At 40.5% G+C, this 72,089-nt stretch overlaps 1 protein-coding gene across 1 annotated transcript; it reads right to left on the minus strand.

Moving 5' to 3' along the window:
• Nucleotides 1-11,469: 11,469 nt before the first annotated feature.
• Nucleotides 11,470-33,616, minus strand: map3k7 (mitogen-activated protein kinase kinase kinase 7). Its single transcript, XM_051072054.1, is given in 19 exon segments — nucleotides 11,470-13,175; nucleotides 15,800-15,915; nucleotides 16,188-16,249; nucleotides 16,857-16,956; nucleotides 18,874-18,941; nucleotides 21,958-22,038; nucleotides 23,144-23,161; nucleotides 23,164-23,257; nucleotides 23,362-23,492; nucleotides 24,825-24,906; nucleotides 25,796-25,926; nucleotides 26,324-26,448; nucleotides 27,297-27,425; nucleotides 29,058-29,196; nucleotides 31,520-31,565; nucleotides 31,694-31,759; nucleotides 32,756-32,866; nucleotides 32,983-33,102; nucleotides 33,468-33,616. Coding segments are annotated over 18 exon segments (1,773 nt in total). The 5' UTR covers nucleotides 33,076-33,102; nucleotides 33,468-33,616; the 3' UTR covers nucleotides 11,470-12,994.
• Between the last annotated feature and the right edge of the window lie 38,473 nt (nucleotides 33,617-72,089).

A 72,089-nucleotide genomic window follows, 5' to 3' on the forward strand; every position in this document is an offset into this window, starting at 1 on the left:
TCGAGCTCAGGTTACCTTCAGGACAGCTCCTCATTCCTCAAAGAAAACATACAAACACCGATGCTGTCACAGATGAAGGAAAACAGACAAGTAATGAACAGTTCAAACCCACGCTGTTACTGTGTCAACAACACACACGAACACACAACATTATGCCTCTTGAACCACGAATTTGTTTTTACATGTACATTGTTTTTTTTTTAGTGTTATGTTAGTATTTTCTATGCTGTTTAACACATTCCTGTATCTGTCACTGACAGTAAAGAATACAGTAATACACTGTGTTGGGTAAAAGATGCAAATGCTAATGCACGTACAAGAATTTGTTTTTATACTTTATGCAATTAGTTAAACCAGCTTCTGTCACTTCTTTCAACATTCTATTTAAGGAGCGTTAAAGTTGGAAAAGTCATATTCCATAGTGTTTAACATCGTGTGACCACTTGCTCCAGCATGTCAGTGAAATGATATGGTGCTTTTACTGTGTGTTTTAAAATATTGTGAAGTCTTGTAATCTTTTACACAGACAAATTTTTCCAGACTTGTTTTTGAAACAAAAAACAATGACATGAATTTATCACATCTTTTCACATGTAATGAATTCACATGCTGGATCCACTTCATTGGCAACATTATTAATTACACTTGTAACAGCTTCAATTATGAAATGTATAATGTACACATTTTATTTTCAGATGTGCAGATTAAATTCTATTTCTATCATTGAGATCACAGTTAAAAGTTGTGTTGTGTTTTATGGCAGAATAGAACAGTTGCACTGGATTGCTTTAGACCTGTACAGGTGTAACTAATACAGCCACTGGCTGCAGAGCAGTCGTGTTTCCTGGAAATTCATTTGTATGCAACTAATTTGCAACAACAAATACGTCTTGCAGAAAAAGTAACGTGGACTGAACTAAGGTGTGTTAATGGATTGAGGGTATGCTTTTAATTTATGTGTTTAGCAAGTTTCAAATATGTTGTATTAATGTGTTACCAATTCAGTGTTCCCAGACAACATATCTTGCAGTTCAATATCCACCTGTAGTGACTGCAGCATTATATTTAGGCACTTGCAGCACTTGGTTAAGGAAATATCACAGTCTGGTTTAATACAGATTCATATTGGATCAAAACCAAAATCTAATTCTAACTGCACTCACACAATGCAAACTCCAGTCTCTGGGATGACACCTGTACACCTGCCATCCACCTCAACTGGCTTCTGGTGACTGTTCTGCTGCTCACTCAAAAACTTCAATTGGGATCACCAAGGCAGGAACAGATGAAATGTCAGCCAGGGCCCCTGATGCTGGAACATCCGGAGTCTCATCTGTGATGGCCAACTCCCTGCTGCTCCTAAGATCCTGCTCAGTACCTGCTCTTATATTTCAAATTTTTAGTCCAGTCTTATTGCAAATACTTGTAATTATTAATTCTTAATACTATTTTATATTTCTGCATGGAATCTGTTGATATGATGTTGTCCTTCCCCTCCCCCACTATCTCAGCCCCCACCCACAGGAACTGACATAGGAGAAGATAAGCTGTTGATCAGGATGTTGATCATAATAATTATGATTACAATTCTGATTAATCACTCATGATAGAGTATCATAAAGATAAATGGAATCTATTCAGGTCATTGCAGGGGTAAGTGTGGTGTATTTTTGGTCAGAGTGTTCTGTCACGGTCGGGGCTAGGCCCACAGGAACGACCTAAATGCAGACACCACAAGCAGGCAGCTGGTAGATGCACAGAAACAATAAAAAATGCAAGAATCCAAAAACTAGGAGATAACACAGGAGAATACACCAGAGACTATGTAAGTAGAGGTAACACAAGAGAACACCGGTTACCTGGTAAGTTGAGGCAAAGTCCAAAGAAACCAGGACATAATGCCCAAGAACATAACCACAACTCAACACACTCAGCACGGCACAAGTCAATACTCTGACAGAAAGAAGGGAAGAGAGACGAGACTATAAATACACAGACTAATCAACTAAATGAAACACAGGTGGCGCAGGAAAAAAAGGCGGGAAAAAGACAAAGACAGGAAGTAAAAACCACAAGAGAAACACAAGGAAAGTAACTAACAAAATAAAACAGGAAATAATAGTCACACGGGACGGGTCATGACACAACTCTCCAACATTTCTGTATCTACAGACAGTATATTTTATGAAATTATAAATAATAAGTAAACCACTGCAGTGAAGTTGTTACACTCAATTTTATCTTGTATGAAAGTACATCGGATATGGTGTTTTCATATGATTTAATTACTGTTTAAATGACCATTTTATATCAAAATACAATAATAAACAGTTAACTGATGAACAGATTTTTTGCACATTTAAACAGCTGTGAAAACAGTTTCTTCACCGTGTTTGTTGCCTGTGTTGTGATTTGATTGTAATGTGGAATGAACAATATTTTAACATAACAAATGCATACTTTATATTCAAGCTCAAGACCTTTCTCCAGAAGTAAGCCTGACATCTTTGGTATCTTTTGGAAACAGTTGCTGACATTGTGTAGCGCTGATGAAAGTCAGATAGGTTTTCTAACCAGCATGCCTTGCTTTAAGACCAACATGAATCACATTAAGTCAGCGCTGCACAAAGCTGCATGAAGTTGAATGTGTGAAACTGAAAACCAAACAACCTGAGGAAATGGATGTACTAGAGAGCGTAACATGGCCTACATGTGACTGACGTATGGCAGAGAAACAGCCACAGCACCCTATCCCCATTATAAATGAAATACTAGAGGACGAGACGGGTGCCACAGTGTTTCCAAACTTAGATCTGAAATGGGGATGTCATTAGGACTTCACCAAGTTCTGCAGCTACTGGAGGAGAAGCAGCTGTGACACCCAATGGCAAAAAGTGTCAGTGCCATGACAGACCTGGAGCTCATGGGCCATGTGCTGTCCACAAATGGCACTGGAGCAGCTCAGTGAAAAGACTGAGACAGTGGAGAACACATATTATCCAACACATGCTGCTGAGGTGAGAAGTTGCTAGCTCGGGGCTAGCGAATTACTGTGGTTCATTCCTAATCTGGCCACTATCTATGGCCACAGTTCACCATCTTCTAATGGTGACTTCCAGCAGGATAACGCTCCATGTCACAAAGCTAAAGTCTCAAACTTTCATGAACATGACAGTTGAGTTCAGTGAACTTCAGTGACCTCTACAGTCACCAGATCTGAATCCAGGAGAACACCTTTGGGATGTGGTAGAACAGGAGATTGACAGCATGAATGTGCAGCTGACACATCAGCAGAAATGATGTGATGCAGTCTTGACAACATGCAGCAGAATCTCAGAGGAAAGTTTCCAACATCTGGAGGAATCCAGAGCAAAGAGAGGAACTACCCAGTGTTACTGTGTGGTTCCTAATAAAGTGCTCAGTGAATGATATGCTTACAGTATGCCAGTTGTGGAGGCTGTTTACATGGGAAGTGGACTTGGATCTAACTAAGCTGCTTGTCCTTAAGTCTAAACAGGTGAAATCCTTTAAGACAGCCAAATCACTGGGTGACAGTTCCCTGTCTGTCACCGCTCTGGCTCAGGCTGTAGATGAGAGGAGTAAACAAACAGGAGTGAATGGGGTGTGAGGGATGAGTCATCAGTTCTGGGCTTGCTGAGCCTCTCTGTGTGCCTCTCTCAGTCTGCTGAACATCCGCTCCCCTGAAGGCCCTCGTCACCACAGGCATACTTCAGCAATTACCTTCTCGCCCACACACTGTCAGTCACGTGGGCGGTAATAACAGGCTGTCGCACTGTCCCTCTCCAAGCTCACTCACCAGCACTCTCTAGCTCAGCCTCACTTGATTGAATGTAAAGCTGCAATAATCAACATTTTTATATAAAGAATGGAACAAATAACTATGTGCAGTGTAAACTGTGTCACTTGTAGTGATGAACCCACAGAAAAGTATCACCCAGCTCTGCAGGTCCCTCAGCTCTGCGGCACAGTTCACCTTGTTTAGCTAATTGTTTTTGTTTTTCTGGCTGGCAAACTCTGCTCTCATCAATCCTGTTTCCAGCAGCAGCAAACAGCTGTTAAGAGATTATTCAGTTTACATTCAGCGGGTGTACAGCAGCAGCAGGTGCTATGAATGTTAACAAACATGTTAACCATAGCAAATTCAGCTTTGATAGATAAGAGCGTGGTGTTCAGTGCTGTCTGCTGATCCCAAGTATATGGAAGATTTCAAATGCCGTAATGAAAACAAATAAAACTGAATTTTTAACAGTTTTCTGGCAGTGCAGCAAAATGTTACATTTCAGAAAAATACCTTGAAAATAGTGAACACCTGCTGGTGTCCTCATATTGCTGTAAGGTGTTTATTTCACTGGCTAACAGTTAGCTTTCTACGATTCCTGCTTTTATCTATGGCAACATTATTGCCATCCTGCTGTCTTATGTCTACTGTGGGAACTCAGCCCACTCAAAATGGCAGATGAGACCAAAGAGCTCCTTTTGCTCCATAGACAAAGGAGAGCCATTGAACCTAGAGTCCTCCACCTTTCTACACTAAGGTAGAAAATCAATCCAGCTTGGACCCCCGATGTCAGCAGGCCAACAAAACCAATGTTCCACTCTTCTCTTTCTCTTTGACAGTTAGTATATTATGAGACTCAATTTGTGAATTGGCTATCGTTCCTGGTTTCATTTCATACATTCAAATTTGCATTCTTCAGCATCCTCTGGGAGGGATGTTAGGTATAGATGTATTTATGTTTGATTGAGAATGTATGTGTGTCAGTGAAAATGTATGGATATATGTATGTATGTGAAAGGGAAAATAGACATATGTGAAAGGAGAATGTATGTCTGTGAGAAGGCCAGCTTATATTATGTCCTGTGTGGCCCCTCATAGAGTGGATGGTCAGCTCACATTGACCACACACACACATCAAACCTTTTAAAAATCTGATTACGCATAAAACATTAGAGCCTGCAGTGTGAATGGGGCCTGTTATTCCATTGCCATTTCTCTCCATCTGAAGTTGCAGACTGAAAGAACAAATGCACACCAGACTCCTCAAACTGCACCAACAAGTAAATAAAACCCTCTTGACATTTGTCTGTTTTTGCTTTGCTTGTGGAAAACTGTGCAGGTTGATGCAGGCTTTGTGTTTACATAGAAAGAAACTGGCTTGTTGGGGTTAGCCAGGGTTTGAACTCCATAGTGTGCCATAGTGGTGTGAAGAGCTATAAAGCCCACAATTACGTTCTTAGTTGAGTGAAAATTCAAAATATTCTAGCATCAATATTACTTTAAAGGCTTTCCCACACCATATAAAATGTATTTGACAAATTGCATATTGCTTGTAAAATGTCTAATTTTGTGTTTTAACAGACAAAGAATGGCTACAGAAGCTGTAAGGGAATTGCTGATGCTGTACAACTGGCATTTTCTTTTCTTTTATAGCACATCCCTCTCATTCAGTCCTGAACCTGTGGGCATCTGGGCCTCACCTCTTACTCATGCGAAGCTTTCTAGTGTAAGGCAGTAGCACACGATGTGCTGCAGATAACTGTTCAACATTCAGCACATCAGAGTGAGTGATAAATACATAATACAGCTCACCTGATGATGTTGTCCCATAGTAAGTGAGCTTGATCCAGCAATGCACATAAGATAAGATAAGATGTCACTGAAGGTGAGGGGCAAGTAGTTTCCACTCATGCAGTTGTCATCTGCCCCATTCTATCAGAAAGACCAAAGCAAGCCTGGCCCCTCCACTGATGCATCCATCCTGTCCTCTTCTCTCAGAGTGAAAGCACTCAGTGTCATGAATTCCGTAGAAAACAACATATCTTCTGCCTAAACAATCCTAACAAGTCCTATCTGCACTTCTTCCCTCACAGTGGCATCTGTTCAGTGAAAAATGGTGTTCAAACTTTTACTTTGCAGTTACATTAACATTTGGCTGCTGCAGAAGCATTATGCTGGGTTCTAGAACACCTTCTCACCTCATCCATCTCAGGTAATTTGCACCATCTCCACAGTCAAGCTTTTCAAATGAGTTAAGTCCACCTCTCTCAGAAGAGAAAACCTTAGACCCCTCTACACATTTAGAATTTGAGATCTTATCTCTGTTAGCCATCTCAACTTTACTGTGCCTCACTCATTTAGATCACGATAATATCGGCTAAATGTGTTTCAAAATCTAAAAGATCCTGAGATGCAGGCTGTTGCTCAGATTTGCAGTTCTGGTCCTTTGGTATGTGATGAGTGGAATAGTATTTCTGTCTTTTGTGATGACTTATGGAGTCTTCAGATTAATTCCAGTTCTTTACTGATGGGCCCCCCTCTGTTGGTATTGGGAAATTCCACTGCAATGAGTAGTTTACAGATGCCTGACAAACTTAAATTCATTCTCTTAAGAACCGGGATGTTTGACTTGGTCATGTGTCCTAAATAACTTCATTCTCCAAACTAATTACATTCCTGGTCATGAAAATTGTTTAGCTGATGCTCTCCCTAACTTTAAATTTCAGGCGTTCGAAACTCTGTGACCCCAGGCCAAGTCCTCCAGCATATCATGACCTCCATTCAGTCAGATGACTCTTGACTGAGCATGTCCAAGCTACATGAGACTTGGTTTAGCCAACAGCACAGTAAAAGATTATGATTCAGTTTGGTTTTTCTACTCCTCCTTCTGTTCTTTCTCAAGTCAGGATCCCTGATCCCAGAACCGTTCTTGGGAATCCTTCCATCCAGCTCCTCCTCAGTGGCCTTAACCCCTGCGTTGTCCTCTGGGTCAAAGTGACCCGGTGGGATAATTACCAACAAGACACAGGTGAGGCTGAAAAAAGGAGGGAGATGGGACATAGACAGGAAGTAAAACATGTGAGACAAGACCTGGAAAGTACTAGAACACTAGAGACACAAGGGTGAATGGATACCAAAATAGAACCAAGAAGCCAGAAACACAAAAATGAACACAAACCAAAAAAACACTACAAACACAAGAAATGCAAGGTAAGTAATCATTTCAAACTGAAACCAAGAAAGCACAGTCACAAAGTTTAGCAGGGTCATTACATCTCTACATTACATCTTTGTGACATTGGAGCCAGATGTAATAAAATCCCCCCTTATCATTCTTGATATCTCACATTCACCAGAATGAGCTGAATGTTAGGTCACAGTGATCTTCACCAATGACCTTTGTCCAGCAAAATGCATGGTGAATGGTGAACATCAAATTTGAAGAAATTCTCTCAAGATGGTCCTGAAATAGCATATTTATGAGAATGGGACAGACATGTGGACACGTATTGTCTCCGTGGCTGCCTCTGGTGTGGAGGCATGAAAAGGAGCAGCTGCTCACATTCCTCCTCTTACCCTCATTAGTGTCCCTGTGAATAGACTCGTGGTGAAATTATGAATGGAGAATGGCAGAGTTGAGTTCTGTTCCAAATAACAAATTAATTCATGATCCCAATTAGCAGACTTACTCTGTTACTGTAGCTAAAATGCAATGCATAATTACATAATACATGAGAGGAATAAACAAAAAAATCTGATGATGGAATGTGACGCTTTTTGCTCCTCTAACATCTTTGACTCTGCACAGGAGACCTTATCGAGCTCTTAAATAATTGCCTGCAGCCACTTTGAAGACCAACCAGGGATTCATGCAGATTAATGGAATCCTAACTGGCACAGAGTGCAATTTATAGACCAACATGCAAGATATTATGACCCAAATTCTGTCCATTATTGAAAACGGCAACATCTCTCTCTGCCACCGCTAGCCTATTTATGTCATCCAGTTTCCATGGCTACCATGCCATAGATAAAATCTTAAGCACACACAGGTTTTCAAGTGCAACATCAACTTTCCATTGCTAAAAGAGAACAGAGGTGATACTACTGCCTTACATTCACTAATACACTTGAACAAAGGCAGATGAGGATGTTATTGTCCATAATCTCATAATCTGCATAAAGATTAAAACAGGAAAACAATTTGTGTTCATGTTTTTTTCTAAAAATGTAGAAATATAACACATATAAATTCTCTATAATGGTGACAGCTCTAAGGTTGTTGAGACTCCAGTAAGCAAACACTAAACCAGGCTAAACCAGGTATGCTGCTGCTGGGTACTGAGTGAGGACAAATGTGTAATTCTCCTCACTTATTTTTTATTGAACAGTTCCAATGCCAGTAATTCTTGGACGTTTGTGTTAAAGCAATATTTAACATATGAGAATTTCAGCTCATAAAACTGCCTTCTGTATTAAAATTCAAATACTGAAGGATTACCCAGTTCTACTCCACACACAGGCAGAGGCAAGTCCAAAGTGGTCCTAGCAAACATGTCAAACAAGGTTCTGGTACTGCTGCAAATCTGAATTTGAGAACTCTGGCCTCTGTACTGAACCTCAGGAGTTTCTAAGTATTAATCAGCCCTGACTGACACACAGATATTTAAAGAAGCAAGTACCTGTAAACCAGGTTTTGGTACTGCTGTACTAGGTCGAGCAATCAAACCTGAACATTTAGAACCAGAATGGCTCCATAGAAGCATTTATTGAAAAATGCTTTGTCAAATGTATCATCTTGTTCACTTGTTCCTTTGTCATCTTTTCCAGATAGAATTTAAAATTCACATCGCTTCACATCGTCAGCGTTGTCTTTACATTTAACACGACAACTTTGGCCTCAGATGGTGACTTTTGACAGGAACTCAGGTTGTATTGAAAGTGGTATGAGACGTTCAAAGGATTATTGTACACACAGGTATTTTCAGAGGTTGTCAAATGTGACATGTGAAATTTCATCTGTCCTTGTGAGAACAAAAGCTCACACACAGGCCAGATGGTAGCCTTCCTTCCCATGGCCTCACACACAAACAGAACCATCGCCTTAGCCTTCATACGAGCCGTCAGTGGGACAAACACTACGTGCCCCTCTGAAAACAAAAGAGCCCAGGACAAAGCTGGCAGCAATACTCGTCTTCCTTATTTCCACCGGTTCATTGAGGGCAAGCAGGAGCGCACACACAATACCTGGCTGGAGAAGGAAGATTACATCATTTCTCCACAATGAAATGACTCATTGTTCCCCATTTAGCTGCAACTTCAAATACAGAAAGCAAAAAACAAAAACAAAAAGAAACCAAAGTCTTTGTCAGCAGAATGCTCAGATAATTCAGACCTGAAATGTAAAGTCTTTTAACCTTTTTCACTGAGAACGGATGAGTGTCACAATCAGGGTTGCCACTGTCAAAGACCACATGCATCTTATGTAACTGAATCTATTTCTATATCAAACTGATCATTTCATTTCAAGAGAACGGTTCTTCACACAGTCAGTAAAGTAGGTTGGGGTGGGCCGTGTAGCATGACATATTGATTCACTTTGATCCTGGACGTTGATTCACTGAGGACATGTGTGGTTCTTTGTCTGTGAAAAACAACCTCAGCTCTGAGTCACTGACAAAGACTGGATGTTTAGCGCCACCTGCTGGCTGAATGGACACACGTAACGTTTGCGGAGCACTGTCCTTCAGCTGCGGGTCTCTGAGTGAAGCCCTGTGTTTCCTGAGAGGCAGAGCACAGACAGTATGTCAGAACGACGACATAACCCTGAGAAGACTGACAAACACCCTTCACCTCTTTGGTGTATGACAGCAAAATGGACGCATACTGTAAGATGTGTCTTGTACTGTTTTGTGCAGACCCATTTTCTTATTCAAAAACAATAATAAAGGATGCTATATGTCCAAAAGTATGTGGACACTCTCAAGATTTAGTTTATAAAATGTCCACAAAGCAGCAAATCCTGTCCGAATGTTTGGTCGTTTTGATCAACCACTAAATCCTAATACTGTTCAGTGTGAAGGTGTATATACTGTATGTGCACGTTTTTTGAGACTTGCAATTTTCATTTTGTGACATGACAATCATAAATCAATAAAAAAATAGTCATTTTCCAAACACACAAATTTCCCAATTTCTCAACATACAATCACAGAAACAGGAGGATTGAAGCAAAAACAAAAAGAAATGAAAAATAAAAGAGAGAGAAACTATGAGTAGAAAACCATATCTGCCTCACCTCTTAATTTAAGTGTTTATAAACAGAATACATACATTTCCCACTTGTGACAAGAGTTTTCTGCCCTATCACACATTCACTTACATCTTTTGTAATTTGTCACTAAGGGTGATCAAAATTTGTTTCACTGCAAATTAGGCTGCACTAAAGAAACTGTGGTGTGGTCCAGTGGCTGCAGAAAGTATTCAGAACCCTTCATTTTTTGTCTCTTCATTGTGTAATAGATTTAATTAGAAATGAATTGTCATCTTTCCCCATCAGTCTTCACTCAATGAGCCTTTTTAAATGATTTGTTAAAAAACAGAAACTGAAATCTCTCATTTACAGAAGGATTCAGAGCCTTTGCTCCAAATTGTTGTCAGGAACATCCTCTACACTTTACTGAACTTGACTGGAGTCCACCTGTGGCAAACTGGCTGGACACGGTATAGAAAGGCACACTTTGAGCTCAGTGGTCTCAACAACTGTGAAAATCAAGAAGAAGTTTGGAACCAAACTGAGAAACTGGGCAAGAAAGTCCTTGGTCAGGGAGGAGACCCAGAACTTAGAGGTCACTCTAACAGAGGTTCAGAGGTCCTCTGCAGAGATGGAGAAGCTGCTGGAAGAACAATGTTTCAACATCACTGTTCATCAACCTGGATAACCAGGTGATGATCAGTGCCTGGTCGGGGTCTGACTACTCTCTACTGAGAGATTTCAGTTTTTGATTTTTCAATTTTGTCATTATGGGTTATTGAGTACAGACTGATAAGCAAAAATGGCAGTTTTATGCAGTTAAAATTAAATGTACAACACAGTAAACAGTGTGTAAAAAGTGAAAGGGTCGGAATACTTTGCAAAGCCACTGAATAGTTTGGTTGTAAATAAATATTCAATTATTCATTCATTCATTTTCTATAGCACTTATCTGTTAAGGGGTCGTGGGGGGGGGCTGGAGCCTATCCCAGCTGTCATTGGGCGAAGAGGCAGGGTACACCCTGTATCCCTGTCACACTCTCATTCACACCTACAGGCAATTTAGAGTCAGCAGTTAACCTGCATGTGTTTGGACTGTGGGAGGAAGCTGGAGAACCTGGAGAACCTGGAGAGAACAGAGAGAGAACAGGGAGAACATGTAAACTCCAGACAGAGAAGCCTTGCTCTGAGGCAAGAGTGCTAACCACTGCACGACTGTGACTCTCTGTGTTAAATGATTCATTTTGTCATTTCGTCAGGATCACATCAACATTTCATCCTGGATAGAAAAACTCAATCTGTCTGATCAGCTCCTTCACTAGAAGAGAAAACTGATAATCAGTTTGAATTTTCAGTATAATACAGTGAGTACACTAAACATGCATCAGAGACAAACATTCACACATGAAAACCTGCATCTTTTCACCATTCAGTTTATTTCATAATGCCTTTCTCAATGTCATATACTGTACCTCATTTCCCAATAATTTAGGAAACACTTAGAAACAGTGTTGAGTTGTGTGTGATGAACAGAGTTCCTCATGTACAGTAACAGTTTTAAGAGTAAGACTTGTCAAGTCTTGAACTTCTAAAAACAGAATATTCTAAATGAGAAATAAAATGTGTATATGACCAGATGGAAAAAAAGCGACTGTGCAAAAAATACTTGAGGGATAAGAAACCAAAAAAATTCTCTGACGTTGAAACCTTCTTTTTCAGTACATGCTGTTGTTCTGAATGTGACGCTGGTGGGAAACATTTACATTGTCAGCTCACAGACATACATTCCTCTCAGTCCTCTTCGGGAAGAATTTCATTCTATGTCCTTTACATTTAAAAATATCTTTTTTTTTTTCAGCTTTTATCCCCACTAAATGTTACATAAAACAAGCACTTAAAATGCAGGCAACTTCTAAGGCAACATGTGAACTAAAAACAAACTAGATACTGTTTGGGGAACTACAGGCCCCTCAGTTTGTCTGTGAGGGCACTCCCAGACCAAATAAAATATGTCCTAATGTAAAATGACACAAGAGCTATCATACAAAGTGAACTACTGAATAAAAAAAGACAAAAACATCTACACGCAAAAACAATACTGAAGTCAAAATGAAAAGGGGAATCCACAGCTCTCTGTATTCGCCCTGGAAATTAGTTGTTTTTGCATGAGCATGAGCGGATCGTTAACGCTGCGTCCAGATCTCCACACGCCCCGAGCCTTTCCTGTTACTGTGACATCTGACACAAAGTACTTCACCTGGAGGAAGTAAACAGGTGTGGTGGACTGTGGAAGGGCTCATGCTCATGATCAGAGAAGGGAGAGGTTAGAGATACATACGCTGATGTAGGGTGTGTGTGTGTGTGTGTGTGTGTGTGTGATTTGCATAATACGGATTCAATGAGCGCACTGTAGAACGGGTTCAAACGTCCTCATTTCTCTACAACTTCTTCATGAGTCACACACTTTTTGCTGAAAAGCCTTTGTCTTGGTTTTCACATTGTGGAGGACGGTTGTGTCTGGAGAGGACAGACAGACACACACACACACACAAACACACACTGACCAGGCAGCCCAGAGGTCCTGAGAGCAAACAACCCGACCCATACTCATCGGCCCCGCCATCGCGCCGCCGTGCTGCCGCTTAGAGGTCTGTCCTGAAGCACAGAGGCAGGATCTGGGCTGATCAGGATGTGGGGGGTGCAGCGACTGTTTGGTCAGCAGTCCACAGAGGACACTGTGAGGATCGCGTACGTACGGAGGACCTGCGAGAACGGGTCTAATTGCAACATGCAGGACACAGTAGAAGGCAGGTCTCTTCACAAAGCTGGACTGGCAATAGTGTGTGTGCGAGTGTGAGTGTGTGCAGAGCATGAGTGGGTAGTGTTATAGTGCAGGGTTGGGGAGGGGGAGGGAGGACAGTAGTGCTCATGTCTGTGTCTCATCATGACGTGCCCTGTCTCTTCTGTTGCTGGACCCGGATCAGCTCCAGCTGTTTTTTGCACTTCTGGTAGTATGTGGACAGACTCTTGTTCTCCTCCAGCAGTTTTTTGTGCTCCTGCACCAGACGGGATGTGTTCTGCTGGTCCTTCTCATCTTGGTCCAGTTCGGCAATGAGCTCCTTCCTACGGAGACAAGCAACATTAACCCTTCAGACACCAGGAGGTTTTCAGTCCCTTTATTTACAGAGTAATGAGAGTCACAACATGTCTACATGTCAGCTGGCTGTCAGTGCTGCTGCTTCTGACACTTATCACCAATAACCCTGTTGTCCAGTGAGGTCAAACTGAGGACAGGACTCTGTCAATGCTGATGCTGATGATTCCTTTACTTAACCTTTTGAAATCATCCATCAGTCTTAGATTCCACCTGTGGTTTCATACAGTGATGCAAATAAGCAGGTGTACAGGTGTTCCTAATAAAGTGCTGGGTGAGTGTATGTGTTAATCTGTGGCTTTGTGATTAGAGGACAACGACTGCTGTTGACTTCAGGGCTGAACGTGAATCGCTTTTCATTTTATTGCTGGGGGAAACTTAAATAATATTAACAGCGGTACAGTGACCAATTTACAGCTGCTGCCAATTTTCAAATGACAAATCAGAGAGTGGGTTTGAAACTGCGTCGAGGATTTGACCAAGACACACAACAATGAAAGGAACAAATGGAGAAAGGAAAGGACTCTTTGAGTCGGGACCAACGGATCAGAGTATCAGAGATAACAATGCACAGCACGCACTGTTCAAATCACAAACATCTGCAGGTAAAATAAGATCATACCATCCTAACACATGTTTTTAACTAGAGTTAACACTATGGATATGGTTGGGCTTGTGATAACATTAAGCATTGGATTATATTTCTATCATTACCAATTTTTTCTTGGTTGATGAAAACTTTGTAAAATATTCTGTGATGACCCACTGTTCACGAAAAAAAACAGGACTGAAACTAAATAAAATGAACTTTTGAAAGTTAAAACTATGATGAAATGTGTATTTTTCATTAACAAATTAAAACTAAACCTTAATGTCAAAGACCAACAAATGGACATTTTAATGCTAAGCCTTATTCAACAACCTGCATCTGTGGAACCACTACTACAAAACTACAACTAACTACAACAGCAGAACAGTTTCACTGCCCAAAATATCTCTTATTCAGAAGATGATTTAGCCACTCTACCGTTAAATAAGAAACAGCTTCCAACGATTTGTCTCTAAAGAAAAAAAAAACATGCATTTAGAAAATGCTAATGCAATTATCAGGTGATGTGGATGTAATGTTGCGTTACTTTCAGTCCGTAACCATCCCCCTCTGGATGTTCACTAAACCAACACCACAGTTGATGTTATCCTGTGATGCAGCATCTCCTCTCACACTAAACCCAGACAGTTCATCAGTAGGTTAGTGAAGGAGCGAGTGAGTCCAGCTCCTGTATGGCTCACAGTCAACAGCTGCAGTGATGCTATCTTAGCTTTAACTCCACCAGATTAGATTACAGAGATTGGTTCTGTGATAAACACAGTTTGGAGACTGCTAACTAGATGTAATGAGGTCACTCAGTCTGTATGTTACTGCAGAGTGACATGGGCACCTTATGAGAGATACCTGTCACCATGGTAACTGTACAAAAAGATGGCGACAGCTGTAGCCCCATAATGCATTGTAGACATACAAATTAAAAATCCATGACAAAATGAAACTCACTTGTCAGTGATGACACTAATAAAAATCAAATAACTGAAATTTGGCTAAAACTAATATTCATATCAGGTGGCACGGTGGTGCAGTGGTTAGTACTGTCACCAGGTTTGAGCCCTGGTTCTCCCAGGCCTGTTCCTGTGTGGGTTCTCTAGGTTCTCCAGCTTCCTCCCACAGTCCAAACACATGCAGGTTAACTGCTGACTCTAAACTGGCTGTAGGTGTGAATGTGAGTGTGAATGGTTGTTTGTCTCTCTGTGTCAGTCCTGTGATAGACTGGTGATCTGTCCAGGGTGTACCCTGCCTCTCACCCAGTGTCAGCTGGTGAGAGGGTGCGACTCTTCAGGATGAGCAGTATATATGATGGACAGATGGATAAATCTCAGTTTTTCTAGACCAGCTCTTTTTAGCAGCTCTCTCTCTCCTCTGGTAGTCAATGCCAGTAAGCTCTACACAGTTAACTCTATAGGCCCACTTATATTCATATTGACACATTCATGTCTTAGTTTCTTTACTGCAAATGTATTACTTACAAAATAGAGAGTAGCCTACATATCAGTGTACTTGACATGTAGAGGTTGTGTAAACATAACTGACTCATGTTGAGTGATTGTTTGTACTTCTTTTCGTCCTGAAGCTATGTCATTTTACTATCGCTACAGCAGACACTGATGTTAACTTTTTTTGATTTCTTCACTTTTTTTACTGATAACATGCACAGACATCTGTGTAATACACTGTGAATGATCAGTGACTGTGTACCAGAGACTGTATGAGGCTAAAAAGTAAGATTACTAAAAATGATGGCCTGAACAGCCAGCTGGTCCTGCCTTTCTTCCCAAACCAGATCAGCCATCAGCACTTAGAGGAAATATACAATCAGCTCAGAGATTAAATGGCGATACAAGGCCTGTAAAGGAATAAACAATCAAAAGCTCTCAATGCACTGAAGTGAATTGATTCAACTCCACACGCAAACCAAGCTCTTTGTACACACAGAGTGACCTCAGCAGATGAAAAGTAGCTGCTTTGTACAGCTGGTCTTACTTTCTCTGGATCAGCAGGGCGATCTCTGTTTGCACTTTCAGATATTCTTGGGCCATCTTGCAGTGCTGTTCAAACACAGCCATGGACTCTTTGGAGTTGGGACAGGGAGCGAGGGGCTGCAAATAAACATGCATGTTGCTGTTAATTCACTTCATGTGGTCTGCTCATACATCACTGCTTCACGTACTGTTATCAGCTGTAAGTCTGGTGTAAGCAGATAATAATACACCGAACATCTCACTGATGATTACCAGTGGGTATTTATGTTCACATTCTACTTTCTAGATCACACCATGTTTTCAGGGAGAGTCCCTTCATCACTGAGCTGGTACTAGCAGTTTACTGTGTCCTACTGCTCTGTTTGCTGGAGGCTGACTGGATGGTGTACCTGCAGCTGGTGATCCAGGGTGAGATAAGCCATGGGAATGGAATTGTCTGAGCCGTTGGTGTCTGAAAAGAGGAGAGAGGGTAAAGGCTGTGTTGTCTCTGACACCACAGTAACAATGTTGGTTCTACACCAAAGGCCATTTGCTCCTTTAGTTCAGTTCATTTAGGCTGGTGTGAAAGTGTGTGAGCCTATCAACAGAGAGTGTCTGCATCCTACCACATACAGCGTTCCAGCTCATTAGGGAGTCAATGGCTTGATGTGTCAGTGACCCCTCTACCTGTCTATCATTATTCATATGAAGTGCGGCCTTTTTCTTCATGAACTCTTAGTGAGATATTGTGTTAATAAAGTGAGCTGAAGTGATGGATAGAGTGATGTTTCTTTTCATGACATAAAAGAAGAGAAATAAAGCACTGGAAGGTGCTGCCAGCCACTGAAATAAACTTTGTTCTGTTTTCCTCCAGCAGCAACTAAAATTCAAATGCATGTATAAGTGAAGCTTGACTTTCAAAAATGATATCCTCAAATCAAATCACAATCGTAATATCTGCCAGAAAAATCGCACTTAGATATTTTCCCAAAATAGTTCATCCCTAGCTGCAACTGTGATATTTCCTCATTCAGTCTGGTGTGATTCTGTTGTAGTAGTTGTGTAGCAGTCATGAGCACCTGTGGGGTCCTCAGGGGAGAAGTAACCTCTGCTGCTCGTCTTATCAGGTGGCATCATCCTCACACTAGGACTGGAAGACCGGCTGCTGTTCCTGCTCCCCTGCAAGAGCACATAAACACTGTCAGCCAGTCACAGCTTCTGGACTGTTGGGAGTAGTAAAATGTGATCTGGATCAGCTTGGTAAAGGTTTACTGCTTCCAGTCTCTAATGTCAACACTTAGACCTGTGGGATTTTTGGTATAACAACACATACCATCAAGTCTAAGGTTAATCCTGTGTTACCAACGTACAATAACATATAAAGCAAATTAAAGGAACAGAAAAAAATCATGATCAATGACACTGTCACATCACTGGAAATCTGGAGGGCTAGAAGCCAACACAACACAATCTACTGTATCTTTTTTAGTAACACTATTTCTGTACAAAGTCTTTCTGGTGAACTCTAAATGAACTTGTGATTCCACAGCACTGTGGGTTTCCTACTACACAAATGTTTGGGAAAGCAGGAGAATTGCTCCAAGCTATAGAATGTATTTGAAGCTGTGTGTGTGGGGAGGGAGCACTGGGCTGTTCCTACGCTAATGATTTCATTTTCCTGCAGCTGACATATTAAACGCATGTCATATTCGATGACATTTCCTCCCTGGGGATTTCTCTCTCCAGACAAAGAATGCATCCAGTACTTTTAAAAGATGGCATCAGTCAAACATCTACAAAGCTTCACGGCAGAAAAAGAATGATGAGGGTGGCAAACAGAAACATAAAGTGCATTAGGGGAGCAGAAGTAAAGCCCTCTGGTAGGGTTCTAGTAGGGTTCAGTTTTTCATCTGGAATCACTTTAAGCTGAAGTGTTGTGACAAACTAATTATCTGTACATCATTAACCTCACATTAAAACAGAAAACAGCAGCCTGCTTAGCATCAAGTGTGTGATCTCCACAGGGAGGATGGCTCACCCCCTAAAATATGTAATGACCAGTCAACAAATGTCTCAGTACCGAGCAAAAAACCAACACACTGGACGCTCCCCACAAGTTGATCAACCACAGGTCTGCTAGAGGTAAACAAGCATGTTTACCCTGCAGCATCACTGACACACATGGTAAATATAAACCAGTGTGTTGCTGCTGTTGTTGTTGAACACATCTGGACAGGTGTTTCTCAGGCTGAAGAATGATCAGAGTTTCACTCTGTCACTTGTGAAATCTGGGTCTGAATTTGATTTATGACTAAACTGTGTTACAGTGAACTGACCAGGTTATCACTGTTCACCAGAGTGCACACTATCTGAGGCACCCGGTCCTTACCACTGTGTCTCCTGTGTGTGTTCTGAGTTTTACTGAACATTCATCATGTAGCAATGGTTAGAGTTAATACTAAAAATACAGAGAAATACCTGCTTGATTGTTTTTTATCCAATGTGCTCATACTCATTTCCCAGATTAGAAACACTGACCATTAGCCTCCATTTTTGCTTTATTTCTGCAAAGTCAATCCATTTTCACATCTACTGATGACATACAATATACACAATATTAACATCTGCAGGCAAGTTGTGAAATGTTAGTTAATGCTAGTTAACTAGACTGCAAAATGAGGTTTGTCTTTTCTCTTGTGGAACTGTTTTGGTAGCAAGCCAAGGTGCAACACAGGACATGTCCATGCTTGTAGATGAGGAAATGGTCCATAAGGGCGTACTGTACCATCCAGAGCGGACCAAACTGTTCAATATTTTACTGAGTACCGGTGCATCCATAGTAGCTATGCTGTAAACCCTTACTGCACAACTATAACTCCACCTACAGTCAGTGTCACTGTCAGTCAGTGATGGAACAGTAATGATAACTGTGCTGTCATATTAAACATAAACAACTATTTCACTCTTTTGAAGACTGATTTTGTCTCAACTGAAAAACATGCTCACATGCGCGCACACATAACACACACACACTTTAACTGAAGTTAGACAAAGTTAAATTCCCTCTCTCTTTTCTTCTATCTGACCGTGTCTTACCTGGCTGGACTCTGTGCTGATGCCTGGCAGATCCTGTACAGAGCGACGTCTCTGAGGCTCACATGTGGCTGTGGACAGGATGAACAGACAGGACAGAGAATGAGAGATAGTTTATAGGTGGTAATGGTGGAGGGGGGGGTTTCTGGTGTGTGCTTGTGGACAGGAGGAGATCCAGACCCACAGCTGCCCTGATTTAACCATTTACATCCTGACCTGTAAACATGCGCTGTGTGACATGGCTAGAATGTGACCAGAGTGCTCAAAGCACCCAGTTGTACTGACAGTATATGACAAACACACACACCAATCACTGCAGACCAAATCTATCCACACAAACAGCAGAACCTGTTTATGTGATGGGTTTACACTGACTGGCTGGTTTGGGTGATGGCCAAGGGGTGAGGGGAAGTCTCAGACAAGGACCCCGGGTTCTGGCAAGTAATGCACTCCCTAGTCATCACTCAACTGTCTGCTGCCCAGGTCAACACCAGGGTGAAACTGATGTCCCTGAAACACCTGTAGAGTAAACACCTGTAGAATAACAGCAGTCACAAGATATAACCTTGAATCATAGTGTTTTGCACTGTAGCCCCTTCTGTCTTCTGTCTCACACACCGACATGAGTGATACATGTGATAAATAATAGTCAAACTTTCTTGAAGCAGATCCAAAAACATCATCAAATGATGATGAGGATTTTTGTTCAACGTGATGCACTCTGATAGTGACTCATTAACAAGACTGTTTGACTACACAGTGTGACACTAATCAACTAATCATACAGCATTGCTGTATGATTTAGTTGAATCATACATTCATTGCTGTTGAGAGAAAACCTGGTATGTCCAAAACATCAGCTTTTCAGTGGTTTATGACATCTGTTTGTATTTGTGTATTTGGTGCTGTACTTTTTCAGTCTGCAGTAAATAACGGCTCAAATGAGGATTTCTCATGAAAACTCACCAAAAATAGCACTCCCAGGTTTTACACCACAGCAATATATACTAGGACTGACACAAGGTTTTTCCAGAGTGTGCATCTACTAGACTTTGCATGACCTGGAACTGATTGTTTCCTGGTTATCGATTCCTGCCTGGGCTTATCTGGTCTAGGCTGACTATAAGCTCCGTCTATGGCACAATGGAGACACACAAGCACAACACAAACATTCACATAAACAGAGGAAAACACCACAAAGCACCTCCTGGATCTTGACTGTCTGTGTCTGCTCTTGTTGTGGAATACTTAACCTGCAACCATTGTTTGTTGTCATTAAACTGAACTGAGTTTTAATGTTTTTTAAATGTATATATTTACAGCATGTGGAAGCATGTAGTTTTAAGAAACTTAACAAACTTAGGCTGCTACACGAATAATCAACAAGTTTAGATGCCAATTCAGGATTTTCAGTCCATAATTTACAATTATTACTCAGCAGGGGTGTAATGATATGTGTATCCATAACCATTCAGTACTGGATGTTTTGTTCAGTATGGGACTTTGTTCAGTTCAGCCTGCTACAAATACTGTGTAATAATCAATAGTTGTACTTGTACATTGAAACTTTGAGTTTTTTTGTATGTGTATTTGTGTTTGCTTGTGTCAAATTACTCCTTCAAAGATGAATTAATGATGAATGAATGAAGTATTTTGAAATGAGCTGAGTATTTTCCTGTTTACTAAACCATCCTTACTCTGACTGCCTTATAGGTGTAACATGTATGCAGTGGGTGAAGATGACAAACCAGAACTGGAGGAGAATTTGATGTTATTTAGATCTATAGTGGGAGTATACTAATAAAACTTTGGTCTGACATTATTGAATAAAATTTGAATATGTCTGATTTGTTTACACAATCTGCAGTTATCCAGGAATTATCTGCAGCCTTGACAGCTGCTTTCACCACCTATACATGGACACAGCCTAATAATGACATTGAATTGCTACTTCATTTTTCTGTACCCTTATTGTCTTCCTCCCAATCTGACAATACAGGTGATGGAGGTGAAGCGTTAAAAATAGTCCAAGAGTCAAAAAGCTGCCAATTAATATTTACGTTTCAAAATAAAACAGAAAAAAAAAAATCTTTTCATTTCTCTGTTGTACTGAGAACACCCTGCACCATGACCCCCAAACCTGAGCTACAGACTGAACTGTGGACTGTGTATACCCTTACACCCCTACTCAATGGACATCAAGGATTTGTGTGCTGGGGGGAAAGGCCTGGTGTCCAGGTGTGCACATGCAATGATTCGTGCCCTACCTTTAATAACATGCACCAGTTGACTTCTTTAGTCACTGGATTAAATTAGCCTCTCATTCAACGTGTCTCACATGGCTCCAAAATAGAAGCCTTTTCTGTCATCCAGAGCTGTCCCCAGTCCTTTCATCCGTATCTCTGCTTGTAATAATAGCTCTGACCTTCAATCTGAGAGAGATTAATCAAAATGACTTTTTCAAAGTTAATGGATGTAAAGAGAGCAAGAGGAAGGGGTGGGGTGGGGGTGGGGTGGGGTGCCATGCTTTCTCCTCGCTGTCCTCTATGCATGAAAAGCAAGGACAAGCTCAAATGCAGAGAAGTAGTGCACTGATTTACTCCTACTACCCATGATCTGTTGCAGCCAAGCCAGAGAGATGACAGGGCCATGAGTTAGGAAGCTTATCTCATGTGTGACACCTGATGTACACATGCATTATTCTGATTGGATTTCCTGTTGTTTGCTTTTTTTAAACATGTGATAAAAAGTGCATCAACCTCAGAGGAAGATTAATTGGTTGGAACTAGATTTTGGGAATAAGAGGTGATAGCAAATGAGAAAGCTCCGATTTTAACTCATGTTCTGTTTCTGCCAAATTAAAATGACAGAGGACAGAGAGACATACGGCAGCACTGATGTGTGTAACTCCAGGACCTGCTCGTAACATCCTAAATTTTTTATCATAGTGACTATGGTGACATGAAACAAGAGTAAAAATTCTGTGAGGGGGTATCATATGGAGTGACACACAGGAGCACAGCAACCCACAGGCCCTGCCAAGCTAGCTCCACCCAGTCACCAGGAAGCCCAGTGGTCCAGTGATACCTGTGACGATGATCTTGGGGACATCCAGAATGGTCCCGAATGATGCAGTTTTACGGTGGCCTCGTTTATACTGTGGGCGTGCTGCGAAAAAACACATACACACACATACAGCTGCGTACACAACAAGCATGCAGACTGAGACAGACTTTGGGGGGGGGGGCCCACAGCTGGACTGGAAATGTAGGGCACATACATGCAGAGCATACAGTGTGGGCAGCATGCACCTCATCCACTCCAGACACTGTGGAGCGGTACTCCGAAGACTGCCGGCAGCCACTGCACTACATTTCTCAGCACAAACAGCATGCAGGAATTACAGAAACTTGTAAAAGTAAAAAAATAAAATTAAATAAAAACTACATGAGGGAGCTCCTGAGGTTTAACTTCACCATGACGCCACTGGTGAGTCTGCTGCTTTCTGTTACAACCTTTGAAGGAGGGGACATGGCTGGGTCTGACAGGCCTGGATGTGTTTATATGAGGCATCAATCTTTACCTCAGAGTGATGAAAGCACATGACAAGGAATATGACTCAGGTGTTGGGGCGGCGGCTTCCTGTGGACAGCAAGATTTGCCTCGACAATAACTGCTGCATGCCGTTCCTGTTCTTTGCTTAAAGCGACGCTACATAACACTTTCTGAGCAAAGGCTGCAGCGGTCTCTGCAGTCCCAAGTGCTATTACAGGACGCTGGCCCATTAAGGTGCAGGTGCTTTAAGCAGTCTAATCCTAGGAGCTAACAACTTGTGTAGAGAAAAAAAAAGCCTGTCAACTGCTCAGGCACTCAAACTCAAAACTTGATCGAAGGAGTTGATAGATGAAGGACAGAATTGCTGATTTCGCTTCTTCTGTGTTTGACGTAGTGCCGTAAAGCTTTATGAACTTTACGCAGGCGCAAAATGGCAATGACAGAGGCACAATTCACAAACAGCGTACCCTCAAAATATTTTTGAAATGGTTATTTTAAGGTTAAATTGTTGCATTATGTTGCTTAATATATAAAATTCAAAAATGTGTGCTGCTGTGATGCCTGACGTTCTTTCTCTCAAATGCCTGATACAAATATCTCCTAAGGTAGACAATAAAGGCTAATCCTAATCCTAAAATAACATCATGCCAATATGCATTGATGAGCTCCTCTTGTTTTGATGTTTTGCTTTGTTTTGCTATGTAACGTGTGGCATTACCCGCAGGTGCAAATGGTATTTGGGCTCCAGCTCTGAAAGGTCAGCACTCCCTGTCAGAATGGCAGGCACTCAGGCAGGACCTCTGGACAGAGGCAGAGTCCTCAACGGGTCTCCCTAAAAGATCAGAGGAACACTGACTACAGAAGGTTGTTTTGATGCTTTTGTAGTTGGAGACAAAGTTTCAATGGCTTTGATAGAAATGTGAGGGACGGACATACCTTTGGCTTGAAATGAGGTGCAAACTGAGGGGTAATCTTGATAGTGTCGTTGCTCCCTTGAGAATCACTGTGCTCCATGTTTGCATCGCTTTTGTTGCTTGTGCTGGTGCCAGTGTAGTCCACATATGAACCTAGTATAGACACAGGAAGGAGACAAGTTTTATTATGGTGCCTTTGTTTCAAGATTTGACATAATTTTTGTAGCATTTTCTCCCTCTATTTGATGCTTCATTACGGTAAACATTTTCAAAAGCTTTAAACAAAGAGACGTAATAGAAATTTTGCAATTGACTGATCGTAGTTGTACAGATTCAGAGATAACAGTAACACAGTGTTTCTTTCTTTATTGCTCATTTCATATACACTCAACATCATCACTAATGTCTTCTCTTCATTACACCTTATCTACCAAGCATTTTATTAGGAACACTGTAATAATAATAATATAGAGGGGGCTTCCTTTGCTATCAAACAGCCTCAGTTTTTTGTACCATGGATTCCTCCAGATGTTGGAAACTTTCCTCTGAGATTCTGCTCCATGTTGTCATGACTGCATCACATCATTTCTCATGCTGCCAACCTCCTGCTCTACCACATCCCAAAGGTGTTCTCCTGGATACAGATCAGAGGTCACTGAAGTTCACTGAACTCACTGTCATGTTCATGAAACCAGTTTGAGACTTGGTCCAAAATACAGCACACGCTTGGTCTTTGATGATCCTCATCTACTTGAACTCAATCACACAGGCTTATGCTCCTTCTCAGCCACTGTGTTCCTCCAAAGGCAGCCATCTCTGCACACAAAGCATTCTCACTCCAAACTGTTCTTGTTTGTCGAACAAGCTCCCAAATACTACCAGAGCAGGAACGTCCCTCTCTTTCTTCAAGAATCTCTTGAGGACTCTTCTGAGAGCATCTCCTCTCCCAACACCTCTAACACCCTAACATTCCAAACGAACACTTAGTATGTACATTTGGTGCACATCTTTAACAGATTTACTACGTAATGCTTACGTTAAGGTCTCCTACTGCACCATGAAGCTTTAGTGTTCTCCCTCACTGGTAAGTCACTAAGCATCTACAAAATGAGTATTAAGAGGTCTGAAGTGTGCCAAAAACAGTCCCCACACCATTACAGCACCACCACCAGCCTCGGACTGTTGACACAAGGCAGGTTGGGTCCATAGACTCATGATGTTGAAGCCAAATTCTGTGTTGTTCATTCTGATGTTTTCCTGTTCATCATAGTTATAAAGAGTGGTTATCTGAGTTACTGTAGCCTTTCTGTCAGCTCCAACCAGTCACCATGACCTCTCTCATCGACAAGGTGTGTCCGTCCTCAGAACTGCTGCTCATGGGATGTTTTTTGTTTTTGGCTCTGTTCTGAGTAAACTCTAGAGACTGCAGTTTCAGAAATACTCTAACAATCATGCCACGGTGGAGTTTAAAGAGGACCTTTGTACCTGTACTAGTTGCAGAGTTGCTCTGTCCCTCATCTGAATACTGGTATGGATATTGCAGGGGTTCATCAGATCCTGGGAAGTACTGCAAAAAGAAATCAAAAGGAAGGATAAGTGAGGTTGGTTTTAACAAACATAGATGCAATGTCTATCTAAGTTCACTGTGTGTGAAAAAGTGAGATTAACTCCAGCAGGGAACAGTCACTCCGCAAAGTATGAAAAATAGATACTGCCAAAGCCAGTTGTTTACTGATCATAATAACTTGAGATAATTCTGAAACAAAGGTAAAAGAATACATCTGAGTGCTGGGATGTTACCTGATACATTAAAAAGAGTTAAAACAGAGGTATGGTACAAGGTGCCACCTTCTGTGCTTTTTCTTCCTGTTTGTCATTTATAAGATATGAGCAAAGATCATTGTTTGGCATTGTCGTCCCTGCACATAAGGCATTCACAGTCCAGACTGGTCTTGTTTGTAGTTCCCTGATGGCGGAGAAAGCTCCCAAATTCTTTATCTGATCTCCTTGCACTTTGCCTTACTGAACAGATTTGGTACTTAGTATTTAATTCAAGGTCTCCTACTGCACTGAAGGTTTAGTGTTGTCCCTCACTGCTACCACTTAAATAATCTGCCAAATGAGTAAACATGAATGAGCACATGTTGTAGTTTCTACTCATGCTCATAGTCAATCAACAGAATTTGATTTTCAGTCACGACAGATCTCCATGATCACGTAACAAAGAGCTGATGATGTAACTCATGAATAACATTCTTCCCATGCTGCAGCTCAAGCAACTGTGTAATGAATTAAAAATGCTGTGATAAATCCCCTGAAGTACACACTGTACTTCAGAGTACACTGTACACCTGTACTCTTTGTGATATTATTTATAGAGACACAACAATTCCCATATTACTGTATCCTGCATTAAGTACTAAAACTTCCCATTCATTCATGTGGGGACATATTACCCTCATTAGATGAGTCATGATCTTCACTATCTCCTCCATGGAAGGCCGCTGAGAGGGGTCTTTAGACCAACAGCGAGTCATCAGACTCTCAATGGGCTTAGGCAAATTTTTGATTAACGGAGGTCTTGTACCTGAATGTAAAAAAAGAGAAGTAATTGCTCACAGGCAGTCAAAGGAACAAATAACTTTTGGCATCACACAAGACAAGCTAAGAAATATTTCAAATTTATGCTAGCTCCCCTGTCTCCTGCTGCTGGAGCCAGTAATGACTCAGGCAGAAAGAGTCAGCGGTGAAAAATATCAAACTTGTCCCCAGGTATTATTAGTGTCCCATTAGTATTCTCCTCCATCCATCTCCATATTAGAATAAACTGCAGGGAGTGCTGCATAGTCTTTTAGCTCTCTTCTGCCAGGCTTTTTACTTTCACAGTCTCCCAACAGGCCTGGCTGGGCAGGCACATCTGTGGGCTCACAGTGGCTGACAGTTGGACATGGCCTTTGCACCCCCATAAACAGTCAGTGACTCACCATTGTGCACAGCCCACATAATGCGAAAAGCTGGTCCTCCAATTTCATCAAAGGGCTTCCTGCGAGTGATCACCTCCCAGAGAATGATCCCCCAGCTGAACACATCACACTTCTCACTGTAATTGCTGCCTGCAGACACAGAGGAATCCACAGCAACACTTAGGCCATTCACAAACAGAGGAAAAACGCTCCGTTTGACATCCACGACTGACTGATAAAGGTAATTCTCTGTGGCACATTAGAGATGGGAACGAGGATGTGCTTGGGAAAGCACAGCAGCTTTTATCTCATCTCCGCTTTCAGAGGGGAGGAGGAGGAGGAAAATAAGGGAGCAATTTTTACCAAGGAAAAGCTCCTGTGTTGCTTAATTACTAGGCCTATTATTGCAGCATTAAAGTGCACATCACACACCTATTTTAAAGTTGCTGCGCTGAGCCATTCTGATAACATTTCACACTGATGCAAATTAGTTATAAAGAGTTCACTGAGAGGGCAAGAGTGAACTGTCTAGTTGCACAGGAGCCTTGTAACTTGCCTCCAAAAACAAGATAATGACTAGAGCTTAATTCATCTTTCCTCCTGACCCCCTCACCAAGAACATGTCTCATCATGTAGAAATACATTAGGCTTCTGGCTGTATGAGAACACAAATTCTACACCGCTGTGTCCCGAGGGACATACAGCCACCAGCATCACCCCATTTATCTTCTCACAATGCTTGAGAGTCTACCATCAATAAGGCAGGGGAGTAAGATGGTTGATAATGAATCAAGAATTAATGCTTCCATACTGGGAGCGCTAAGCTGCAATGAAGGTGAAAGGTGACAAAGCGAAGTTGTGGTTCACTGGTTTGTGGTGATTCTGAGAATTTATAGAAATAAAACAGTAGATATATATGAGTGCTTTCTAATTTAAAAAAAAAAAACATTGATGGCGTAGTTATCCAAATAAATACTTGGAAAGACACTCATACTTGCCTTCAAATACCTCTGGGGCCATCCATGCTGCACTTCCTTTGTTGTTGGTCATGTGGGTCTGAATGTCGCAAGCTGTTCCAAAGTCACATATCTTCAGCACGGTGCCGCCTGCCACTAGAAGCAGACTGAAACAAAGAAGGCAAGAAAAGAACTCTGTAAGAAGCTTTGAATTTGAAAACATCAATGAAAAGAAACAATTTTATGGAGTAAAACCACTGCACTGTTACTGGTAGAACACAGTAGTTCCAAATCCTCCTGATCTGAAACTCCTCATAACAGTGAGTTACTCAAGTGCGCGTCTAATGCTTCACAAAAAAAACAGTTTAAGATTCAACTGACCTACAGGTTTGGAACCACTTGACAAACAGACTGCAGTAATGTATTTGACTTTTAAGTGATATTCCAGAAACAGAAGCTGCAGGTTATATTTGAACACAATTACACATTAGATGATTTACTTTAACTTGCTTAATATATCAGTGTATTAACACAATCTCATCACAGGAAAAGGAAGTGCAAGTACAGGCTTGGTAGTAACTCTGGGAAGAATCATTAAACAGGGTATATCCTTAAATAATTTCACATAAAATAACCAAGAGTTGACAATTTGTCACAATGCATGACCTTGTTATTCCTGGAAAGTCCACAACAGTTCTCCAGGAAGCACACCAGCTGGTCATTCCTAGAGAGTCCTGCCAGGAGCTTTCTTTCCATCAGAGCAGGGTAAACAAGCTCTGGGATCTAGATATCCTTCAGTAATGCTATGTTTCTGGGTATTCAGACTGATAAAATAGCACTGTATTAAAAACATCATGAAGGGGCCTGAGTTGGTGCGGGCCTGTTGCTTCAAGTACTGGTGAGAAGATAAACATTCTCTGTCCAGCAATCTCCAGGTTAATGGCATGGGTGCTGAGCCAGATTAAACTTGAGCCCTCTGCCTTGCAGTAGTTTCATTGGGATGACTAAAAGTTTTTTCATGCACTGCTAATGATGGTGTCAGAGTAGAACTCACTCCAGTGTTGTGCTGTTACTGAGAGCCAGTTGATCAAAACTGTGTCCTTTACCATGCATGTCTTCATTTTAGATTTTACATCTTTACACACCTATTGTATACATCAAAACTGAGTGCACACCATCCAAAAATTACAAATTCTGTTCACTTAATGCAATTCCATTTTTTTAACCAAACCCCAAGGGCAGTGAAACCAGTAAATCTGAAGAACAGAAATGTTTGATGACTTAAATTACAATGAAATGTCTGTATTTAAGAACCAACTGCAACAAAAGTCAGTAACCCTTCAGGAGTGACATTCCACTGTGTGCTTTTTGTTGCACAGGTTGTACTTTACGGCCTGTATTTTCATTGCAGTGTCTAATGTGAGACTGTTTTGAACCCCCCCAAAAACTTTGTCATGAAACTACAACTATTACTAATGATAATAATAATAATAATAATAATAATAATAATGAGAAATTTATAACACTGTTGTTGTTATTATTATCCATAAAAAATGAACATGCTAATTTTCTTCATTGTTTTAAGACACTAACTACAGAGCACAACAACATGCATGAGAAGCTACATGTTTCTGATCAAACTGCTTGTGATAGTGTGTTGAGAAACAAGTACATTTCTGGCTAATAACATCAGATCAGCCTGACCAACAACACAAACAAAATCAAACTAGTCTAAAGCAATAAAGCTGTACTTTGTTGCTACAGTGAACCTGGAGAGTGTAAGGTGAGAAGGAGCATACTTGGGTGGCTTGAGGTCCCTGTGAATGAGAGCCTTTGGTTTCATGCCATGGAGATAGGCCACGCCTTGGGAACACTGTAAACACCAGCTCATGGCATGGGAAGCAGTGTAATAGGGGAGGGGTTCAGCACCATGCAGCACTGTGGACAAAAGAGCACAGTCACAACCACCACCACAGATAATAAATGTCCAGAGGAACCAAGCAGAAAGCAAGCTCTTGTGGGGATTCATGACACCGTCATACACACAGAAACACCCACATACAAAGGTAAAACACACATGGTTAACTATTGGTACAGCTTCTTTAACATCAGAGTTCTGGTGTCATACTGTAGCTCCCAGGAGTCACTGAGAGAGATTCAGTAACTAGGAAGGACAGGTAACTGTGAAGCACAGAGGAGAGTACCTTACTAACATCCTGTTAAAACTAAGATGTGTCCATCTGATGTTTCTGGGACAACACATATAAGCCTTAGAACATTATTTCAATCAGGTATGATCACACTGTCCTCAGCAAAATAATTTAAGCCAATTCCAATCCAAAGAGGACAGCTCTAACTACAAGTGTGAATGCAGCCAAGATCTGATGGCTCAGGCCACATTCAGAGGTGGTTGATGTTCCATGTTTCATGTACATGGAACTGCAGCATGTAAGGTAGGCCAAAGATGAAGCAGGAAGTCTGTCTGGTAACTGTGGGATGTTTGCAACAAACATTTTTAAGTAATAATCTTACAGTTTGCATTGGTCCTCTTTTAAACCACAATTTCTCTAACCCTGGAGTTGTTTAAAACCTGCTGACTGTCTGACTGCTGTTTCCTCACCCTGGTGGACTTCTTTTTGACAATGCTTGCCACATTCTTAGATCTGAGCAACTGTCTCTGAAAATGCAGAAATGATGGTCAAAACTACATGAGCAAGACCCAACTGAAATAAACAGAATAATATTTAACAGGAGACAGTAAAATGCCATTTATAGCTAAAGAACTGAAAGTAACAAATGTGATTATTCTGTGAAAAGTGTGGTCAGGTTTACTGTACATATCTACTTAGACAGGCTAACCTTTCATCTGTGTATTCCCCATGTGTTGAGCATAAAGCCTATGATGACGATTTTAGCTGACATATTAGGGCTGTTCCCTAACAGTTGATAAGTCAATGTATAAGTTGAGACCCTGAGTTGACTCACACTCTGTAATTCGACTCAACTCTCTGCTCTGATATTCTCAGCCCTAGTGTCTGAATGACAGCACTGGCAGCAGCTGCGGAGGAGAGACACTCTGCAGTGTGATGGGGTTTCAGAACTGAGGTACAAGCAAGATGCAACTTACTTTTCTGATTGTGGATGCAAGAGAATTAGACTAACTGACTAGGCTGGTTTGAGACTACCTTAGATAGTGTAGTCAATTAGAATAACCGACAAAACAGATTGGATCGACTGGATAATCAATATTTTTCTCCAAAAAAGATGGAAAGCATTTTGGAAAACTTTCAGACTCTTCAGGTTTATGGAGCACAGTGTTAGTTCAGGTAGAGCCTGGATCAGCTGATTGGCATCAACTGCTTTATTTATGCTTCACAATTACTGGCTCATTTCCCAGCTGTCTGAACAGTATCTCTGAATTATATTCATGCAAGTTTACAGTACAGCCTTTATCACCTGATACTTCTCATTTTCTACGTATAGTCAATTATTTGACATACTGTTCTTGACTGACATGCATCTTATCTGATTTTATATTCATGCTCTTATATATTCATCATTGCTATGTATCATAACAATAATATAGAAAAAAAAATACATCCATAATAAAAAATAAAATACATAAAGTAAAATGAGTATTTATTTGTATACAGATATTATGTATATTTAATATGGGCCCAATGGGATAAGAAAGGGTCTAAGTTTGTGATGGCCCTATATCCAATTATGGTCCTGTATAGGGCTATCGACACGTGCCACATTTGGTGCTTTTTGTCACAAAATGAACAACTGCTATGATGTGTTGAGCTATTTAGCCCCACTATATTTGTAGATACAGTGTGATGAAGAAAAACATCAGTAATAAGGTTGAATGCTTAAAAGATACATATGTGTATAAAGGAAAAGCCTGAACTAGCGAACAAAGAGCACCTGATCAATGAATATAAATAAAACTGCTGCCTTGGGGACAGCCCTTAACATTAAAGTATAACTGCTTATTATTGTTTGCTACACCTCGCAATTTCTCAGGTCCATTAACAGGAGCAAACAAAGCTATACAGCATGTCACTGTGAAAGGCTAAATGAACTGATAAAAGAACTGGACAAGTGACTGAACATGCAAACAGTGGGAGGGTTAACTGAACAGGGCTGCTTCTCATGTCTGTGCAAGGTTGTGTTCATTTCACCACTAGCAAAGTGAAGCAAATGCCATCACTGCTAATGTAACAGTATTATTCTCAAGCACAACATGTAAACTCACCATTATACAATGACCCGCCTTCAGCATATTCCATCACGAGGCAGACCTGAGTGAGAAAAACAGACAAAACAATCATACAAAGCTATACCAAAACACACCGTCACTGGTGAGTTGGAGCATCAGCGTGGTTGTGCAGTTAATAGAGCATGTATGACAACATTCCAGTTAACTTACTGGACTATTGCAAGAACCATACAACTTCACAATGTTGGGGTGATTCACACGTGAAAGCTGCCGGAGCTGGAGACAAAAGGAGAAAATGTTAAGCAGTGTTCCATCTGAAAGCATGCTGTTCCACACCCTGAGTACAAAAAATATACAACACCCAGTCTGTGTTTTGTGTCTTTGAGAGCAGGCTGCCAGAAAACACGACAGAACAAACACAACACTTATGTTACATAGCAGGTCATGGATACTGAAATACAACATGGCGCTGGCTTCTCCCCCGGTAATGATGATACTGAAGTGCTGAAATTGCCACCTGCCACAGCACAGCTCTAACCTGCATCCTGAGTCCCACCTGCAGGCCACCTGACTCTGCCCCTCCCCAAGATCCCAAACAACAGTGAGTGCTGCCAGACCACATTCAGTGACAGCTGATAATAGCTGTAAATATATAAACTAAGGGTGGCTGGTTGGAAAAACTGAGTGGTACATTTAGTAAGGATTGCCACAAAATGTGGCACTTTACTCACTGTAATGTACACCTTGGTGGCTTTTTAAACCCTATATTTTTTATAGTTTAATCTATTGTTTCATGAGACACCTTAGCTGTTTGACTGAAATGAACAAAAATGTCAGTTCAGTCAGGTTACATGTTAGAATGAGTTCCTCGTACACTGTTTACAATCAGTTTCATACACTTAATGGCCCCTTTACACCTGGCAGTCTTCTATCTCAGAAATGATAAGATTCAGATTTGACTGAAACTGTCAGAGGTATCGATGTAAATATATGTTGAAGTTGTCATTTACAGTGGTATTGTACTGGACTGCATTACATCGAGGTGTTTCTAATGTTCTGAAATTCTGCAATTGCACACATGGCTATAATAGGAACTGTACAGAATATCAAGAACAGTACAGTAAAGTAATGCAGTACAACACCACCACTGAGTACAACTTCAGTAATACATATAGTTGAATTGCATGTGGCAGTTCTTGACTGTGTTTGGAGACAAAATCTTGACTGAGTAGGTCAACTTAACATGTTGTGCCAGAAAGACAATAACAATACCTCAACAATAAAGGCTTTCCTCTCTGATTCACTCTCAATGGTCTTGATTGCAACATCTTTGCCTTTCCATTTAGCTTTGCAAACAACCCCGAACGCTCCTCTCCCCACCACCTGAAAACAGTGGACACACAGTTAACCAGTTACAGGTGTAAGCCTCTGTACCTTATCCTCTGAAAATTCATGTTAAGTTTTAACTGAGTCTTGTCATAACCAGAAAAAAAACCTACCTCCTCAACTTCAATGTCCTCATAGTTTATTTCTTCAAACGGGTATCCAGGAGGTGTTTCAAGCATATCGGCGGATGGTAACGTTAGAGACATTACTAGCTAACGTCAGCTAGTAACTCACTGAAAAGACAGCAAATTACAGACAAAAACAGTGGTTAAATGTTAACGTCTCAGTTAAATTCAGCACATGGATGCGCACACTTGCTTCCAGACATTTATCCTATGGTAAGACTATTCAACTAACGCGTTCTTACGCACAATCATGGCTTAATGACATATTAAATATATAAGCCGCTTAGAAAACAGCAGCACGGTTAGTTACACATTCTGTCGCGAGCTGTCAAACGAACGTTAGCGTTCTGTCAAGTAGAATGATGCAGTCAACCAACTGGCTAACCGCGTAGCTGAACTAGCAGAGTTAACTGTAGCTGCCCTACAAAAACTCACTGAAAGTCAATAGAGATCACATTTCGCTTTTGGCGTACTTAAAGCTAATTTACAGGCACGTAGCATCAACGCGGACCGGTGCTGATCACAGTTTGATATCATCACACAGAGTCGCAAGTAAAAACAAGACACCTAAGGCCTAGGCTGTATTAGCTGAGTGCTAACGCTAGCTACCGGGACTTATTAGCTTTAACAATCCAACCCTTCGCAGTTGACTTGTCACCAGTGCCGGCTCTCTGGACATGGGGATATTTTCTACTATTCATGTACGGGAAACCGAGGAATAACGTCCATTTCTAAAAATAGTCTTTCTCTATACACCTGATAGCAAAACATAACTTTTTCATAACTCGTCTAGCTGGCTTGCTAGGAGTGTATTTTTATTCTTCGCAGGAGCAGCTCCATCAGGAAGTGTGTGCGCACTGCAATTCTGTCCCCTGCACATTAACCAGGAGCGCTCATTCCAACCACTAAAAAGAAACACTCCGTTTAAAGGGATTTCCGCGCCTGTCTTTACGTCGTTGAAATAACTATATTGTATTAAAGTTAATGAAACTGCCTGTGTGAGCCAAACAACCAGCTCTTTTCCTGATATGATTTTTGAATAAATTCTGATATTTTGCAACTTTTGTTTGGTTTCAACATTTTGAATTAGGGTGGGTGACAGGTGGTGCAATGACTCAGCACTTCAGTCTAGTTTGAGAGGTACTGGTACCTTGAGTATTTGCATGTTATATTACTTTACACTTAAGCTCCACCACATTTCAGAGGGAATAATTATACTTCATTTTACTGACAACTATTATTATTAGTTTGATGATACTTTTCCAATTTCCAATTAAAATTTTGATACAAAACAAATGGTCATTCTTTGTTCTTTGTAGTTAAACTATCCAGCAGTATATAAGGTAGTTAAAATAGTTCCACCATAGAAAGTTAAAATATTAGACGATGCTTGCATGGTAATCCATTCTTATCCGGTTTTACTGAGAATTCTATACTTTTATTTAAGTAAAATTTTGAATGCAGGACTCAAATAAAGATCTGAGTACTTCCTCACTTGGATTATAATCCATTTGTTATACCTTGTATTAATTAGTGAAGCTTTCCCCTCATTTGTGGTAACTGTCAAGTAAGTTCCCTCTTTAGATTTTCCTAGAAAGCTTAGGGTTGACTCATTAAGAACTGTCACATATCTCAATGTCTATGTCTATGAACATGGAGCTACTAATCTAAAATTTTGACATGACACTTGAATTTGGGTTAAAACGCCACATGTTGGTTCAGGACACTTGAGAGTTTTACTTTGTGGACTCCTGAGTTCAGAGGAAGTTCTGCTGACCTTTGATGTAATAATTTAGCCTTGTAAGCAAGACCCTCCTTGATCTGGCAAGAAACACTTATGTAATGTCAAAATTACATTTGTGAGGAGGGATGTTATATAAACACAGCACTTGATGAATGCTAATTACATGCCCCACTCACAGGGAGTAATAAGCAAGTTCCAATGGAGGCTTTCCAAACCACTAGGCAAGCACAACTCATACTAATGAGCATGAACTAATTTGTTGTGATATTGAACAGAGGGTTGTTAATAGCGGGAGCCATCTCTCTCCCCTGAAATAATTATTCTAATCGCTCATTTCAAAGGTGATTAAAATGTTCTCACCTGGCAGTTTTTCCTGGGACTACCTGCACCGGCATATGGTTTGGGACCTGTGGTCAACAGGAAGTTGCATGTTTGTTTACTCTCTCTGCTGCTTAAAATCTTTGAGGAGTCAGACCTGATGAACCACTGTCCGTCTGGACAGGTGACATGGACTGCTTGCAAAGGAGGCGTCCTTGCAGCATGTGGCATCATCAAGCTGCAACGTGACGAGAGAGATGAGGTTGAGTAATATCCTGCAATACACAAAGTGACATTTAGCAGCTGGGAATGGAATTTAATGTGATCTTTGAGAGGACAAAACAGGGTTTTGTCACCATGAAAAGGAAAAAGATGCAAAGAATCCTACAAACGGAGATAAGAACACACACTTCCAGTTCCTTCTCAAAGGCACTAATAGTGCTGTACACATGAAAAGTGGCAGAAATTGTCATATGAATAAAATCAGACCCTGCCTATTTTCTCACCTCCACATATCTGGCAAGAATGTTGGCTGCATGAAGTGGGTATGAATGTCAAATTGTGAGATTTGGAATATTACAGAAATTGTTGAACACAGCTCCCCCTCAGCAGATCTGAGCTTTGAAACGCCCCTCAGTGCCATGCAGATGATTCATTAATTATCCATGTCACTAAAGTATCGAAATCTCACAAAATATGTTGATCGTCCAGTTCTACCTTCATCTGTCCATCCATTATCTGTACTGCTTATCTTAAAACTTGTCTCAAGTTTTGCAGAATGCTGCTGTAAAACACGAGACAAGGTTTTGACAGTTGTGACACAATCTTGATTTTCTTTCAATGCAGAATCTAATTTAATATTTGTGTGATCTCCTGCCATCATCAGGCAGCTGCTGCAGCCCTAACTCATCAGTGTGTCTGTGAGGAAAAATAGTGCTTTTAAGGTTATGGCTCCCTAAATGGTGGACCTCAGATTTGTGGACACCTACCTTTATACACTTGGCATTGTTTTGTTTTGTGTTGTTGTGAGGCCCTCTGTCATGTCTGCCTCAGACTGTAAAGCCCCGGGTGCTCTGATGTCTCATGCGCAGCAGGAAACAGCCTGTTGTATGTTCACATTACCACAGGGTGATGCTGTTGCACTTTCAACAGCAGGCTCACCTTCAGATGAGCCTGATAGTGATCAGTCACAGTTCCCTCTTTATCTCCACTTAGGTTTATAAAGCCAGTATATTTCATTTGTTTGTTCGCCACTATACACAGAAATATCTCACAATTAGAATGCATTCATTTATATTCTTATGTCAGCATCAGCATTCTCCTGCACGGGAAATAATACATTTCCTCTGCTAAGTTGTATGATTGATTATGGTTCTGTTGTGCAGCTGATGAACATTTGTCTTGTTTTTATGGCTTTTAAGTGCCACAAGTTCTCCAGGTCGGTGTTATGGATACTTCTGTCCCTGATAAGACTTACATTGTTTAATTACAGTGGAAGGAAAAAAGACCTCTGTTTGCAAATATTCACCCAAATCATTTTCTTTAAGTGGAGCAACTCCCACCACTGCACCCCCAAAGTAAACACTGCAGACACTGGGGACTGCTGCAAAGATAGCAATTTTGCAATATCATTAAACTTTATCTAAATGCTGCGTTCACTTGTGCTGTATTTCTCTGACAGATGAAATACATCACCTGAAAAATCCCACTGGCTGATTAGTATTAGTCTGAGAAACTGTTTCTGTACCGGAGTCACAGTGTGAATCAAAGAGCTACACCTTGAAAGAGTGGCTTAAATCCTATAGAAGGCTCTGTAAAGACTGCAGCAATGGGACCATTACAGCCGAGGCATGTTCAAAGCTCAGGTAGAAATGGATGCATTATTTACCTTGTCTTTGTTCTCACTTGAAGAGCTGATTTGAATCTAATTATCATTTAGAGCATAAGTTGGTGTGGGGGACAAGGTGCCTGCCTGGTGGATTATCCTCTGACAAGTCAGGTGTGTAATATATTATTGCCATATTTTACTAGATAAAATTATTGCTCTCATCTGCCCTCCACTTTCATTACCCTCTACTATGGAATATACTTAAAAACAAGTGAAAGTTTTTGAGGCAAATTATGCTAATTTTTAATGTCACAGGTGTTGGCATAATATTTCTTTTTTTTCCCTCCAGAAAGCTACACTGCACTAAAGCACTTTGACAGGTTTATCCCCCTCAGAGATTATGGAGACATTTTATGTTTGTGTGTGTCTGTCTGTGTGTTTTGTAGTATCAGAGGCTTAGTTTAGATGAGTTTAGCCAACATTATAGGAAGGGAGACATTACATTGCACAACTACAAATGTCAAGGATAACACAATTATGTCCAAGACCTATTTCCATGTAAGAGAGTGAAGATGTATGACTCCAGATGAGGAGGCACATCATACTCTCAACAAACCAATGGAACTAATTAAATGTATTTATCATCAATAAAATCATAATAAGCAAAGATGCATAATACACAATGTGTGATTGTGGAAATGATCAACTGTTTTTGGGCCAATGTAACTTATTTCATTTTATGGCACCACATGACCCGAAGGAATATGTTTTCATGTAGGTGATAAACTGAGACCAGCATGAGTTAGCACCACTAGCTCTACTCTAGTGGGCCTAAGTCAGTTATCTGTCTTACCATAACCTAACCAAAAACCTGACACCAAACCACAGAGGATCACTTCAGAAAAGTACAGGAAACACTACAGGAGTGGCACTAAAACATTGTTCAATGGCCCAACGAGCCCTAACCCTATAAAACTGGTATCTGAGATACTCTGGGACTCTGTTGAGTTATAGCTGTAAAACTGTAAAACTCCAGCCTCCTGAGGTAACCCCCAGTAGGACTGCCACTGCCACACTCACATTTAAAGGGATGAGAACTGACACAATGTGTTTGCATTAAATTAATCACAAATTAAATCCTAAATGAAATGTTTTTGCTCGTTTAAACAAATTTAAATTTAAAATAAAAAAAATGACAAACACTTGGGTTCAAATCCGGTACAACCCTCTGTAGCTCAAGGCGCTCTTGGCTTGAATTCCTGGCTTAACATTTCTGAAGCTGTCTGAAAAAAAAAAGTGACTTCTTTGAGCAGAACCAGTATCCACCAGTTCTCCCCTGAAAAGCTTTTTGTTTGCTTCTCATGTTTTTTTCACATTTAGTCCAGCAGTAGTGTATGTTTTCCAGGGGAATCAGTCATATTTGAACAAATTGCAAAACTGTTGGATAGTATCAAGAGTCGAAGATTAGTTCTCTCAAAGGGCTCCCATGGGATCCATCTCAGTAAACACTACATTTCATCCGGAGCCACCAGCTTGACAGGCCTGTCTGCGGATTTGTTTTGGCTTTGGAGTGTATGATTATGGAAACAAATCACTGGTACACAGTGGTTCAAAGCCGAAGCGGTTTTACACTCATTTAAAGGCTTGGTGTTTTTATTGGAAACATAAGAGGTTATCACGGGGCTTGTATAGCCTGTGACATCATCTCAAAGAATGTCTAGTGGCCCAGTCTTGAAATGAAATTATGACTGTTCCCACAGAGTTCCAGCTTAAGACTCATTTATCAAACCTATTCTACCTGGCTGTGTCCTCGACATTGCATACAAGAGGCCGCGCTGAAAGATAAGATTTGTTCTGCTTTTTTTTCGTGTGTTTTCCAGACCTTTCGCACGCAGCTGCTTTCCACATCAGAGACAAGTTAATACAATCAGTTATACCAGGCATCTCGTCCTTTGGTACTGTGATGGCTCACCCACTCAAGAGTCTGTGGCTGTGATAAACACAAAGCCTCTTGCTGAGGAAGCGGCCAGTGCAGCAGCACATCAGAGTTCTGCATCAAAACGCCTAGAGTGGGATAAGGTAATGTCTGTACCCTTGAGCAGCCTGACAGTATCAAGGTGAGAACAGTGCATGGCCGTCTCCAGAGGGGGGGTCAGACAGGGATCAAGGAGTTCTTGTTATTTGTGATTATTCCTCCTCGTGTCTGCAGGACCACTTTCGGAGGTGATAAGAAACAGCCAGAAAAAGTAGAGAGAGTTTTAGAGCCACTCCCTATTAACTCTGAAACCCCATAAGAAATTGTTACAGTGCAAGGAACTCATTTCTTTTCAGTGCCATTGGGTCAGATGTACAACTTCTCAGGGATTTAGGTGGATTATGGCCACCATAATCCATCTCTCTGCCTGACCACAGACTTTCACTCTGGTGTCTGTACCGTGCTTCACACAGCAGCGTTGAGCACCACAGAACATGCATGTGACATGTATAGGAAGTTCCCCATGCAGACCTGACACTGATATCTGACTCACTTCTGGCCTCTGGGGTTCAGTAAATAAAAATTCTGTTGATTTTATGCATAGACAGTGATAGGTAGCTGACAGTTAGATTATTGCTACCTGAAAACATAAAAAAGCTAACTACAGCTCCTTAGGTTGTGCATGGCATAGCACACAATGCAATGCTGGTCAGTTGCAAGAAGACTTACTTAACTTAAACCACCTCACTTTTTCATTCTGGGTCAAGTTTGTTCAACGACAATGCAATGACAAAAGTTACTGATCTATACCATACCAACAGAAAAACATGATTTTTAAAGTAAGTAAATAAGTAAACTGAGGTCTATAAACATGTAATACTGTTGTTATTAGTGTTTGACAGGCTTGGCACATGGCATACATATATTACTCTATATTAGTATTCCAGGATACTGGAACACGTGGCACCTTTTTATATTATGTCTGCAGACCCCAGTACATAAATGTAGAAAAAGATGACAACAACAACAACAACAACAAAAAAGAACAGATCCAGAAGGGAAAATGAATAGAAAACATAACAGAACAACAACAGAGACAATATGTCATACATTCTGTGTATCTTGACTCATACTACAGGAGCATATAGTCACAAAGATAACTAGTTAGACCTGACTTCCTGACCTAGTCAGTCAGTCAGGAAGGAGGGAGATAAACAGATAAACCATTAAAATAAGAAAGTGTTTCCCCAAAATAATAGGCTACATTGTAAGCTGTTATTCACCAGTGTCAAGAACTGGACCATAAAGTTTGAATTTACTGAGGTGAGCTCTATGCACCTGCACTTTTAGTTTGGATCAACTGATCAAACAGGATGATGAAGAATCCACCCTGTCTAATGTCACCTCCCACTGGTCCTCTGCACCAGAGACTAAAAGTCAAGTTTAAAATGGAGAGAGTAAATAAGTGGTTATCATTAATAGGCCACAGACTTGACTCAGAGAAAAACTCAAAATGACAGAGGAACTGTATCCAGAGAGTGGACAGTAACACGGGGATTGAGGAGGGTGGGAGGGAGATAAGGGAAGACAGGAACAAACCAGTGCAGAGCCTTTGAGCTACTCCAATTAGTGTCAGGAGTTTTTAACCATTGAATACATTTTTGCATATTGGCAGCCCAAAGATAACACATAAAATTAGGGAGCATGACACCACCACAATTCACTATAGAAAAGTTTTACTGACCTTAGGAACCATTCACCCAGATCAACGTAATGATTGTGTGATCCAGCATGTGGAAATAAGGCTTAGGTAGCAATAGGAGGAAAGCATTGAAAAAGGAGGTAGCAGTAATACTGATGCATTGAGTTAATCACACCACAGAAAAATGTGCTATTAACCACCACAGCTAAATTTGAATAGTTCAAAAATCAGCAAGAATGTGACATTTGATTTCAAAATCATGAAAAAATAAGCTGAAACATGGATGCTAGCAGCCTTGGAGTTGTTTAAGCCAACAGAGCACAGCCACACACACACACACACACACATATATATATATATATACAAACACACAAGGCAACTTTAACCAAGGACATTTTGAAGTCCTTAAATCCAAAAAAGTAAGCTTGAAGACCTACTGGGTATAAAAGCACAGGGAGGCTTGGTTTGCTCCAGATTTCAGAGTGCTAATCTTATGGATGCACCTGGAGAAAGGCTGGAGAGATTCAGCATACAGCAGTGAACTTCCACTCTGAACTGTACAAGAGTGAATATAACGCAAATGAACTGCTGTTTTCTTCATTTTAGCGATGGACTTCCACAAATCTCTGCTGAAGAGAAGAGAATCCCGGTCTCTTGTCTGAAACTGGCAGAGCTGCACACTGCCCTGCAGGGCATGGAAGGGGCAAAGCCTCAGGCACTGACGGGCTGCCAGTGATTGATTTTTATAAGGCTTTCTGGGAGGAGTTGGATGAAGATGTGTTGGCAGTGCTGAATGAGTGCTTCAAAGAAATGTCTTTGACCTTAAATTGCAGGAAAGCTGTGATCACTCTGTTGTAGGAAGAAAGGAGATCTATGGGACATAAACAGCTGGCGTGCGGTTTCTGCACAGAGTGTGATATCCTGTCGAAAGCTCTGGCTAACAGACTCAGGAAGGTGCTGGACCAAGTCATTCACCAGGACCTTACTGTGTACCTTGGTAGGTCTATTATAGAAAATGTGTCTCTGAGGAGATGTTTTGGACGACTGTAGTTCTTTGGGCGTGGATGTTGGTCTCATTTGATTAGACCAAGTAAAAGTTTTTGACAGGGTTGAGCACCTCTACTTTTGGAGGATTTTGGAGCAGTTTTGTCTCAACCTAAGTCTAACAGCTATGATCAAGGTTTTTCACCAAGACACTGAGAGTGTGGTGAAGATCAATGGAGGCCTGAGTGCTCTGTTTAAAGTAGAGAGAAGGGTCCAATGAGGTTGTTGACATTGATGGCCGAATCTCACCAGGTTTTGACAGCACATATTCTGTAAAATTAGAATGTGGAGGGACTGAGGCCTTATTTTCTACCTTAAAGACCTTGTTCTTGCCTTTCAGAGAGAAAGTTATTTTTATATTTGGGGCTAGTTACAGAAAAGTTTACACTGATAAAAGGCAGTTGTTAAATTTTCTCTTGGGTGAAGAAAAAATGTCAACATATCTTACAAGGAGAAACAAAATGAAAAGAATATTTAGTCAGTGTGTTTCTCCCAGTGGTCAGAGAGAAGGTCTGGATAGATTGTAGATTTCATAAAGAAATAAAAAGTCAGGACAGGTTTGTTCAACAGTGGTGTTACAATGATGTCATCTGTTCAGTGGAGCGTGAGGAGTTAATATTTGGTGTTGTTCAGTGAAAGAGTCTACAGCAATGTGTTTATTCGTTTTCGCTAAAACATTGAATTTTTACAATTATATCTCATCCCAACCAGCCACCCACCCTGAGTATGGTTCTGTTTTTCTTCTCCACTGTTGCCTCATGCTGCTCATGGTGGGAATTGCTGGGTCTCTATGAAGGATATTCCAAAGTACAATCTAGACCTGCTCTTTATGAAAAGTGCCCTGAGATAAGTTGTGTTGTGATTTAGTGCTATATAAATAAAATTGCAGATGAAGAAACTGAAAATATTTTGAAGTGTTTGTAAATGTAGGTTGGTTCAAATTTAGCCACCTGAGCAGAATCACTCTTATGATCTTATAAACAGTGCAGTGTTTCAATTCTGCTTTTACTCTGAACATCATTTTTAATTAATTAGCTGAATGGCAATATACTGTAAGAATAGTCAATTTATATATTAACACTAAACAATGTGAATAATGAGGTGAGTTCAGATGAAATGTGGAGTTACACTGCATAGCTGTCACACTGACTGAGGGTTTGCAGTGTTTTGTGAGCTCTGTGGCCCAGCATTTATCACATCACATCCACATGACTCCTTTTCAGCTGAGGAGACTCATGGCAGCTGCTTATTTTGCCCCTACCTTGGCATGGCTGATGAACTGTGACAGCTGATGTCTGAACAACCAGTCAAAGAAAGTGCCTGTAATGAGGAGTCTGCTGCTTGAGGGACAGATGCCATCATATTTCAGATAAAGTTATTCCCCTGCTCTGCTGAAGCCATACTGGTTCTGGCAGGCTTGCTGTGCCGGCGGCTGTCACGTGGTGGGTTATTCTGAGATCCCGTACTGTTTGTTGGGAGGTGGGGGTGGTGGGGGCTGTGCGGTGGCAAAATGTGGCTCTACATATATAGTTTCATCGACAATGCAAATTCTGGCCTCCACTCTCACTTTGTTTGCCAGCTGTGAGTAGATGAATCAGGCCGGAGTGAGATTCAGAGCCAGACTGTGCTGGTTTAGACAACAATAGAATATGTCTTGGCTGGAGTTGTACTTGGAGTCCTAATTGAAAAGCTGCATTCCCACTGTTTTAAAAGGTGATTTGGCTAGGTGAAGCTGGTATGACTAATATTTGTAATTAGTACTTCATTAATATATCCAGCTCTATTAAGCTCACTAATAAGCAGCTTTGCTGTGGTTGGAGACTTTCACATGCCAGGTTTGTATTTCATGCACTGAAATTTAAGCATATGAGTGGCTGATTCAGCAACAGATCTCTGACTGGTGCAAATGGCAGGACAAGCAGGAAGTTACATTTCAAAGGACTGTGTTTTAGCTTTTTAAAAGGGCACCTCAGTGACTTAGTGTCATACTCCCATAAAGTTGGTGAACTCGTGGGAGACAGATTAAAAAAACAACGGTCAAAATTGCATTTCAACAGTGTCTTTAAAACTCTATGCCTCCAGTTTACAACCCAGCCTTTGCATTAAGGCTTTGTGCTGAGGAGTCGTTGCGTAACATTGGCACACTCCATTCCGTACACTGCTGGTGCTGTTGCGGCGCAGAAGAAAGACTTTTATTGTGGCGGGGCATTTGGGAGCGAACATCCTGAAAACTCAACCCGAGTTCTTTACACAGAAATCAGTCTACTACAGGGTGTTACATTACAATCTTTCACATACTGGCAATAAAAAAACCCCAAAACAATTATTCCATGTAAATTTCTGTAATTTCTTCTGTACAGTAGCTTTAACACCAGGGTTGGAAAGTAAAATACATTTACTCAAGTCCTGTGCTTTAGAACAAATTTGAACTTGAATGTTTCCATTTTATTTCTGGCTCCACCACATTATCAGAGAGAGCTATTTATCTGACAACTGTAGTTGATAGTTACTTTTTTAAATTAAGATTTTATCACATAATTAGTGTATGAAATACAGAGTATTGTTAACCTTTATGGCTAGCCTTGTGTTATTTCTTTATTTTTTTCATTTGAAAAAAGCAGTGAGAGCAATCAAACCTCGGATGTCTTTGAGTTGTTAGCAGCTACACTAAAGAGTTTAATCCCCCCTTGTAAACTTCTCAGATAGTTTCATTTAAATGATTGTTTGAGGCATATCAACCAATATTACACAACAAAGCAAAGATTTGAGAGAAAGAATGAATCCCAGTTTCTGTGGCAGGGAACCACTGGAACTACAACAACTACAGAACAGTATATAATGTAGTTAAAACTAGCTCCACCTCAGCCTCCACCTGTCTTATTTAATCATTTATCAGTCAACTACTTTGCTGAACTTTCAAATGCAGGACTTGTAATGGAGAATGCTGTATTGTATTTTCTTTCAGCACTGCCTCACAGAAACCCTAATACTCTGCCATAAAAAAGAAAGTACATTAAACCATACACCACACTCTCAGGCTCTCTGACAGCACTGAGCAGCTTCAGTGGTAGGCTGCTTCAGCCAAAGTGTGTGACGGAGAGGAATCACAGGTCCTTCCTTCCTGCTGCTGTCAGACTCTGTAACCAGCTCTGCTCCCAGCAGACCACACACTCACTAAGCCACACTTTAAACAGCTGCTATCGCTCATACTGTGCAATATTATGTCACTCAGGGGTTATTATTTCAAACTGTGCAATATTAGTATTCAATCCAGTTTGTTACCTGTGTGCATAGTCTTGTTCATATTGTTCATATTGTTCATGATTTTTTATATATTATCTTATTTATATCTTGTTTTGTATTTCTTAATATTTATTGTTTTCTTATTGATGCCGTTTTCTATTTTTCCGATCCCTTTTTGCTGCTGCAACAATAGAAATTTCCTCTCTGTGGGACTAATAAAGGATTATCTTGTCTTATCTGTTTCTGTACATCTCAACTGCAAGAGCACACACATTTTATAGGGAATGTAATGACCAGATTACGTTTCATATTTTTTTTCTCTTTTATAAAATTCTAAGATTCATTTACATGTTTATTATGTATTTTAATTTAAGTTTCAAACACATTGATACTGAACGTATGTTCATTATTTAAATAAATATAAATAAATGATATCCACCTGTAGTGACCCCAGCTTTATGAAACAGTTTTCTGGTTCTGTTTAGACTCTCACAGCTCCTGGTTCAGGTTCAGGAAAATATCCTGGTCTAGTTTAATACAGAAAAACTTCACAGTTACTTCAGACACAACCTGTTTATTTACACTGAACCAAAACCACCATCATTTCCACGACCTTAACCAAAGAGCTTCAGTTAAAAATGGGACTCTGATGTGACAGTTGTTCAATTTCTACGCCTGACTGTCCACCCCACCACCTCCTGACCACTGTGCTGCCATTCATAACTGTCACGTTTCAGTCAGTCATCATGGCGTGTGTGTGTGTGTGTGTGTGTGTATGTGTGTTTCTGTGTGAGTGTTGTGAATGCTTTCTTTCATTTTTAATTTCACATAGGTCACACATAGAGAATTAAATCCTGGCTCTCCAAGCCACAAATCCTGTTTAACATTTACTCACTTATCCTTTGAGGTTGTGGGAGGGGGCTGAAGCTAATCCCAGCTGACACTGAGGCGGGGTCGCCAGTCTATCACAGTGTTCTGACACTCAGAGCAGTCTATTCTGTGAAGTTGAGGTGCATGTTTTATAACCACTGTAAGGAGACAAAGGTAATGTCCATACTTTCAATGTCACGTCTAAAATGTTATGTGTGTGTGGACGTGACAGGAGTCACCTCTTCCGGTGTGGTGTGGTAGTGAGCTGAAATACTGGGTCAGGTCTACTTAGAGGCAAAGTTGTAGTGACGTTTAAAATTAATAAAGGAAATTGAGATTCATTTATACATGCCAGCCTCAGCAGGCAGATCAGCAAAACTGTCAAGCAGAGGTCACATATATCCACGCTTCCTATGGAGGAGGCCCTATGCCAAGTAGAAAATTGCTTATTTTCCAACTCCAACAGGATGTAGTCTTCTCTGAGGCCAGCAGCAGACATCTATTCCTATGTAAAAGCAATAGATCAGCGCTTTTAACAGAGCTTGTCAGGGCCTGCTTCTGTGGAGTTCAGTGAACGATTCTAATATGCTGCAGCCAAACCTGGAAACATGACTGTGCACAGGACATCAATCAAACATCACTCTCCTCAGATATTTTAGTTCTAACAGAAATTTCTAATTGGGTTATAATTACTTACACTTAAAGTAACCATTTGGCTTTCTTTAGATCTGACTACATTTACCCATTAAAATTTGATATCATGCAATGTTGTGTCCTGATGTGCAGAAAAATTAGTCGATGCGTTTGTTACTTCCAGGCAGGACTACTGTAATTCATTATTATCAGGCTGCCCCAACAAGTCTCTAAAGACTCTGCAGCTGATCCAAAATGCTGCACCACGATTACTGACAGGAACTAGCAAAAAGAAATATTTCTCCTGTGTTAGCCTCTCTACATTGGCTCCTGGTCAAATCCAGAATTTAAAATCTTCCCCTTAATGGTCAGACAGGATTCCCATTACAATCCATGTTCTCTCAGATTGCTGGTTTGCTGGTGGTTCCTAGAGTTTCCAGCAGCAGAACAGGAGACAGAGGTTTCAGCTATCAGGCTCTTCTGCTGTGGATCCTTCTCTGAGTTTGGGTCTGAGAGGCAGAATCATCCTCTGCACTTTTAAGAGCTGGCTTAAAACTGATATATGAATGAATCTGACATGGTCACTAGATGGTATATAGTAGGTATATAGTATAGTGGACAGATTTTGAACTAAAATATTCAGTTGCATACCTAAGCACTGGAATGTCATAGAGATCTCACATTTGCACCAAATTACCGGAAAACATGCTCAATAAAATGATTTGGGTCACAGAATTGTTGGACAGTTATTCAATATGAAACATAAATAGGGAGATGCCAGTTCCCGGTTAAGAGTGGAATGTGGTGTGATTAATGACCCTGGTTGAAGCCTTACAGAGAGAGAAAAAGAGAGGCAGGAGAACATTAGTTTGGGTGTATAGGTCTGTGAGGGTCCAGTCTCTGTTGATCAACACAATTTTTCTCTACATGTTACTTTTCTTTATAAAAGTAACACTCAAGTATCCAATATAGTCTCTTGCAATACTGTCATGTAAACAGGATAGGGAAAAAACATGATACTGAATTATTCATTCATTAATGATCTATATTACCTGTTGCGGGGGGCTGGAGCCTATCCCAACTGTCAATGGGCGAGAGGCAAGGTACACCCTGGACAGATCACCAGTCCATTGCAGGGCTATCATATAGACAAACAACCATTCACACTCACTCATACATTCACACAAATATACATGTTGATAAACAATTGTCTTTCCCTGTGACTGTCTTGTTACTGTGGCTGTGGCTCAGGTGGTAGAGTCCAATAATCAGGTTGCCCACTAATCAGAGGGTTTGTGGTTTGATCCCCAGCTCCTCAAGCCCATGTGCTGAAGTACCAAGATACTGAACCCCAGATAGCCTCAGATGGCAAACCATCATGTGTGAGTAGAACATAGAACAAATGCTATATGAACGGGGTGTGAACGGGTGAATGTGACCTGTAATGTAAAATGCTTTGAGTGCTCAATATGACTAGAAAAGCTGCAGTCCATTCATCATTTACTCTCTTGTGCTCCCACAATAAAGACATTAACCAACTTTAACATTACCACATCAATACATAATGATATACTTTTTTCCAATGTGTTCATCTTTTTTGTAACTCTCACAAAGAAATTCTTTATTTGTTATCATCCAAATTATCTATAAATTATGATCGTACCAATATTGTACATGAGCAGAATATGTTTTGGGGGATTTATTTCAAATATGTACCTGGCAGATTATTCATACTTAACGTATTCATCAAAAAAAAAAAAAAAAAAAATGTTTTCCAGTTTGCTATTTCCAACAATATCTGTGCATAGCAACCTGTTATGTCATGACAACTAATACAACTTGTGGTCAAAGAAAGATTGTGATTATATGAAATAAAATGCCAACAGTTGATCAATGAACTATAAGGAGCTTGAACATGCAAGGCCACAATGTCCCTGTTACTTCTCCATGGCCTTTAATTTACTCACTTTAATTCATTTTCTTTCTGTGGTCACTTTCATGCTTCATTTTAGTACAGTTTTACTTGGTTGCTCAAATCATTCCAAACAATCTGTTCTTTTCCCAAGAGCACAGCCCTCTTGTCAAACAACGTATACACCCTATATGTTTATAACCATTGTGGGTAGTACACTGCAACATTCCACTGACCCATTGGTATTGTCCAGGACCTTACTGTTCTAAATGAAGCTATAACACCATACAAGACAATAACTAACACCACTTTAGGATGCAGTTTACCTTGAGAAACTACAACTGCACTGAGAGTTGCAACAATGTAATGTGATTTCTTTTCCTGGCGAAGTTGTTAGTCATTTGGTAAATTACAGATTTTGAAGTCATTTCCCCAACACCAACAATTCGTCCTTCGCTCCCTGATGAGCTGAAAGAGGCTTAATTTCCTCCTCAGAGTGGATCCCTCTTGGATCATTGGACACAGCTATCATTGTGTCTTATCTCAGTTTGGTGCTACACTCAGCCCCATCTGATTGCTCAGATTAAACATAGAATTCTTCCATCCAAAGTCAATGTATTTATACATTTATACACCTCAGGAACACAGGAGTAACAAAGAAAATCATAGTTTTCCTTTGTATTTTCCCTCCAATGTTGGAGTCAGCATTTTCATTCTCTTTTTCATTTCCTGCACGTCTCACAGTGGTATGAAAAATGAAATGAAAACTTTTGCCGTACTTTTCGTGAATTCAGCACAGCTTTAATTGAATTTTTCATTTCATTAGATTCAGTCACATAACTGAAGTTGGGGGGCAACTTTAAATGGATTTGGAGGACATGGCCCACTGCATATATCAAAGATATTTTTGTTTTCATATGTTGAATATATTGTTCAAAAACCCCCAAAAACTGTATGATTAAAACAATTAATCACTGCAACAATGGGAGTTACAGAGCACCTTACACAAAAAATAACCATCTTGCTTTTTACATCTACAGTCTGACGTCAGCCTCTCCGACAAAAGATTTGTCACAGTTATCTTTATTTGGGGAGGCATGGTGGTGCTGTCTTCCAGGTTTGAACACAGTCCAAAGAGAGGCAGGTTAATTGATTGTTTGTCTCTATATGTCAGCCCTTTTCCTATAATGAGCACAGGATAAAAACTAAGAAGTGTGAGAAAACGAGGAGAAATTGATTTAGTTATTTACTTAGCTAGCTACAGTTTCTAACCTGCTGCAATAATATATAGATCTCTGCCTATGACGTCAACTGACATCAGCTATTCTTGGAAGGAAAAAAATAACTGTTCTATAGACTAACTACAGTACTGTGTAAAAGTTTTCAGGCACTAAAGGTAAAGCGAGGATGCTGTTGAAAATAATCCAGTGATTAATTTTATTCATCAATTAACCTCATGCACAGTGCAGCAAACAGAAAAAAAACTAAATCAGATCAGCATTTCCTATTATACTCCTCCCTTTGCCTTTAAAACAGCTCCAGTTCTCCTCAGTACACCTGTACTCAGGTAGTTTGTTCCAGCATGTTGGAGAAGTCGCCTCAGTTCCTCTGTGGATTCAGGCTTGTCCCAGTGTCTCCTGTCTCCTCATGTGATCTCAGACTGACTCTGTGATGTTGAGATCAGGGCTCTGTGGGGGTCAGATCATCTACTGCAGGACTCCTTGTTCTTCTTGTCTCTGAGGACAGTTCTTTATGATGCTGACTGTGTTTGGACTCATTGTCCTGCTGCAGATTGAATCTAGGACTAATCAGACACCTCCCTGATGGCACTGATGAAGGATAAGAGTAAAAACATCTGAAGTGCCTAAAACTTTTGCACAGTACTGTATTATCTATATAGAAAAAAAACACAACAACAACAACAGTGACAACCTTGAGGAGTGACACATGCACAGATAGTCTTCAGAGGAGGCTTAAGCACCTGAGTGTTTTTTTTTTTAAATAAATAAATTCCTGTTTGTGCACAGCCTGCCCTGACTGCCAATAAATATTACATTACACAATTAATTCATATTGTAGTAAGTCAATGCATCTCTGGAGAGGTGCTAAGAGACAAATATGGTGAGAGAGGAGCCACACAGACAGAGGAAGTGCATCTTTGTCATTGGTGTTAAGATGAGCTTCTGCAAGTGATCATGTCATTCAAAGGGCTGGGTAAGAGCTGGACTGCTCAACATGTATCATTCATTAACTGTCATGGAGAAAAGTTTGAACCAGCCTCAGTCATAGGTTTTTCAAATACATTTTGATATTCCTTTAACAGAGTCTCAAAATGAGTCATTCCAGGTATTTACTTGCAAAAAAATGCCTTTTATGAATTTGGGCCCCTGGACCTCAAATATCCTCTGCCTGTCCCTGCTTGAGGACATAAGCTGTGAACCGTTAACTGCTAGAAGGGGGATTGTTGCTTTAATGTTACCCAGTGTTTCAGTGAAAAGTATTTTAGTGAGTGAATACAGCGTCAGATTGAATTGAAGGTCGAAAGTTACTCCTGACAGTGGATGAAGGCTCAGATAACAAGAAATTCTAAAATGCATGATGCTAAGGAGACTAAACTACATGAACGACATGAACATGTCTTTAGTTTTCACTGATTGAAAACATTTCAGCTGGACAGCCTTACTTATTTTATGGTTATTTAGTTTCTCTCTGAGAGAATATCATGTCTGATGGAGATATACTTAAAACCAGAAATACCATTAATACGATGGTTATTTAACACTGGCACCAGGAGGAGCCAGTTAGTCAGGCTTTCCACTAAACACCACAAAAAACCTCTAGTTCACACATAACTGTTTGCTCATCACAAACAGAAATGTACAAGTGACAATATCACCAGGCACAGTGACCCACTACATCTGACAACCATAGCCACAGAGCTACTGGCCTACTGAATAAACTGAAACAGTTCCCTGCATGTAAGCTAACATGTAACAACCATCAAGTTTGACATTTCTGTTTTACTATTTCCCTCTGTCTGTAGTTTTTATGTGAAAAGATATTTTACTGTTACATATCAGATTACAGAGAGTGGACCAGCATAGGAACATCCACAAGCTCCACTGTGGCAACTAAATACATGGTCATAAACCAAATCTGCTGGAGCCTGAAACACTGTATGGAATGGTTTATCTATGGTTTATCTACCAATCACCAGTCACTCAAAATTCAAGACATTTGCACATGGTTTGTCCAGTTCATTGCAAACTGGATAAAATTATTCCCTCCTGTGTGTCAGCCCCCTCTCAGGCTGCATGTGTTTTTATAGACTCCTTCCCTGTAATTCAGCCAGAGACACACAACAGAGCTGAGAGCGTGGGGGCGTGCACAGGAAATATTTCCTCTAATTATTCCTGGGCTTGTGTCGAGGAACAGAGAGCACATAAATCAGCGTTTGGCAATTTCCTGAATGCCACATATATGTAAACTGACATGCACTTGCCTCGCCACCTGTGTTTTCTCCGTGCGTTTTCATTCGTCTTTTTTGAATGACAGGGTCTTATAGACAGCCCTCTGTTGCCAGGGCCGACAGTGGAAGTTAGCATAGCATGTCGCTACGTGCATTTACTTGATAATGTGATCATGAGAGTAGATGTACATGCCATACCCACAGACAGTCATAGCTCTGCTCTGTATGACTATAATAAATACAGTTAGTAAACACACTGGAAAAGAATTGTGATGTTTTTAGTGACAATAGCAGAGATAACCCACTGGTGCTGTTGTAGGCTGTAAACCTGAGCACAGACCAGATTCACTGTATTTATCTTACCACTTCACACTGTGAATGTGTTTCCTGCAGGTTAAACTAAACCAGACTGTCTTTGTGATTTCCCATGTCTTCAGGTTGTGTTTAACTTTGTCGTCCCACATGGATAAACACACAAATAGACTTATAGGGAACTGATTGTCATAACCCCTGATGTGCTTTTGTAGAGGAGAGGATGCATTAGTGGGAGGCGAGATGAGGCAGGAAGCAAGATAAAATCAGAGCATCAAATCAGGTATTGCTTTCCTATGGCCAAGACAGAAGCTCAAACTCAGGATTAGATGAAGTAACTGAGAGCACCGCTGTTTAAATTATTGCAAAAAAAATCCTTTGTTTCGCCTGAAACAGCTGCCAGAAACAGAACCAAGAAAAACTTTGTAATTCACAGTGTGAAGAGATTTTTCGATTATGCAGCTGTAAGGCAGCTGAAAGGAAAGGAGGGTGGGGGCAGATGGAGACAGGGTGTCTTGTCCACTGCTTTGGGACCAGGACACCTCAGATGTGCTTGGAATAGCCCTAATATGTGACCTGATGTCATGCTCAAAATTAGTTTTGATTCTAGTGAGAAAATAAATCCATGAGTGACAGATTGAGGAAGCCTCCACATGTCAGGGTAACCTTTTGGTTGTACTGTAGAGCGCATTTAAGAATGAGTGAGAAATGACACCACAGGGAAGCAAAGCCTCATGAATAATGTCATATTTAGTCCTGATAACTTCCTGTTGTCAGTGATACTCTCTACAGATAGATGATGTTTTATGAGGATGAAGAATGTTCACAAAAGGTGACTCATTAGAAAGTGATAGCCACATGATTCATTACCAACTGATACACAGTGTTCAAACAGTGGGAGACACGGGGGGTCGGCAGGGCCCCACAGCTCATTTTTGCCCTGCAGCCCCACAGCGTTTTAATATGGCCCTGTACTTTCTAGATGTCAATATGACATATGATGCATATTAACATATCATATGGCATATTATTAGATTATTATCATATTGTTCTACGTATTAGAGAATGAAATTAAAAAAAAAAAACTGGGAGCAACAGCTCTGTTTTTGAAATGGAGGACAAATGAAGGACAGAACAGCGTTGATGAGGGTGAAGGCTGCAGGTGGCGCAGACGAGTCCTCGTTCTCCAGCAGTAATGATGATGGTGTTTACAGAACGACGGCTCGTAATCAAAGAACAGCGTCTACGTTGTGCCAGACTGTGGCAGTGTGCTGTGCTGTGGTAATTAGGCAATTTGTAATGTATATTAGGAATTAATTGCCATTTGATATGTAAGGGTACAGTGTTAAGGAGGAGGGATGTTCCCATGATGCGTACAGCTGATCAGCACTGATTACCACGGTGATTTAGTTGATAGAGATGGCTCAACCTGTGTCTCCATGGAGTTTTATAGGTTGTGATTTTACCTTTTAGTCTCCCAGCCCTGAAAAGCTTGATGTGGATGAGAACTTCTTTTGAAATCCAAATACAATCAGTGTGACAGACCCATTCTTAGGGATGCATTTGCTGTGGTTGCTGACATCTTGAGTTGTGGAGCACACACCAGAAGTTGCCTTGAGGCCCTTTTCTGTGTTTGGCATTTTATCCAAACAGCTACATATGCCCAACTATGTATTCCAGAAAATGTGTGATGTGTTAATTTTATCCTGTCGGTGCCTTTACAAGCCATGTGATTCATCTCGCACCTGCTATCTGACTGCTTCATTTTCACACTTTTTGCCCACACTAGACAGAAATGCAGACGCTCATCGTTGCCATAGATGACCACCAAAGTTTGAGCAGAACAGCAGAACAGAAACTTTTTTCTTTTTGCTTAGAAGACAGCATGTGTGTAAAATAGAGCCTGAGTAGACAGAGCTTTTTCTTCTCACTGGTGGTCAGTCATGAGGCCTTGGACCACTGAAACCCAGCTCATCCTGATACGGAGAACTCATTTGTGGAGACATGTTGTTCAGGCCCTGCTGTGTTTAAGTGTTCCCACTAAGCCCTTTGACACAGCCGTCTAGCTGAGAGCTGGTAGACTTCCACATCTAATGCTGTCTCACTCCACAGCACTGCAGAATAGAGAGCTTGTGTGGAGGATGAGACGCAGAGGAGAGAAGAAATATTTAGTCTCAGCTTGCTAGTTCACCCAATGGGGATCAAGCAAGGCAATTTTGGAGTAAATAATACCATTTCCTCCCTCCAGGCAATCACAACACTATCTCTGTGAAAAATAACATGGGCACACACCAGATGATTGCCCACTTTTTTCTGGTGGAAACTTGGGTGGTAGTGGCAGACTGACAAAGTTTCCTCTTCTATCCATTTTCTCACAAACAACTAGAGAGAACTTGTTTTTCGATGAAATACTCAAACTGAACACTTCAGTGCTGCGTACGCTTCACAGACACAGAGTGACTACACTGGCTCACATTCATCAGGATAATAGTGAAGCGACAAATGAAGGCTAATGTTGTTCAGCGCTAGTCTAATAAAGCGTTAGCCATATCATCTTTTCTATTAGCATGACATGTCAGAATGAGAATTGGACTGGTTGTGGAGTCTGCCCAAGAGGCCAAAGAAACAACAGCATCAACAACCTGAAGCAGCTTCAAGTACAATTTTACTGAACAGATAGATTTAGAAAGCATGCACTCAACATACATGATGAATTGTTATTAAATTATATATAAAAAATACTGAGCTCCATCTTGACAACATGCAGGGTCAGTGGTGGAGAAACAAGCTTCTGATGGGAGGCTTCAGTCCCCGGACTGACAGGATTAACGGCCTTTTCGCATACAGGCATGATGCAAATACACAATGTGAAAATGCGAGATACTTTCCTGTGAATATACAGTTTGAGGAGGCAGGGGACCAACTACTGGGATCCTTTGACCCAGAGCAGCCTCTGGCAGCCTCTGTGACTGTGATGCCTTTATTCGCAGTTCGAAAGCTCAGAAAAATCCAAATCCTTTTGGAAAAAAAATACATAAAAAACAACTTTTTCATCATGTAGTATTTGCGTTCTGTGTGAAAGTAGTCATAACAAAAACAACAGCTTGAAAAAAACAATTGACGTGTGAAAAGGCCTTAAGTCTGGGTGGGACAAATGAAAAAGCAGCACTTGCCCCTCCCTTATCAACACCATTGTGGAGCCCTTGAGCAGATTTCACACTTTTGTTCTTATAGTGTGTAGTTTCCAACAAGAAGACCAACGCAGCACACAACACACAAACAGATTCTGTCCACCGACAGCCAGAGTCTGGACTCTCAAAACTAGAAATCTTGTGCAGTCAAATGAGACTTCAGAGTAAATAAACATGGCCGACGATGAGGTTTCTCGCTTGCTGTGCTTCTGTCCTCTATCAGCTTGCTTCCTGATTGGCTAACACCCACAGAGTGTATGTTCGGCTCTTCTTGGTGTACTCCCCACACAACAGGATTTTATAAATCGTAAACACTGAACATGTTTAATATTCATTGGATCGTCTTCGGAGCAGGTTTGGGGAGGGAAAAATCACTCTGAACACACCACGCCTTTAGGAGAATCTGGGCAGATAATCTTTAGAACCAACCGATAATCGGGCCTTTGCTGACTTTGATGGAGGGGGGATTGGGGCTGATAATCAGCCCGATTTACTTTTGGTTTGTACCCACGTAGGTAATCCTTGGACCCTTGCTCAAGGTGGTGGACAGTGGTGGAGGCAGAGCCAGAGGCAGAGGCACAGGGTTCCAGGCAGAGAACTGGACACAAGAGAGACACAATTGGTTTACTGGAGAAAATACACAAGAGATAGTTTGCACCAGAGTTTATACTAGATTAGCCTGGTGTAGAACAATCTGGTGACCAGTTGAGGTCGAGCCGGACTTCATATACTGAAGATGAAGAGGAGATTGGAAACAGGTATGCCTGTAGTCCCCCCAGCCTCTGCCTCTCAAACAAGAAGGCACCGCCCACCACTGAAACACAGGGAAGACAGACAGAAGAAAAAACACAGCACAGGAAACACTGGGGACACAGGGGATCTTTGACATTCCACATTTGACCCACTGTTGATATAAAAATATAGATTTCAAAAAACGTTATCAGTGAAATGTTCAGCTAGGGCTGATTTATGAATGTGTGTGCATGTGTATATAAGAGGCAGGGATATGTGTTGGTTTATGTGTGAGACTGGACGGCTCAGTGTTTGGTGTAAGGAATATGGAATGTGTGTATGGAAGAGAAAACGAGAAATAATATTAGTCTGAGCTGCTATTGCATGCATTGTGTATATTGTGCTATCGCACAGTACAGTTATTTTTATCACTAGTGTTGAGCAGTAAGGAAATGTAACCAGACTGGGACCCTGGAGCGGTGGGCAGCAGGTTCTCCACCCAGGCCTCAGTGGGAAACAGGCGAAGGTGGGTCAGTGAAGACTATTTCACTTTCAATTTGGATAGAGTCCATCTCATTTTTGGGGCGGCAATTGCTTTGAGCCGTGCCCGAGCCCAGAGAGGGGTGCTGTCCCACTGCAGGTGTTGTGTCTCTGGTCATTTTGTTTTGTTTCACTATGAAGCATGATTTAGGGATGCTGAGGTAACTTCGAGTTTAATCCTGCACTGTTAAACTACAGTTACTTTCTGCAAAATGCCTGATAAAATACCTCACTTTTTTTTTAACCGTTCATGACTGTAATAGTGCGTTATGTCTGTTCATTTAAGAATTATGTTTTATTTCCCTTTTCCTGTTTCTCTTGCTGTCAGCAAAGTACCAGAACCAACGTGCCATTACTGTGGCCTGCCTAGGATGGACTTTGTAAGCTGTGTGCCTGCAGGCTAATGCAATTGTGGTGGGTTTTGTCACATTCCTTATCTTGTTCTCTCTCTGCTCTGGGTGGACGTAGACGTCAGGTCTTTTTACACTTTGTCCAATTGTCATCAAACTGAGGTGATGCAGGTGCCCCACAGCGCTGTTGAAACACAGATGAACTGATGTAACTTCAAGATTTTCTGAGTTTGATAAGTCTGAGTTACAAAACAAGTGGTGCTTCTTCTGATTGGTGGGATCCTAAGAAGTTATGAATCTATATCAAGTAATAACTGTTCCTCAAGTTACTGTCAAATAATTCATAAAGATACTATTGTACATGGACTAACGTCTCTTTATTGGAATTTATTAAATTCAACAAATGTCCATGTAAAATATTCAAAATAAAGATTTTGCACTGCCAGTATCAAATACTGTGACAATATCAATCAATCAATCAATTGTGCACAAAGTACAATTACTACAAGGTTATTGTACTGTATAAGTAAGATGGGGTAAGGCTATTATACTGTAAAACAAAAGTACACTTAAACTACTGTAAAGTGGTAGTTATAGTAACTCACGAGTCGTAGCGTACATACCTAACCTGCTCTGGATGAGGTCATATTGCAGGTAACAGATAAGCAGTATAAAAGCACCACCTACTGACCAATCAATTCTCTTAGAAAATGGCGTTGTTATTTGTAGAAGATCCTGTGGAGCTTGACATGCAGAACATGAGAGGGTCTCTTAGCAGGGCAGAGTGTTCAGAGACCGGAATCCCCCTTTGGCTTTCCCTGATTTTTTTATATGGGAGATACAGATTCTTGTCAAAGGGAATAACTTCTCTGTGTCAGCTTTCTGAGCTGTATGTTACCAGGGTGATACGTCCGAGTCGTGTGCTTACAGTACTGCAAACTGTACCCATTGCCTTGCATTACTTTATTATGGTAGTTTTATGTTTGCCGTGATAAGGAGGGGCCACCCTCATTATTGCAAAGGGCCAGCTCCTCAGCAGTATACTCTTGTGTAGGAGGGCCCCCTTCCGTCTTCTTCATTTCATTTTTTTTCCTCTTGGCTGCAGCAATGTCAAAACCATTTCATTGCACTTTCGTATACTGATGTCATCCTATAGCAGAGACTGATGGAAGCACTAAAGCCTTGTACTTAGAAGATATGAAAGTAAGCCTACCGCTTTGTTTTTTATATGTATTTTTTTTTATTTGCTCTGTTTGACACCATCAGGGTTGCAGCTGAAAGAACAATAATATAGTAATGGACATTATTGTAGTTTATAATGTACAAGAAGACAAGAAAAAAAGATGAATGCATGGACACCCATTATTTCATTTTATTTTATTCCTATCCCTATCCTTAACCTGTAGTTAAACTGAAAAATGTTAGGAGTTAGTTCCAGCTGTCTTGAGGGAGAGGTGTAGTATTTTTATTATGGTATTGGAGAAAGTTGATCCAGTGACTGCTGTCACTTTCTCCATCAGTAGAATTGCTTTCTTGGTGACAGTTAGAGGAATGAGTAACCCTGTCCTGTATTTGGTTGGAAAACTGATTTGTTTGATGTCACCAAGTAAAAAGAGGGGTGCGGATGGCAGGATTCTGCAGCCAAACATGGAAGCAAGATTTTCTGTGCATGTTATCCAAAAAAGATGTACTGGTTTGGCAGGCACAAATAGTGAGCAAGTAATTGTCAGGCTCTGTTTGCTTTTTACATGCCAAGCCATCCTGGTGGACGTCTTTTAATCTGCCAGTTTAGATTAGATATTGTATGTTGTTCAATTTTGGTATTTGTCAAATAAATGCTTTTGCAAACAGAATATTTTGCTAGTCTACTTCATGTTGCACAAAAGTGAATGTTGCCAACCTCTACACTGCAGACCCCTTACTAACTATCAACTATCAACTATTAATTTTGGTTGTAGTTATTAAATTAATTATTAATCAGGGTTCCAAATTGTTAGTTGGTATGCTTTATGAGACTGACATAGTGAATAGGCTCTTTTCAGATGCTCCTGAGGTTAGGTTAGGTTAAAACCTATTCCTTAATGTAGTTATTAATTACTTAATATTGATATGAAGGTACCACACAGAACAATAATGTGCTATTTAAAATTTACCACCAGCTAATGAGTCTGTGGCTGGTAAAATGTCAGTTACTGTTTTAATGGGTCAAGTTAATTGCTATGCTTAAGTTATATTTGCCATTATTAAGCTGTTTGATGAGTTCTTACATATTTTATTTAGAGATTGCAAAAATTGGCGCCTTGAGTTTTTTAAGGCTGCCATTTTGTTAGCTCAAAACTTGACTTACAGAGAAGGGGAGACATTTGTATTTTGCTATCATATATTTTGAATGTTCATATAAGCCTATTGCCTGTAGTTCCAACTGTCAAAGTAGGCATTTTCATTATTGTTATTTGTCATTATGAGTCATTATATTTATACTCCATGATATGAGTACCTGCCATTTAGTTGATAGAGATGGAATTTAAAAGATGTTCTTCGCTGAACCAGCTGGATCCACAAAGAACTGTCTTGAAAATGGTTCTTTAAAGAACCTGTTTTTATTTTTGGTTCTTTATGGTTCTTTGAAACACCCCTGGGGATGGACAGAGTTGGTTCTTTAAAGAACCACTTGCCAAAAGGTTCTTTGTGGAACTAAAAATGGTTCTTCTATGGCATCACCATTTTTGGTTCCAGTTAGTACCTGTATCTGATACACGGGCCTCATGGCTTCAAACAAGGAACTATAAGCAAGATGGCTAACCACAAGGTATGTGGGGGATTTTAACAAAAAGCCATTACTGAGTCAAGGTCATTTCAGATAAAATGAAGGTACCAGATTAAGGGAGAGGTTAGCAAGTTGCATGCAGGGCAGTTAAATGTACTTCAAATCCTATATGTGTGAATATACTAACAAACAATGACCTAACAACAAAACTCATCAAGATCAATCAAATCCATACACTTTATTTTTTTTACCAACTCCATTAGAGGGAAGCACTGTTGTGTGCTGGTTGGTCCTTTGTTGTCCTTGCAAAGACACTAACTCTGCTTCCTAGTCTTCTTCCAGTAGGCCTTGTGCAGGATAGGTAGCTGGTGAGATGTTTGTTTCCATCCTTGTGGGAGGGTGATGAGAAGGAGAGCAACTCCTGCTTTCTCTTGAAGAGCAACAGAGAAGAGAGGAGAAGAGGAAAACATCTGTGTTTTGTTGGCCCATTGACATCATGGGTCCTAGATCACATAGTGACCAGTATTAGCCAGAGTCAGGGATTTTATAGCATCATGTGAGAAGGTGAAGAACCCTGGGAGATTGAGTTCAATGGCTCTCCTTTGTGTGTGGAACAAAAGGAGTCACATGATCACCATTTTAAGTGGGCTGATGTCCCATGCTAGAATGTGATACCATTTGTGGTAACAGTGCCTTTTGATGAAGTGGACAGTACCCCCCCTCACTTTGGCACATGGACTGCAGGAGTTGGGGATCGACCTCCTGAGCCACAGTCTGCAGGCTGTTAATAAATTTGCCCATACCGGATCTGCCCATAACAGAAACTCTGTTATTAGAAAAAAGCTAGATACTATAGCTTTAAGTAAAGAGTCATACCTCTGCCACTGGTTTATCAAAGAAGAACATGGAGACAATGGTTGCTTTACATATAAAGATCAAAATTTTAAAAAAAAAATGAAAAGGAGACAGATAAAACACCTGCAAATGCCACAGTGTGCAGAGTGTGTGTTTACATATGAGATAAAAAGTAGACTTTAGTCTACAACAACAACTAAGGCTTAGTCTTGTGCGCCTTAAACATCATTGAAAGGATTATTTGGTGGTAATTTGTGAGTTTTACAAGGCATTAGCAGAGCAGCTGGGACTTGAAAGACAGAAACAAACACAGGCCACTTCTCTGAAATTGGAACTTTCAACATAATTATATAGTGTTTTGGCAGGAACGAGAGGAAAAGAGGGCACAGATAGTGCTCGTTGTTCCACAGTGAGAGCGGGGAGCGAAGCTGTAGAGAGCGCCATGCTTCATGCAGCTGGAGCAGATGTTGAGAATAGAACAGGAACCACGGGTGATCCTGCAAGACTGATTAGACTTCCTCCATCTCCCCCCAAATGAATTCACAGTGATTGAGTATGAGGTGGCAGCACTCCTCTCTTGTTAGTGTCACTCCCTATTGCTCTTCCTTACACCATATACTGCAGTCTGGGAGGTTTCCACTGCAAATATTGAAGGACGTCATTGCAGAGGAGAAAACTGAGGGGCCCTGTCTTGATATATGACCAGCTGCATTACTCATAAGTGGACTGAAAAGGGACAAGATACAGCTCCAAACAATGACTTTTTTCAATCAAGGTCATATCAGGTTAAAATACACTGGTAAAACAATATATTGCTGTGAGCAAAATATTTCTCTCAAAGCCCTCAGTGTAGAATTTGAATTTCTGACTTGTGCTTCCTAGTGTTAGTATAAAAAAGACCCTATCCATACTGCTTTCCCCAGATTGTACACCAACCTGTTTGGTTCCTGTTTGAACCCATTTATTACTGTTACCATGACGACGACGCTCCGATAACGCCACTGGTGCATATTCATTTCCTTTTACAATTCATTTTCTGTCACATATCTTAATTTTATTGTTTGCTGTTATTATTTAGGCAGAAGAGTCCTAGACAGGTCCTTCTTCACCCAGTGTGAAGCCACTGCTGTACTGTCAGCAAAAGGTAAAACAGAAAAAAGGATGAAATATGCAGCAATAATTTGAATGTATATAATCAGTTTAGATAATGATGTTATTTTGTCTTTGCCACTGCTGTTTTGCCTGAGTTCTTTCTCTGATTGGTTCTCCAGGTTTAATTCATTTGATTATTGGTTTCTTTATGATTGCTTTCAAGTCATTGCCTGGGTTTTTATTTCCATGTTGAATCTTCGTTCTTTTACTGGCTGTCTAAAGTTTTCAGCTTCATTTGGTTATAGTTTGTTCTTTTATTCTAGGACTTTGCTGACAGCCCTCATGGTGTGCCTGTTGAGTGGGTGGCACAGTGGTGCTAATTGCACATTTGTCCTTTGTTAAGTTTGCTTTGATTGTTATGTGTATGTTGGGGGTTACTGTACACTGCCATAGACAGAATTTGTCATCCCTTTTCTAGGTTTCCCAAAACCTTCATTACTCCACTTAGTTAGAAACCTAGAGATGCCATCAAATTGTTGGTGTTTTGTTAAGATTTGTATTTGTTAGGACTTATATATAATATATTTTATGCTCTGTTAATAAATCTTTCCATTTTAAGGGTTGAAATCCATATCTCTGTTTTTAATCCAAATCCACTCTTACAGCTTCCTTACCCTCAGTAACAGTATGAACAAGCACCCTATATGGTCATTTAAGTTGGAGCACTTGTTGGGCTGGGCTCACCCTCAGAAATAAAGTGAGGACAGACATCTGGAGGAAGCTTGCAGTCGAGAGATTACGCATTAAAAGGTTTCAACTGAGGTGATTCAGGCATCTAATCAGGATGCCTCCTGGGCGTCCTCCTTTCAGGATTTTTTCAGAAACGGCCAACTAGTAGGAGATCCCAGGGTAGACCCATAATATGCTGAAGAGATTACATATCTCATCTGCCTTGGCCTGTTTGTGTGTAGAATGATTATGTCCCAATGAATATTATTCACCTTACTGTGTACAGTCATAAATTAATTCACTTTCAACTATATGAGCTGCAGTGCTCATTTGATTCCACAGTATGAATAGAATTTGTATTACATGAGGGTATATTAAGATTTGGGTTTTCTACCTAACTGTTCACTGATAAATGAGTGTAGCACCTCCTGTAATCACTGTTTCTCTTCTGGATCTTCTGCTTAATTTACAGTGTAAACAATGTTGGTCTGTCTTTATGTTACACCACTAAAATTGGATGGATGGATGGATGGGATACTTCAAACATCTGTGGAGGTCCTTATTGTCCTTATTGTCTCTTGCGGCGCTCCACTTTTGGATTTGAGGCGTACACAAGTCTCTGAGGTTACCTTTGTGTTTTGTAAGAGATGTTGAAAAGAGAGGTGCAGGAGGAGAGACTGCTGGCATTTTTCATTTGAAACTATTTAATTCATGGAGAAGTGAGTGAACTGCCCAGGAGAACAAGGGAAGACAATACTGTAGACAGCCAACATCATAGTGAAGCCACAGACAATCACTGGGGGAATCAGCAAATGAAGACAGGCTGGAGTAATTTGATGGTAATAGTTGTACAAGCTGTAGGCAGTGGATTGATGAAATCCACTGAGGCCTAGGGTTTTATTAACCCTCATAGCAGGGATGATAACTGTGATAATGAACTAAGATTCCTGAATTTCTCTCAACTAGCACAAATCTATATTTCCAAATTTCAGGGAGTAAAATCATCCATTATGATTCATGACTGAATGGAGACAGTATGATGTCTCAAATTATTCAGGTCAAGTTCCAAGTCGAATATCATTTTAATCAAACAAGCTCAAGTCAAGCGTTAAGTCACTTAGGAAGGTTTCAGGTCAGCTTTCTAGTCAATTCAAGATGAGTCTTGTCTAAATTCAACTGAGACAAGTGGAGTTTTATGTCAGTCGAGACAAATCCAAGTCATGTCTCATAATAATCAGTGCAGGTCCAAGTCAAGTCTCAGCCCAGTATGTAACAGTTGAGACAAGCACAGGTTAAGTCTTAAGTCAGTCAGGAAGTATTCCAGTCAAGTTTTGAGTCAATTGAGAGATGTTGTGAAGGACTTGAGACTTTATCTAAACAAGTCCAAGTCAAGTCACAAGTCTTTCAAAGTCCTCTCAGTGCACATGGACAACGATTACATTGCTTTCAATCTGTGTGAACGCACAGGTTAAGTGTAGTTGTACAAGGCCTGTCTGCAGCTGTCTTAATTATTTTAACCAAGTCAAACTGTGAGACTTAAATGTTTTTGCTTTCACGTTAGATTCTAGTCAGGTCCTTGAGGTCTGAGCCATGTTTCTACCAAACTGTCTTTCAGCAAATTCATAGTAAGTCTTTGCTCTGTGTTGTTCAACATCAACTAGTGCTAGTTAAATGCTAGCTGAATGTTTTGTCAATCTGCAAAAGATTGCAGATTAGAAAGTTCATATGTCTCATGTATATCAGGACAAGTTCCAGTCACCTCAAGTCAATCAAAATAAGTCAAGTCTCAAGTCAACAGAGATAGATCGGAGTCTAGTTTCAAGTAGAGTCCTAGTCAGTGCAGATAAATGTAGGTCATGTCTCAGTCAAGACAAGTCCTAATCACGTTTTAGGAGAGACAGATGAAATTAGGCAAAAAAGCCTCAGACTGGTGCTAGATGGAAGGTTAGGGGCAGTCACCATCATGACCAGTCATTCTCTGAGGACCAGTAGCCAAATTCCACTGTTACCTGCTGATCAGCCGTGGGCATACAGACAATGCATTAAAACATGTCTTCACTTCCAAGGTATAAAACTCAACCTGGTCCTCACAAAGATACATCCAAGTGTACACACACACACACACACCACACACACACACACACAAAGTAGCTCACACAACTGCTCTGTTGGTCCACCAGCAGCATGCTAACACTTTACTGTCTCTCATGGCTCATTCCCAGGGGTTTGTGTGAATAATTGGTGAATATTTCCTCCATGTAGGGTGCCTGCAAAACTCAAAGTGGTTTGTGTTGCAAAGACAAGCATCAAAGCCAGACTAGCAGCTGCAACATGAACCATTTGAAGTGAACCAAATTCCTGACAGGGTTCCGGAGAATTTTCTGTTTGTTTGTTATTGAGACTGAATGGGGAGGTTAACAACAAAGAGGGAGTGCAGAGGAGGAGTGAAAAAAGCTATTTGCCTTGTGTTATTTCAAGATTCGCCTAGGCAATTACAAAAAGTCATTTAAATGCTAACAAGCTAGATGGGCAAAATGAAACAGGACTTAAAAGACTAAACCTCCAAATAATCCCTGTGATCAAACATGAGAAAGGACACACTCGAATCACACTAAACAGCAGCACACACACCAAAAATTCAAATGACAGGAGATGTCTTCAGAGGTTTTCGAAATAGAGTAAAAATGTCTCAGTTTCATGCAACAACTGTTGAAATACCTATGCAAAACTCTGGAGCACTGCCTACTCAGTAATTCACTGCATGGCTGTATGATGTATGATTTACTGGAAACTAATATATGCTGGCCAGTTCTGAGCCATGTATGTGATCACTTTATGCCTTCTTGTCAAAATATAACATTAATGTTCCAAATGTAGTACTCACATTACACTTAATGTTAATGTTTGCTACTCAATTTATGAAATTGCTGTTTTTTTAGCTTACCACTTTAAGCATACACATTAGCTCTGTGCCAGTTCAATACTACATAGCCTACTGACTCTGTACAGTAGGTACTAAATGCTTATTGTACATCATAGCACACTGTTTATGCTGTGTACAAGAAATCAATATACTAAATGCTCTGTACTAACAGGAAATAATGAAATAAATGCACCAACAAACTGCCACCACCAAGTAAACTTCACTAAGACAATAATCCTTGAGATCACTTCTAAAGCCTCTAGTCAGATTCTGCTCTGTGTTGTGAAAGACTAAGATTAGTCTTTTGTGTTGAATGTAGTACTGGACTTTAAGTATAGATTTGTTTAAAAATCGTAAATATAGACTTAGACTAGACTTTATTGATCCCTTTGGGATGACTCCGTCAGGGAAGTTAAGTTTAAATATATGTGCGTAACGTAATTATTTTAAACCAGATTTTAATGTAATGTTGTAATGTTTTGTTTTCTAAGATCTACCTTTAGCTGTTGTACACAATGAGAAGTGTGTTATAATGTCTTCCAGCTGTGAGCAGCAGCTGTTGGCTTTGTGCATTGCATCATGTCACAACAATAACCATCAGGACGGCACATGAAAAATGTTCTTTCATCTGTTTTCAGAATATTTTGTTTTGTCAATACAGTGTATTCTCAAAAATTCCTGTTGTATTAAGACAGGACTTGTATAATCAGCTGAAGAGCAGCCACTGTGGCAATTAGATAATGTTACATTGAATTTCCCTTCTTTTACCAAGATTTTGTTGAGTCTTTTTTTGGTTTTGTGATAAAACCACTGGAATGTTAATGTGTGACACACTAAAGAAGAGTCTGACAGTAGTCTCAGTCCACTGCCTCAGCCCCAGTCTCCTGCTCCTTGTCTTTCTTCCTAAGTCATGTTTCTTCCCACATCTCCCATTCAACTGTCTGCCCTGCCCATTCACACACCTGTCTCCACTGATCATCAGCCCTGCAGTCCCTGAAGCTCTCCCCACCTGAACATCATTCAGTAGTTAACCTTGGACTATACCAGTTCGCTTCCTTTGTGTGTTTTTGCTGGTATGTCTTAATGTACCAGAGTCCTATGTGTTTATCTACTTGTCTGCCTGTTAACCAGTATTTCTGTTTACTGCTCTTCACTGCAGCAAGCACAAGTAGGAAATAGTAATAACATCAGCAGACTAGCTCAGAATGATCAGTTAAATGACTTTGCTAACATCAGCTAACATTATTCTCCATGAGCTTTTGGACATACTAGACCAAATAAGACTGTGGCAGCAGCATGACTTAGTGTCACTGAGAAAGTGCGCTCTTTCTGAATTAAACATATTATTTGTGAGACAAGGAATGATATATTTAACTTCTGACAACACTGCCACACTTTCTGTTGAAAATGACATAAAATCTGTTGCTCTTAAGCCTCTATGCAATACTTTAAATACCCAGTGTAACTTAAGACGACAGCAGACTGATGCTTTAGGGATTTATTGAGTATTTGCTTTGACAGCTGATTCTCATTAAGTGTTTTGCACTGATTAATTGGGATGCTGGATAAAGGGTGTTGCAGGGAATTGTGTTCTAAGGTGAACAAAGGTGTAAAGCAAAAGCCATTTAATTAAATATTGAACAGTCTCAGATGGATGTCTATGTTGGTGACCCAAACTGCAAGCAATGCTAATTAAAATTTCTCTTCTATCAGGGGACCTACTGCAGATCCTCCCTCAGCTTGCTCACCTGCAAAATCCATTAAATCCAACAGATAAACATTCAAGAGTCCCATTTAGAAGCTATTTAGAAGAGCAGAGCTTTGCACACTTTGTACTGATGATGGGAATTTTTTTTAAAACATGAGTGGGACAAGCTGTAAATTCTCTAATAAATTGAGGTATTGAATTAGCTGTACTACATCCAGTGTATTTTCAGAGCAGTAATTCCGCTCATGCAGCAGTCCTTCTCACCACTCCTCTGTTGAGTTTCTCCTTTTAACAGAAATACTGTTTTCAATCACTGATTAATTCCAATCTTCTACTCATTTACTGTGTTTCATTTGCTCATATTTTACTGTTTATGAACTCAACACTCAACACTGTTTCAAATGAACACCCCTGAGGGGATAAAACTAGAGGATTCCCACTTCTTTTGGCTTGAGACTCCAGTGTAACATCTGAATTTCCAGCTTTTTCAGCTCGTAATGACTACTGGATGAACTACAGGAAAATTTGGTGCTTACATTTTCAGTCTCCAGAGGATGAATCCTGATGGCTCTGATGTTCCCCTTTAGTTCCACTGTGAGGTTGAAATTTTAGTTTTTTAGTGAATGTTTTGTCAGTTGATTTGGACATTGAGTACAGACATTCATGTTCCCCTCACAATGATTGATAACTTAATCCTTAATTTTCTTACTAGCCCTGCCACAAAGACATTCCTGCTGTAGCAAATGTTGGCATGTTAGCATGCTAATCCAAGATGAACATAGTAAACATTTATACCTGCCAAACATCGGCCTGTTAACAATCACTGTGAACATGATAGCTGTAGAATCTTAATGACATAGATGGATTTTGGTAAAGAATTATGATTTTACTCTTCTTTCTTTTGTCTGAACACAGGAACTGGTGCTCTATTCAGAGTCTCAACTCCCTGGTTCCCAACAGTCTTCTGCCACTAGCAGACATGATCCATGAACCTCCACTCCATCCATCCATCTATCCCATCCCTCCATCCTCTTTATCCCTCAACCCTCCCTTCAGACTCTCAGTCCATTCCTCCCTATCATCTCAGCTCATTTCCATTCAATATAAATTATTGATATATAATAATAGAAAATATTATTATAAATTATTCTAATCCATATCTTTATTGATGCCATTTCAGTTTTTTCTTCAAACAATTCTGTGCTACTACATAGAACATGTAACAATCATTTAAACTTATGTATGGCTATCAGTTTGAACTATTATTATTTTATATGAATTTCTGAAATAAACATGTTTTGTCCATCATTTTGGTGGATGGGTCTAAACACCACACCACACCTGAACTTTGGGTACACACACAGTTGTAGACAAAACATGGGTCATACAGTTCAACTGAATTAAACTGCTGGTATTTTCAGTTTTCTCACACGTAATCTTTAGCTCATTGTTAGTGGCTCATAGGACAGAATTTTAAGCTTGGTGACCAGATGCTTCATGCCAACATGCACCTGTGCAGTCGAGGTTAATTTCTCCCCCAATCATTTTATGTATGCAGGCTTGTACCTTTTGACTTTTATCAAATAACCAGATATTTTGTAATGCAGTTATGGGAAAAATGGATGGTACTTCCTGCAGCAGCGAGTACCTGAAATAGCTTTTCCCAGTTCACAACTTTATTAGTCTTTGATTTGAAATCTTTAGAGATTTTTCTGCCATGATTAGCGGTTCCATGATTTCTTAATTTTCCACAACCAAAAGAACACTGATGTTTTTTCTGCTGTCAAAAATGTGAACACTGTGCGTGGCAAAGCCTCTGCTGGCAAGGTAATAAAGATGTCTACTGAGAACTCAAACTATGAGAGTCTAGAGGAAAAAGTCAGGGATTTTATTTTTGACTCTGCAGAGCCAAAGTGACAACCTGTGTCTAGCTGAAAAAATAATGAGCCAGGAATGCATGCTCATCACTTTGAGAGCAGCATCTCTTTGCGATTAGACAGGAAAAGAGTCCGGCCCATCCACACTCCACAGGCACAAGTGATGTTGTTTCTGGAACTCGGAAAGTAGCCAGTCATGGCCCACCCCTGAGAGAACAGGCAGGTACTTCACCTTATGAATGCACGACTGCAGCAATCACTTGCCGCCTGAGTGCATCTGCAGAAACCTTGAACGGCATGCAGCTGTATAAAAGGAATGATGAAACAGAGTTCCTGTCATGGTTGGAAGTCAGCGGCTGTGACCCCTGTGTAATAACTTCAGTTGTGGAGCCTTTTCTCTTTCCTGTGGTCTGTGTGTAAATACGTAAGAAGGAATGAAAGTTGAAAAAGCAGGTTATCAAGCAGGTTTCACCTGTGAGTGCTCTCTAGTTTCCTGGATGAGCACACAGCTTTATGTGGTGAGTAAACTGAATCAAATAAGATTTCTTTTTTTGCCACTAGCTAAAATATTTCTATTGGAATTTGAGGTGAAAAATAGGCATGGTGTATAATCCTCTCCAAAAGGACTGCATAAGTAAACCTGCCTGTCAGAAGCAAATGAAGATGTCAGCAGTGTGTGGAAGTGGAAGTGCACACAGTGTAATGAGCTCAGATGTTAGACTATTTTTGAAAGAAGCAGATAAGGAAGATGACCTCAGTCACCATCGCAATTCCCTTATTAAATCTGACTCTGTAACAGCAACACCAGTCCCATTAATGCCACACTGGCTTTTACATGGATTCCTTATCAGGCTTAACTGCTTCAGTTTACATCAAGCTGTGTGTAGAGCACTTTTGGGGTGGTGCAGGGTTGATGCTTAAGTGAGTGCCAAGTGTCGGAAAACAGCGTGACACGGATTTGTAGTATTTCTAAAGACTGTGTCCAGGGCAGAGGTCTTCATTGGTTCAACCAGTTCCTAGCAGCCGAGCCCCTACCCAGAACCAGAGTGGAGTCCGATCAGGAACCAGAACCAGTCCAATCAGGTCAAGTAGGGTCTTGCAAACATTTCACCAGGGAACATAGACACTGGGTGATTCTGCAAAAGCCTGGATGATTTGTTCTTTCTAGCTTAAAAAAAAAAAAAAAAAAAATCATAGCAAGGTTTTTAGTGAAAAGGCCAGAGTAAAAACCCACTCTGTGATATCTGTTCAGCACCAAACAGCAGACAGAGACAAGCTTGTGAATATATGGAGCATTAGCAGCCAGATATTTCCCTTAGGGAGTTGGTGTTCAGGAGTTCATAGTGGGGAACATGTAGCAGACATACACTGGACACTAGTTAGTTATGACCAGGAATGACAACACAGATGCTGAAATAAGAGTTCAATCTATAAACTTCATTTATAGACATCCCAGAATCTATTAATAGAATAATCATGCAATAGGCATCCTAAACCTTTTCACTTCCACCATATCATGTTACTTATTTTACCACCTGTTAGTTAACCTTGTTTGTTGATCATCTTTACATTTTTATTTTATTACTAATCATTTATTTCATGCAGTTTAAGGTAGTTCATGAAGTCATCTGTATTTGGACCCAGTCGCTGCTTGTCTTTCTTTTGGGGTTGAGAGCAAGGATCCATTGAATCAAAAGTTAAAGCTTCATGTATTAGACTGATTGAATGTACTGTATTAATATTCATAGTAATATTAATAATCTAATAATTTCCAAGAATGGAAAGTGGCGCCCCCTTCAACATGTGCACACACTAGGTTTTTGAGGTATTGATCTTATTATTAAAGAAAAGAAAAACAGTGTTAAAATATATTATGTTTATGAAATATTCCCATATGTAACCCACACTCTGACCTAAAGATGAACCCTTATCTAATCAACTATTATCTTCTACTTCTTCACACTTCTGTCTCACCGGAAACTCAAACTTTTTATTATCACTCTGTAATAAGTTGAGTATCAGCATTGGACTATTTAAATCATGTGTGACCCAGATTCCACTGTGCTTTATTTTACCTCGCTGTGCAGTGTAGTATTAGAGAATAGTGAAGAGCTTCTTCTTCAGGTTCTCTCTTGGATGTTATTTTAAAGCCCCTCTTGTTATCATGCCTGCACACATATTTGTTTCTCCTTTTTTGAGCTTTCATCTTTCACAATACTGTTGTCTTGTCATTTGGATTCTATGTTTTACCACTTAACTACATCCGCAGAGGACACAGATTTGCCTGGCCAGGGAGCTTATTAATTCAGTGGAGGTCTAATGCATGGCTGGGTAGGCAGAGCCTGCAGCGCCGGCTGACAGGGAGACAGAGTTTTCAGATTCTTGTGAAAAAGACAGGCTGCCATTCAGGAGTCACCTACAGTAAGAGGAGTTGTTGTATTCAGAGAATGAGCCATCAACCACCGCGGGGCATCTCTCTCCAGAGGGCAGTTTTACCACTGTCAGGTTTTTATATATGCACTGTAATGTGCTCGGTAAAATGTGAGGCTTCCACAGAAGAGGTGTCAGGGATCACAACAAAACTAACTGCTCTTTCATGCTAATGTTTTTGCATATTGGTGATATATTGGATGACGATGGCCTGCGATGGATTGGTGATCTGTCCAGGCTGCTGTGCCCACCTGTGACCCTTAAGGATAAGTGGTATAGATAATGCATGGATGGATGACAATGACAACGTGACTTGGCATTATTCTCTGCAGACACAGGTTACATGCTGCTGATGAGTGCTTAAAAAGAGACATCAGTCAAACACTAAGAAACAGCAAGCTGTTGTCATCTCAAGTATTTTGTTTACTTGTTCAAGATGGCACACTCAAGCTGGCTTGTACAAATTTCACTGATGACAAGGAAGTTTTAACAGTCAAGTCACTGTCAGTATGACTGTTGTCAAATGACAGGAGAGGATAGGGGTGTTTTGTCGGTGATGACTGATTGACTAACAGTCACGTTTTGTAAAAGGAGATAGAAAATGTCACAAGCATAGAGCACTGCAGTGAGATGTAAAAACATTTCTTCTGTCCTCAGCTGCTGTACTGTGTAGATGTACACTGCAGGATTTTCCACCCGCTGGGACTCAGAGTCACACCATATGTTGAAAGGAACCTGTTGAACTTGTGAAGCTATCAGGCAGCAAATAGCAAACATGTTGATTAGTAGACTGAAAATGAGGCCTCTGTGCTCAGTTGCTGCTCAGGACAGCTGACATATATTTTCAGATA

This window comes from Lates calcarifer, linkage group LG7_1 (assembly GCF_001640805.2).
Source record: "Lates calcarifer isolate ASB-BC8 linkage group LG7_1, TLL_Latcal_v3, whole genome shotgun sequence".
Taxonomy (NCBI): Eukaryota; Metazoa; Chordata; class Actinopteri; family Centropomidae; genus Lates; species Lates calcarifer.